This window comes from Dipodomys merriami, unplaced genomic scaffold (genome assembly GCF_024711535.1).
Source record: "Dipodomys merriami isolate MVZ:Mamm:240054 unplaced genomic scaffold, mDipMer1.0.p SCAF_845, whole genome shotgun sequence".
Taxonomy (NCBI): domain Eukaryota; kingdom Metazoa; phylum Chordata; class Mammalia; order Rodentia; family Heteromyidae; genus Dipodomys; species Dipodomys merriami.
The window spans coordinates 110,011-175,274 of NW_027206452.1; the positions used below are offsets into that span (position 1 = coordinate 110,011).

At 64.7% G+C, this 65,264-nt stretch overlaps 1 protein-coding gene across 1 annotated transcript; it reads left to right on the plus strand.

Moving 5' to 3' along the window:
- The first annotated feature begins 2,204 nt into the window (after positions 1-2,204).
- On the plus strand, positions 2,205-45,827 carry LOC138820166 (keratin-associated protein 10-6-like). Its single transcript, XM_070011864.1, has 9 exons — positions 2,205-2,423; positions 4,252-4,305; positions 4,567-4,741; positions 5,436-5,585; positions 7,393-7,577; positions 18,228-18,484; positions 43,298-43,511; positions 44,433-44,488; positions 45,746-45,827. Exons 1-9 carry the CDS (start codon positions 2,205-2,207, stop codon positions 45,825-45,827), a joined length of 1,392 nt encoding a protein of 463 aa, XP_069867965.1.
- The last annotated feature ends 19,437 nt before the right edge of the window (positions 45,828-65,264 follow it).

A 65,264-nucleotide genomic window follows, 5' to 3' on the forward strand; every position in this document is an offset into this window, starting at 1 on the left:
CATTGTGTCCCGCTGTGTCCCCACTGTGTCCCCTCTGTGTCCCGCTGTGTACCCCGCTGTGTCCAGCTGTGTCCCCGCTGTGTCCTGCTGTTTCCCCTGCTGTGTCCCCCACTGTGTCCCCGCTGTGTCCCGCTGTGTCCCACTGTGTCCTCGCTGTGTCCCCCGCTGTGTCCCGGCTGTGTCCCCCACTTTGTCCCGCTCTGTCCCCCGCTCTGTCCCCATGTGTCCCGCTGTGTCCCCGCTGTGTCCCTGCTATGACCCCGGTGAGTCCCGCTGTATCCTCGCTGTGTCCTGCTGTGTTCCGCTGTGTCACCGCTATGTCCTCGCTGTGTCCCCTGCTGTGCCCCGCTATGTCCCGCTGTGTCCCCTGCTGTTTCCCCACTGTGTCCCCGCTGTGTCACCCTGTGTCCCGTTGTGTTCCGCTGTGTGTTGCTCTGTCCTCGCTCTGTCCCCCGCTGTGTCCCTGCTGTGACCCCGCTGAGTCCCGCTGAGTCCCCGCTGTGTCCCGCTGTGTCCTACTATGTCACCGCTGTGTCCCCACTTGTCCCCACCGTCTCCCGGCTGTGTTCCCCGCTATGTCATCCGCTGTGTCCTGCTGTGTCCCCTCTGTGTCCCACTGTGTATCCCGCTGTGTCCAGCTGTGTACCAGCTGTGTCCTGCCTGGTTCACCGCTGTGTCTCCCGCTGTGTCCCGCTGTGTCCCGCTGTTATCCCCACTGTGTCCCCCATGTCCCGCTGTGTCCCGCTGTGCCCCCTCTCTGTCCCCCATTGTTTCCCGCTGTGTCCCGCTGTGTCCCGCAGTGTCCCGCTGTATCCCCGATATGTCCTCGCTGTGTCCCCCGCTGTGTCTCCGCTGTGTCCCCTGCTGTGTCCCGCTCTGTCCCACGCTGTGTCCGGCCTTGTCCCCCTGTGTCCCCGCTGTGTCCCGCTTTGTACAGCTGTGTCCCGCTGTAAACTGCTGTGTCCTCGCTGTGTCCCCCGCTGTGTCCCCGCTGTGTCCCCATTGTGTCCCGCTGTGTTCTCGCTCTGTCCCCCGCTGTGTCCCTCTGTGTCCCCTGCTGTGTCCCACACTGTCCCACGGTGTCCCCTGCTGTGTCCCGCTGTGTCCCGCTGAGACCCCTGCTGTAACCCAGCTGTGTCCCCTCTGTGTGCCACTTTGTCCCGCTGTGTCCCCGCTGAGTCACCCGCTGTGTCCTGCTCTTTCCCCGCTGTGTCTCCCGCTGTGTCCCCCGCTGTGTAACTCTGTGTCCCCCGCTGTGTCCACTGGTGTGTCACTCAGTGTCCTCCAATGTGTTCCCGAGGTGTCCCGTGTGTCCTGCTGTGTCCACTGCTGTGTCCCGCTGTGTCCCCGGCTGTGTACCCGCTGTTTCCCCGCTGTGTCCCGCTGTGTCCCCACTGTGTCGCCTCTGTGTCCCACTGTGTCCCCGCTGTGTCCCGCTGTGTCCCGCTGTGTCCCGCTGTGTCACCGCTGTTTCCTCGCTGTGTCCCCTGCTGTGTCCCCGCTGTGTCCCGCTCAGTCACAGGCTGTGTCCCCCGCTGTATCCCGCTGTGTCCCCCGCTGTGTCCCGCTGTGTCCCGCTATGTCCCGCTGTGTCCCCTGCTGTGTCCCCACTGTGTCCTTGCTGTGTCACCCTGTTTCCCGCTGTGTTCTGCTGTGTCCTGCTCTGTCCTCGCTCTGTCCCCGCTGTGTCTCACTGTGTATCCCGCTGTGCCCAGCTGTGTACCAGCTGTGTCCCGCCGGGTTCACCGCTGTGTCCCCCGCTTTGTCCCGCTGTGTACCACTGTGTCCTTCGCTGTGTGTCCCCCATGTCCCGCTGTGTCCCTCTGTGTCCCCTCTCTGTCCCCCGTTGTTTCCTGCTGTGTCCCACTGTGTCCCGCTTTGTCCCGCTGTGTCCCCAATGTGTCCTCGCTGTGTCTCCCGCTGTGTCTCTGCTGTGTCACGCTATGTCGCGCTTTGTCTCCTCTGTGTCCCCTGCTGTGTCCCGCTGTGTCCCACTGTGTCCCGCTGTGTCCTGGCTGTGTCCCCTGCTGTGTCCCTGCTGTGTCCCGCTATGTCCCGCTGTGTCCCCGCTGTGTGTCCCCTGTGTCCCATGTTGTCACCGCTGTGTCCCCGCTGTGTCCCCACCGTCTCCCGGCTGTGTCCCCCGCTGTGTCATCCGCTGTGTCCCGTTGTGTCCCCCACTGTGTCCCCCACTGTGTCCCGCGATGGCCCCCACACTGTTCCCCGCTGTGTCCGGCCTTGTCCTCCGCTATGTCGCCGCTGGGTCCCGCTTTGTACAGCTGTGTCCCGCTGTGAACTGCTGTGTCCTCGCTGTGTCCCCCGCTGTGTCCCCGCTGTGTCCCCATTGTGTTCTGCTGTGTTCTCGCTCTGTCCCCCGCTGTGTCCCCTTCTGTGTCCCGCTGTGTCCCGCTGAGACCCCTGCTGTAACCCAGCTGTGTGCCTGCTGTGTGCCACTTTGTCCCGCTTTGTCCCCTGCTGTGTCCCAGCTGTGTCCCTGCTGTGTCCAGCTTTGTCCCACTGTGTCCCGCTGTGTCCCTCTGTGTCCCCCCTGTATCCACCGCTGTGTCCCCCGCTGTGTCCCGCTGTGTCCCCCGCTGAGTCCCTGCTGTGTCCCGCTGTGTCCCGCTGTGTCCCCGCTGTGTCCCGCTGTGTCCCCGCTATGTCCCTGCTGTGTCCCGGCTGTGTCCCCGCTGAGTCACCCGCTGTGTCCTGCTCTTTCCCCGTTGTGTCCCCCGCTGTGTAACGCTGTGTCCCCCGCTGTGTCCACTGGTGTTTCCCTCAGTGTCCTTCAATGTGTTCCCGAGGTGTCCCGTGTGTCCTGCTGTGTCCACTGCTGTGTCCCGCTGTGTCCCCGGCTGTGTACCCGCTGTTTCCCCGCTGTGTCCCGCTGTGTCCCCACTGTGTCCCCTCTGTGTCCCACTGTGTACCCTGCTGTGTCCAGCTGTGTCCCCACTGTGTCCTGCTGTTTCCCCCGCTGTGAGCCCCACTGTGTCCCCGCTGTGTCCCGCTGTGTCCCACTGTGTCCTCGCTGTGTCCCCCGCTGTGTCCCTGCTGTGTCCCTCACTTTGTCCTGCTCTGTCCCCCGCTCTGTCCCCACTGTGTCCCGCTGTGTCCCCGCTGTGTCTCCGCTGTGTCCTGCTGTGTCCCGCTGTGTCCTCGATGTTTTCCCGGCTGTGTCCCTGCTGTGACCCCGCAGAGTCCCGCTGTATCCCCGCTCTGTCCCGCTGTGTCACCGCTGTTTCCTCGCTGTGTCCCCTGCTGTGTCCCCGCTGTGTCCCGCTGAGTCACAGGATGTGTCCCCCGCTGTGTCCCGCTGTGTCCACCGCTGTGTCCCCACTATGTCCCTGCTGTGTCACCCTGTGTCCTGCTGTGTTCTGCTGTGTCCTGCTCTGTCCTCGCTCTGTCCCAGCTGTGTCTCACTGTGTATCCTGTGCCCAGCTGTGTACCAGCTGTGTCCCACCGGGTTCACCGCTGTGTCCTCCGCTGTGTCCCGCTGGGTCCCGCTGGGTACCCCGCTGTGTCCCCCATGTCCCGCTGTGTCCCTCTGTGTCCCCTCTCTGTCCCCCGTTGTTTCCCGCTGTGTCCCGCTATGTTTCGCTGTGTCTCCGCTGTGTCCCCCGCTGTGTCCCGCTGTGTCCCGCTGTGTCCCGCTGTGTCCTGACTGTGTCCCCTGCTGTGTCCCTCTATGTCCCGCTGTGTCCCCGCTGTGTGTCCCCTGTGTCCCAATGTGTCCCCGCTGTGTCCCCGCTGTGTCCCCGCTGTATCCCGGCTGTGTCCCCCACTGTGTTATCCGCTGTGTCCCGTTGTGTCCCCCACTGTGTCCCACGATGTGCCACGCTGTGTCCCCCGCTGTATCCGGCCTTGTCCTCTGCTGTGTCGCCGCTGTGTCCCGCTTTGTACCGCTGTGTCCCGCTGTGTACTGCTGTGTCCTCGCTGTGTCCCCGCTGTGTCCCCGCTGTGTCCCCATTGTGTTCCGCTGTGTTCTCGCTCTGTTCCCCGCTGTGTCCCGCTGTGTCCCCTGCTGTAACCCAGCTGTGTCCCCGCTGTGTGCCACTTTGTCCCGCTGTGTCCCCTGCTGTGTCCCAGCTGTGTCCCTGCTGTGTCCAGCTTTGTCCTGCTGTGTCCCGCTGTGTCCCTCTGTGTCCCCCCTGTATCCCGCTGTGTGCCCCGCTGTATCCCCCAGTGTGTCCCCCGCTATGTCCCATGCTCTGTCCCCGCTGTGTCCCGCTGTGTCCCCACTGTGTCCCGCAGTGTCCCCAATGTGTACCACCTTTGTCCCGCTGTGTCCCGGCTGTGTCCCGCTGGGTAACCCGCTGTGTCCCGCTGTGTCCCCCTGTGTCTCCGCTGGGTCCCCCGCTGTGTCCCCGCTCTGTCCCACTGTGTCCCGCTGTGTCTCGCTGTGTCCTCAGTGTGTCCCCCGCAGTGTTCGCTGTGTCCCGCTGTTTCCCCTCTGTGTCCCGCTGTATCCCCGTTTTGTCACCGCTGTGTCCCGCTGTGTCCCGCTGTTTCCCCTCTGTGTCCCGCTGTATCCCTGCTTTGTCACCGCTGTGTCCCGCTGTGTCCCAGCTGTGTCCCGTTGTGTCCCCCGCTCTGTACCCTGCTGAGTCCACGCTGTGTCCCGCTGTGTCCCCGCTGTGTTCCTCTGTGTCCCGGTGTGTCCTTCGCTGTGTCCCGCTGTGTCCCCACTGTGTCCCCCGCTATGTCCCATCTGTGTCCCGCTGTCTCCTCGATGTGCCCCCCTGTCTCCCGCTGTGTCCCGCTGTGTCCCCGCTGTGTCCCCGCTGTGTCCCCCGCTGTTTTCCCGCAGTGTCCCGCTGTGTCCCGCTCTGTCCCACTGTTTCCTCGCTGTGTCCGCTGCTGTGTCACTGCTGTTTCCCACTGTGTTCTCTCTGTGTCCCTTCCTGTGTCCCGCTGTGTCCTCCGCTGTGTCCCCTGCTGTGTACCTCTGTGTCTCCCGTTGTGTCTCGCTGTGTCCCGCTGTGTCCAGCTGTGTCCCCGTTGTATCCCCGCTGTGTCCCCCGTTGTGTCCCGCTGTGTAGCCGCTGTGTCCCGCTGTATCCAACTGTGTCCACCGCTGTGTCCCTTTATGTCCCCCTTTGTCCCCGCTGTGTCCCTCTGTGTCCCCGTTGTGGCCCCCTGTGTCCCGCTGTGTCCCCCGCTGTGTTTCGCGCTGTGTCCCGCTGTGTCCCGCTGTGTCCTCGCTGTGTCCCCGCTGTGTCCCCCTGTGTCCCCCGTTGTGTCCCACTGTGTCCCCCGCTGTGTTCCCGCTGTGTCCCGCTGTGTCCCGCTGTGTCCCCGCTATGTCCCCGCTGTGTTCCGGCTGTGTCCCCGCTGAGTCACCCGCTGTGTCCCGCTCTTTCCCCGCTGTGTCCCCCGCTGTGTCCCCCGCTGTGTAACGCTGTGTCCCCCACTGTGTCCACTGGTGTGTCCCTCAGTGTCCGCCAATGTGTTCCCGAGGTGTCCCGTGTGTCCTGCTGTGTCCACTGCTGTGTCCCGCTGTGTCTCCGGCTGTGTATCCGCTGTTTCCCGCTGTGTCCCCACTGTGTCCCCTCTGTGTCCCACTGTGTACCCCGCTGTGTCCAGCTGTGTCCCCGCTGTGTCCTGCTGTTTCCCCCGCTGTGTCCCCGCTGTGTCCCGCTGTGTCCCGCTGTGTCCCACTGTGTCCTCGCTGTATCCCCCGCTGTGTCCCTGCTGTGTCCCCCACTTAGTCCCGCTCTGTCCCCCGCTCTGTCCCCACTGTGTCCCGCTGTGTCCCCGCTGTGTCCCCGCTGTGTCCTGTGTGTCCCGCTGTGTCCTCGCTGTGTCCCACGCTGTGTCCCTGCTGTGACCCCGCTGAGTCCCGCTGTATCCCCGCTGTGTCCCACTGTGTCCCGCTGTGTCACCGCTGTTTCCTCGCTGTGTCCCCTGCTGTGTCCCCGCTGTGTCCCGCTCTGTCCCGCTATGTCCCGCTGTGTCCCCTGCTGTGTCCCCACTGTGTCCCTGCTGTGTCACCCTGTGTCCCGCTGTGTTCCGCTGTGTCCTGCTCTCTCCTCGCTCTGTCCCCGCTGTGTCTCACTGTGTATCCCGCTGTGCCCAGCTGTGTACCAGCTGTGTCCCGCCGGGTTCACCGCTGTGTCCCCCGCTGTGTCCCGCTGTGTCCCGCTGTGTCCTCCGCTGTGTCTCTCATGTCCCGCTGTGTCCCGCTGTGTCCCCTCTCTGTCCCCCGTTGTTTCCCGCTGTGTCCCGCTGTGTCCCCGATGTGTCCTCGCTGTGTCTCCCGCTGTGTCTTCGCTGTGTCCCCCTATGTTGGGCTGTGTCTCCGCTGTGTCTCCCGCTGTGTCCCCAACTGTGTCCCCCGCTGTGTCCCGGTATGTCCCCCGCAGTGTCCCCCGCTGTGTCCGGCCTTGTCCCCCGCTGTGTCCCCGCTGTGTCCCGCTTTGTACCGCTGTGTTCTGCTGTGTACTGCTGTGTCCTCGCTGTGTCCCCCGCTGTGTCCCTGATGTGTTCCTATTGTGTTCCGCTGTGTTCTCGCTCTGTCCCCCGCTGTGTCCCTCTGTGTCCCCTGCTGTGTCCCACACTGTCCCGCTGTGTCCCCTGCTGTGTCCCGCTGTGTCCTGCTGAGACCCCTGCTGTAACCCAGCTGTGTCCCCGCTGTGTGCCACTTTGTCCCGCTGTGTCCCCTGCTGTGTCCCAGCTGTGTCCCTGCTGTGTCCAGCTTTGTCCCGCTGTGTCCCGCTGTGTCCCTCTGTTTCCCCCCTGTATCCCGCTGTGTTCCCCGCTGTGTCCCCCAGTGTGTTCCCCGCTATGTCCCATGCTGTGTCCCCGCTGTGTCCCGCTGTGTCGTCACTGTGTCCCGCAGTGTCCCCACTGTGTCCCACCTTTGTCCCGCTGTGTCCCGGCTGTGTCCCGCTGTGTATCCCGCTGTGTCCCGCTGTGTCACCCGCTGTGTCCCGCTGTGTCCCCCTGTGTCTCCGCTGTGTCCCCCGCTGTGTCCCCGCTCTGTCCCATTGTGTCCCGCTGTGTCCCCGTTGTCCCCCGGTGTGTCCCGGCTGTCCCCCGCTGTGTTCCCCGCTGTGTCCTGCTGTGTCCCCCTGTGTCCGGCTGTGTCCCCGCTGTTTCCTGCTGTGTCCCGCTGTCTCCCTGTGTGTCTGCGTTGTCCCCCGGTGTTTCCCGGCTGTCCCCCGCTTTGTCCCCGCTGTGTCCCGCGGTGTCCCGCTGTGTCCCCGCTGTGTCCCGCTGTGTCCCGCTGTGTCCCCCGCTGTGTCCCGCTGAGTCCCCCATTGTGTCCTGCTGTGTCCCGCTGTGTCCCCCTGTGTGTTCGTCGCTATGTCCCGCTGTGTCCTGCTGTCTCCCCCTGTGTTCTCGCTGTGTCCCCGCTGTGTCCCCTTTGTGTAACCGCTGTGTCCCCCGCAGTGTCCCGCTGTGTCCCCCGCAGTTTCCTGGTGTGTCGCCTGCTGTGTCCCGCTGTATCCCCTCTTGTGTCCCGGCTGTGTCCCTCTGTGTCCCGCTGTGTCCCCTCTGTGTCCCCGCTGTGTCCCCCTCTGTGTCCTGCTGTGTCCCCCGTGTGTCCCGACGTGTTCCCTGCTGTGTCCCGCTATGTCCCCCCCTGTGTTCCATTATATCCCGCTGTGGCCCCGCTGCATCCCCGCTGTGTCCCCACTGTCCCCCGCTGTGTCCCGCTGTATCCCCGCTGTCCCCCTTGTGTCCCCGCTGTTCCCCGCTGTGTCCCCCGCTGTGTTCCGCTGGTTCCCGCTGTGTCCCTCTGTGTCCCCGCTGTGTCGACGCTATGTCCCCGCTGTGTCCCCCGCTGTGTCCTCGCTGTGTCCCCCGCTGTGTCCCACTGTGTCCCCCGCTTTGTCCCGCTGTCTCCCCCGCTGTGGCCCACTGTGTCCCGCTGTGTTCCAGCTGTCCCCCGCTGTGTCCCCGCTGTGTCACGCTGTGTCCCCGTTGACCCCAGCAGTGTCCCGCTGTGTCCCCGCTGTGTCCCCACTGTGTCCCGCTTTGTCCCCCACTGTGTCCTGCTGTGTCCCCCGTTGTGTCCCGTTGTGTCCCCCTGTGTATTCGTCGCTATGTCCCGCTGTGTCCCGCTGTCTCCCCCTGTGTCCTCACTGTGTCTCTGCTGTGTCCTCGTTGTGTCCCCGCTGTGTCCCCCGCTGTGTCCCCCGCAGTTTCCCGCTGTGTCACCTGCTGTGTCCCACTGTGTCCCCCGCTGTGTCCCCCCTGTGTCCCGTTGTGTCCCCCCTGTGTCCTGTTGTGTCCCCTGTTGTGTCCCGCTGTGTTCTTGCTGTGTCCCTGACTGTGTCCCGCTGTGTACCCCGCGGTGTCCCCCGCTGTGTCCCGCTGTGTCCCACGCTATGTCCTGCTATGTCCCGCTGTGTCCGCAGTGTGTCCGGGCTGTGTCCCTCTGTGTCCCGGTGTGTTCCGCTGTGTCCCCGCTGTGTCCCCGCTGTGTCACGCTTTGTCCCCGCTGTGTCCCCGCTGTGTCCCGCTGTGTCCCCCGCTGTGTCCCTGCTGTGTCCCGCTTTGTCCCGATGTGTCACCTGTTGTGTCCCCCGTTGTGTCCCTCTTTGTCCCCGCTGTGTCGACGCTGGGTCCCCGCTGTGTCCCCCGCTGTGTCCTCGATGTGTCCCCCGCTGTGTTCCGCTATGTCCCCTGCTGTGTCCCGCTGCGTCCCGCTGTGTCCCGCTGTGTCCCTGCTGTGTCCCCCTGTGTCCCGCTGTGTTCCGCTGTGTCCCCACAGTGTCCCCCGCTGTGTCCTCGCTGTGTCCCCCGCTTTGTCCCGCTGTGTCCCCCGCTGTGTCCCGCTGTGTCCCCCGCTGTGTCCCCCTGTGTCCCGCTGTGTTCCGCTGTGTCTCAACAGTGTCCCCGCTGTTTCCCGCTGTGTCCCCCACTGTGTTCCCTGCTGTGTCCCGCTTTGTCCCCGCTGTCCCCAGCTGGGTCCCTCTGTGTCACCGTTGTCCCCCGTTGTGTCACCTCGGTCCCCCGCTGTGTCCCCCGCTGTGTCCCCCGCTGTGTCCCCCGCTGTGTCCCGCTGTGTCTCGCTGTGTACCGCTGTGTCCTCTCTGTGTCCACGCTGTGTCCCGCTGTGTTCCCCACTTTGTTTCATGCTGAGTCCCCCGCTGTGTCTCCACTGCGTCCCCGCTGTGTCCAGCTTTGTCCCCGCTGTGGCCCGCTTTGTCCCCCGCTGTGTCCCCCAATGTGTCCTGCTGTGTCCCTCGCTGTCCCCCGCTGTATCCCCACTGTGTCCTCCTGTCCCCTGCTCTGTCCCGCTGTGTCCCCGCTGTCCCCTGGAGTGTCTGCGCTGTCCCCCTCAGTGTCCTGCTGTGTCTCGCTGTGTCCCCGCTGTCCCCCGTTGTGTCCCGCTGTATCCCCGCTGTCCCCCGCTGTGTCTGCGCTGTGCCCCGCTGTGTCCCCCGCTGTGTCCCTCTCTGTCCCGCTGTGTCCTCGCTGTGTCCCCCACTGTGTCCCCGCTGTGTCCCCGCTGTGTCCTCGCTGTGTCCCCCGCTGTGTCCCACTGTGTCCCCCGCTCTGGCCCCCACTGAGTCTCCAGCTGTGTCCCACTGTGTCCCCCGCTGTGTCCCGCTGTGTCCAGCTGTGTCACGCTGTTTCCCCCGCTGTGTCCCACTGTGTTCCCGTGGTGTCCCAGCTGTGTCCCCCTCTGTCTCGCTGTGTCCCCGCTGTGTCCCCGCTGTGTCCCTGGCTGTGTCCCGCTGTGTCCCACTGTGTCCTCGCTGTGTCCTCCACTATGTCCCGCTGTGTCCCCGCTGTGTCCCCGCTGTGTCCCCTCTGTGTCCCCACTGTGTTCTGCTGTGCCACTCTGTCACCGCTGTGTCCCCTGCTGTGTTTCGCTGTGTCCCGCTGTGTCCTCGTTGTGTCTCCCTCTTTGTCCCGCTGTGTCCCCCGCTGTGTCCCTCGCTGTGTCCTGCTGTGTCCCCATTGTCCCCCGCGTGCCCCCACTGTGACCCACTGTGTCCCCCACTGTGTCCCGCTGTGTCCGATTGTGTCCCTTCTGTGTCCCGCTGTGTCCCCGCTGTGTCCTGCTGTGTTCCCTGCTGTGTCCCACTGTGTCCTCGCTGTGTCCACTCTGTGTCCACTGCTGTGTCCCCGCTGTGCCCGCTGTGTGGCCGCAGTTTCCCGTTGTGTCCCGCTGTGTCCCCCGCTGTGTCCACCGCTGTGTCCCTCTGTGTCCCCTCTGTGTCTCCGCTGTGTCCCTCCTGTGTCCCGCTGTGTCCTCGCTGTGTCCCGCTGTGCCCATGCTGTCCCACGAACTGTCCCCGCTGTCACCCGCTGTGTCCCCCTGTGTCCCGCTGTGTTCAGCGCTGTGTCCGGCTGTGTCCCCACTGTGTCCCGCTGTGTCCCCTGCTGTGTCCCGCTTTGTCCCATGCTGTGTCCCCGCTGTGTCCCCGCTTTGTTCCGCTATGTCCCGCTGTGTCCATGCTGTGTCCCCGCTGTGTCCCCGCTGTGGCCCCACTGTGTCCCGCTGTGTCCCCCGCTTTGTCCCGCTGTGTCCCCCTCTGTGTCCCCCGCTGTGTCCTGCTGTGTCCCCATTGTCTCCCGCTGTGCCCCCGCTGTCCCCCGCTGTGTTCCCATCTGTGTCCTGCTGTGTCTCGTTGTGTCCCTGCTGTGTCCCGCTGTGTCCCCACTGTGTCTCTGCTGTGTCAAGCTGGGTCCCCCGCTGGGTCCCGCTGGGTCCCGATGTGTCCCCCACTGTGTCCCGATGTGTGCCCACTGTGTCCCCTGCTGTGTCCCACTATATCCCCGCTGTGACCCCTGCTGTTTCCCGCTGTGTCCCCCGCTGTGTCCCTGGTGTGTCCCTCTGTGTCCCATTGTGTCCTGCTGTGTCCCCCGCTGTGTCCTGCTGTGTCCTCTGTAGTGTCCAGCTGTGTCCCACTGTGTCCTAGCTGTGTCCCCCGCTCTGTCCCGGTGTGTCCTCGCTGTGTCCCCCTCGGTGTCCACCGCTGTGTCCTCGCTTTTGTCCAGCTCTGTCCCCCCATGGGTCCCACTGTGTCCCCGCTGTTTCCCGCCGTGTCCCCCGCTTTGTCCCCCGCTGTGTCCCCCGCTGTGTCCTCGCTGTGTCCTGCTGTGTCCCGCTGTGTCCCCGGCTGTGTCTCCTGCTGTATCCTGCTGTGTCCCCGCTGGGTCCAGCTGTGTCCCTGGTGTGTCCCTCTGTGTCCCCCGCTGTGTCCCCGCTGTGTCCCACTGTGTACCGCTGTGTCACGCTGTGTCGCCGCTGTGTCTCACTGTGTCACGCTGTGTCCCCGCTGTGTCCCACTGTGTCCAGCGCTGTGTCCCCGATGTATCTCCCGCTGTGTCCCGCTGTGTCCCCGCTGTGTCCAGCTGTGTCCCCGGTGTGTCCCTCTGTGTCACACGCTGTTTCCCCGCTGTGTCCCACTGTGTCCCGCTGTGTCCCGCTGTGTGCCCCGCTGTGTCCAGCTGTGTCACGCTGTGTCCCCGCTGTGTCCCTCTGTGTCCCATTGTGTCACGCTGTGTCCCCCGCTGTGTCTCGCTGTTTCCCCCACTGTCCCGCTGTGTCCCACTGTGTCCCGCTGTGTCCCGCTGTGTCAGCCGCTGTGTCCCCGCTGTGTTTCTGCTGTGTCCCCGCTGTGTCCCCCACTGTGTCCCCCTCTGTGTCCCTTCTGTGTCCTGCTGTGTACCCCCTGTGTCCCGTTGTGTCTGGCTGTGCCCCGCTGTGTCCCCACTATTACTCGCTGAGTCCCCATTGTGTCCCCGCTGTGTCCCCGCTGTGTCCCGCTGTGTCCCGCTGTGTCCTGCTGTGTCCTCGCTGTGTCCCGCTGTGTCCGGCTGTGTCCCCCCCTGTGGCCCCTCTTTGTCCTGCTGTGTCCCCGCTGTGTCCCGCTGTGTCCCTGCTGTGTCCGGCTGTGCCCAACTATGTCCCCCGCTGTGTCCCCCGCTGTGTCCCTGCTTTATCCCCACTGTGTCTCCCCCGGGTCAACGCTGTGTCCCGCTGTGTCCCCCAATGTGTCCCGCTGTGTCCCACTGTGTCCCGCTGTGTCCCGCTGTGTCCCTCTGTGTCCAACGCTGTGGCCCGCTTTATCCCGGCTGTGTCCCCCGCTGTGTGCCCGCTGTGTCCCGCTGTGTCCTCGCTGTGTCTCCTGCTGTGTCCCCGCTGTGTTCCGCTGTGTCACACTGTGTCCCCCGCTGTGTCCCCGCTGTGTCCCGCTGTGTCCCCGGCTGTGTCCCCTGCTGTATCCCGCTGTGTCCCCGCTGTGTCCAGCTGTGTCCTCGGTGTGTCCCTCTGTGTCCCCCGCTGTGTCCCCACTGTGTCCCACTGTGTCACGCTGTGTCCCCGCTGTGTCCCACTGTGTCCAGCGCTGTGTCCCCGATGTGTCGCCGCTGTGTTCCGCTTTGTCCCCGCTGTGTCCAGCTGTGTCCCCGCTGTGACCCGCTGTGTCCTCGCTGTGTCCCCCGCTGTGTCCCCGCTGTGTCCCGCTGTGTCCTCGCTGTGTCCCCCGCTGTGTCCCCGCTGTGTCCCCCGCTGTGTCCCCGCTGTGTTCCGCTGTGTCCCGGTGTGTCCCCCGCTTTGTCCCCGCTGTGTCCCGCTGTGTCCCCCACTGTGTCCTGCTGTGTCCCACTGTGTCCCGCTGTGTCCGCCCTTGTGTCCCCCGCTGTGTCCCCACTGTGTCCCCCGCTGTGTCCCGCTGTGTCCCCCGCTGTGTCCCGCTGTGTCCTCTGTTGTGTCCAGCTGTGTCCCGCTGTGTCCTAGCTGTGTCCCCCGCTCTGTCCCAGTGTGTCCTCGATGTGTCTCCCACTGTGTCCCCGGCTGTGTCCCCGCTGTGTACCGCTGTGTGCCTGCTTTGTTCCCCGCTGTATCCCGCTGTGTCCACCCCTGGGTCCCACTGTGTCCCCGCTGTTTCCCGCCGTGTCCCCCGCTTTGTCCCCCGCTGTGTCCCACGCTGTGTCCCCGCTGTGTCCCCCGCTGTGTCCCAATGTGTCCTCGCAGTATGCCCCACTGTGTCCACCGCTGTGTCCCCGCTGTGTCCCGCTGTGTCCCTGCTTTGTTCCCCGCTGTATCCGCTGTGTCCCCCGCAGGGTCCTGCTGTGTCCCCGCTGTTACCCGCTGTGTCCCCCACTTTGTCCCCCGCTGTGTCCCCCGCTGTGTCCCCGCTGTGTCCCCGCTGTGTCCCTCTGTGTCCCCGGCTGTGTCCCCTGCTGTATCCCGCTGTGTCCCTGCTGTGTCCAGCTGTGTCCCCTGTGTGTCCGTCTGTGTCCCCCGCTGTGTCCCCTCTGTGTCCCACTGTGTACCGTTGTGTCCCGCTGTGAGCCCCGCTGTGTCCCGCTGTGTCCCGCTGTGTCCCCGCTGTGTCTCACTGTGTCTCGCGCTGTGTCCCCGATGTGTACCCCGCTGTATCCCGCTGTGTCCACCGCTGTGTCTCTGCTGTGTCCCCGCTGTATCACCGGTGTGTCACGCTGTGTCCCGTTGTGCCCATGGTGTCCCGCTTTGTCTCCCGCTATGTCCCCAGCTGAGTCCCCGCTGTGTCCCCTCTGTGTCCCGCTGTGTACTCGCTGTGTCCCCCGCTGTGTCCCTCTGTGTCTCGCGCTGTGTCCCCCGCTGTGTCACTCGCTGTGTCCCCGGCTGTGTTCTGCTGTGTTCCTGCTGTGTCCCCGCTGTGTCCCCGGCGTGACCCTCAGTGTCCCGCTGTGTCCCGCTGTTTCCCCCTCTGTGTCCCCCACTGTGTCCCTGGTGTGTCCCGCTGTGTCCCGCTGTGTCCTCGCTTTGTCCCCGCTTTGTCCCGCTGTGTACACCGCTGTGTTCAGCTGTGTCCCCGATATGTCCAGCTGTGGCCCGCTGTGTCCTCGCTGTGTCCCCGCTGTGTCCAGCTGTATCCCCGCTGTGTCCCCCGCTCTGTCCACCGCTGTGTCCCCCGCTGTGTCCCGCTGTGTCCTCCGTTGTGTCCAGCTGTGTCCTGCAGTGTCCTAGCTGTGTCTCCCGCTCTGTCCCGGTGTGTCCTCGATGTGTCTCCCACTGTGTCCACCGCTGTGTCCCCGCTGTGTCCCACTGTGTCCCTGCTGTGTTCCCCGCTGTGTCCCTCTGTGTCCACCCCTGGGTACTGCTGTGTCCCCGCTGTTTCCCACCGTGTCCCCCGCTTTGTCCCCTGCTGTGTCCCACACTGTGTCCCCGCTGTGTCCCCGTTCTGTCCCCGCTGTGTCCAGGTCCAGCTGTGTACCCGGTGTGTCCCTCTGTGTCCCCTGCTGTGTCCCCGCTGTTTCCCACTGTGTACCACTGTGTCCCGCTATGTGCCTCTCTGTGTCCCACTGTGTCACGCTGTGTCCCCTCTGTGTCCCACTGTGTCCCCCGCTGTGTCTCCGATGTGTCCCCCGCTCTATCCCGCTGTGTCCCCCGCTGTGTCTCCGCTGTGTCCCCGCTGTATCACCGGTGTGTCCCGCTGTGTCCCCGCTGTGTCCCCACTGTGTCCCCGTTGTGTCCCCCGCTGTGTGCCTCACTGTGTCCCACTGTGTCCTCTCTGTGTCCCACTGTGTCCACCGCTGTGTCCCCGATGTGTCCCCGCTCTATCCCGCTGTGTCCCCCGCTGTGTCTCCGCTGTGTCCCCGGTGTATCACCGGTGTGTCCCGCTTGTCCCCGCTGTGTCCCGTGGTGTCCCCCTCTGGGTTCCCGTTTTGTCCTGCTGTGTACCCCGCTGTGTTCAGCTGTGTCCCCGATATGTCCAGATGTGGCCCACTGTGTCCTCGCTGTGTACCTGCTGTGTCCAGCTGGGTCCCCGCTGTGTCCCCTGCTGTGTCCTGCTGTGTCCCGATGTGTTCCCGCTGTGTACAGCTGTTTTCCCGTTGTGTCCCGCTGTGTCCCCCGCTGTGTCCTGATGTGTCCCCGCTGTGTACAGCTGTTTCCTCGTTGTGTCCCGCTATGTCCACCGCTGTGTCCCCGCTGTGTCTGGCTGTTTCCCGCTGTGCCCCGCTGTGTCCCACGCTGTGTCCCGCTGTGTCACTCTGTGTTCCCGCTGTATCCCACTGTGTCCCCCGCTGTGTCCCCGAGGTGTCCCCACTGTAACCCTGCTGTGTCCCACTGTGTCCCGCTGTGTCCCGTGGTGTCCCGCTTTATACCTCGCTGTGTCCCCCGCTGAGTCCCCGCTATGTCCCCTCTGTGTCCCGCTGTGTCCTCGCTGTGTCCCCCGCTGTTTCCCGCTGTGTCCCCTCTGTGTCCCCGGCTGTGTCCCCGCTGTGTCCCGTTGTGTCCCGCTGTGTCCCGCTGTGTCCGCTGCTGTGTCCCCAGCTTAGTCCCTGCTGTGTCCCCTCTGTGTTCCGCTGTGTCCCGCTGTGTCCCCCGCTGTGTCCCCCGCTGTGTCCCCGCTGTGTCCCTTTGTGACCGCTGTGTCCCGCTGTGTCCCCTCTGTTTCCCGCGGTGTTCCGCCTTGTCCCCCGCTGTGTCCCCAGCTTAGTCCCTGCTGTGTCCCCTCTGTGTCCCGCTGTGTCCCCGCTGTGTCCCCTCTGTGTCCCGCGGTGTATCGCCGTGTCCCACTCTGTGTCCCCATCTTAGTACCTGCTGTGTCTCCCGCTGTGTCCCCACTGTGTCCCGCTGTGTCCCCAGCTGTGTCTCGCTGTGTCCAACGCTGTGTCCCGATGTGTCCCCTCTGTGTCCAGCTGTGTCCCGCCTTGTCCCCCGCTGTGTCCCCGCTTTGTCCCCCTGTGTCAAGCTGTGTCCAACGCTGTGTCCCGATGTGTCCCCACTGTGTCCAACTGTGTCCCCCGCTGTGTCCGCGCTGTGTCCCGCTGTGTCCCGCTGTGTCCCGCTGTGTCTCCCACTGTGTCCCGCTGTTTCCCCTGCTGTGTCCTGCTATGTCCCCCGCTGTGTCCCCGCTGTGTCCCGCAGTGTTCCCCTGTGTCCTTGTTGTGTCCCTGCTGTTTCCCACTCTGTATCACGCTGTGTCAAGCTGTGTCCCCGCTGTGTCCCCCTGTGTTCCTGCTGTGTCCCCCGCTGTGTCCCCCGCTGTATGCCCGCTGTGGCCCACTGTGTCCTGCTGTGTCCCGCTGTGTCCCTGCGGTATACCCGCTGTGTCCCCTGCTGTGTCTCGCTGTGTCCCCGCTGTGTCCCGCTGTGTCCTGCTGTGTCCTGCTGTGTCCCGCTGTGTCAACAGCTTTCTCCCCCGCTGTTTTCCCCCTGTGTCCCCTCTGTGTCCCGCTGTATCCTCACTTTGTCCCCCGTTGTGTCCCGCTGTGTCCCCAGCTGTGTCCCCCGCTGTGTCCCTGTGTCCCCCGCTGTGCTCCAATGTGTCCCCGCTGTATCCCCGCTGTGTCCGCTGCTTTGTCTCGCTGTGTCCTCACTGTGTCCTGCTGTGTCCCCCTCTTTGTCCTGCTCTGTCCCCGCTGTGTCCCGCTGTGTCTGCGCTGTGTCAACCGCTGTGTCCCGCTGTATCCCACTGTGACCCCGCTGTGTCCCCGCTGTGTCCCGCTGTGTCCCGCGCTGTCCCCTGCGGTGTCCCCGCTGTATCACCGCTGTGTCCCATACTGTGCCCCGCTGTGTCCCCGCTGTATCCCGCCGTGTCCCCCGCTTTGTCCCGCTGTATCCCACTGTGTCCCCGCTGTGTCCCCGCTGTGTCCCGCTGTGTCCCGCGCTGTCCCCCGCTGTGTCCCGCTGTGTCTCCCGCTGTGTCCCGCGCTGTCCCCCGCTGTGTCCCGCTGTGTCCCTGCTGTGTCCCCCGGTATGTCCCGCTTTGTCCCCCGCTGTGTCCCTTTGTGTCCCGCTGTGTCCCCGCTGTGTCCCACAGTTTCTCGATTTGTTCCGCTGTGTCACTGCTGTGTCCCCCTGTGTATCACGCTATGCCCAGCTGTGTCCCCGCTGTGTTCTGCTGTGTTCCCTGCTATGTCTCCCGCTGTGTCACCCGCTGTGTCGCGCTGTGTCCCCGCTGTGTCCCGCTGTGCGCGCTGTGTCCACCGCTGTTTCCCGCTGTGTTTCCCGCTATTTCCCCCGCTCTGTCCCCCGCTCTGTCCCGAAGTGTCCCCCTCTGTTCTCCACTGTGACCCGTTTATTTCCCCGCAGTGTCCCGCGCTGTGTCCAACTGTGTCCCCCGCTGTTTCCCGCTGTGTCCCGCTGTGTCCTTGCTGTGTCCTCCGCCTTGTCCCCGCTGTGTCCCGGTGTGTCCCGGTGTGTCCCGCTGTGTCCGCAGCTGTGTCCCCCGCTGTTTTCCCGCTGTGTCCCCGCTGTGTCCCTCTGTGTTCTCGCTGTGTCCCCCCTGTGTCTCGCTGTGTCCCCCACTGTGTACATCGCTGTGTCCTTCTGTGTCCCCCGCTGTGTCCCGCTGTGTCTCGCTGTGTCTCCGCTGTATCCCCGCTGTGTCACTTGCTGTGTCCCGCTGTGTCCCCGATGTGTCCCCCGCTTGTCCCCGCTGTGTCCCGCTGTGCCCCCTGTGTCCCGCTGTGTTCCCAGTTGTGTCCCCCGCTGTTTTCCCGCTGTGTTCACGCTGTGTCCCGCTGTGTCCCCCGCTGTGTCCCCTGCTGTGTCCCACTGTGTCCCCGCTGTATCCCCGCTGTGTCACTCGCTGTGTCCCGCTGTGTCCCCGCTGTGTCCCGCTGTGTCTGCACTGTGTCAACCGCTGTGTCCCGCTGTGTTCCCCACTGTATCCCCCGCTGTGTCCCTCTCTGTTCTCCGCTGTGACCCGCTTATTTCCCCGCAGTGTCCCCCTCTGTGTCCTTCTGTGTCCCCCGCTGTGTCCCGCTGTGTCCCCGCTGCATCCCCTCTGTGTCACCCGCTGTGTCCCGCTGTGTCCCTGCTGTGTCCCGCTGTGTCCGCGCTGTGTCCACCGCTGTTTCCCGCTGTGTCCCCCGCTGTGTCCCTCTGTGTCCCCCGCTGTGTCCCGCTGTGTCTGCTGTGTCCCGCTTTGTCCCCGCTGTATCAACGCTATTTCCCATGCTGTGTCCCTCTGTGTCCCCGCAGTGTCCCGCTGTGTCCCCCGCTGTGTCCCGCTGTATCCCACTGTGTCCCCGCTGTGTCCCCGCTGTGTCCCGCTGTGTCCCACGCTGTCCCCCGCTGTGTCCCGCTGTGTCCTGCTGTGTCTCCCGCTGTGTCACGCTGTGTCCCCCGCTGTGTCCCGCTGTGTCCCTGCTGTGTCCCCCGCTATGTCCCGCTGTGTCCCCGGATGTGTCCCGCTGTGTCCTGCTGTGTCCCCGCTGTGTCCCCTGCTGTGTCCCCGCTGTGTACCCCTGTGTCCCCGCTGTATCCAGCTGTATCCCCGCTGTGTCCCCACTGTGTCCAGCTGTGTCCCCTCTGTGTCACACAGTGTCACGATGTGTCCAGCTCTGTCCCCGCTGTGTCCCACTGTGTTCCCCGCTGTGTCCCGATGTGTCCGGGCTGTGTCCACCGCCGTGTCCCGCTGTGTTCCCCGCTGTGTCCCCCGCTCTCTCCCTCTGTGTCCCCTGCTGTGTCCCGCTGTGTCCGCTGTGTCCCGCTTTGTCCCCGCTGTATCACCGCTATGTCCTATGCTGTGTCCCGTTGTGTCCCCTCTGTGTCCCGCTATGTCCCCTGCGGTGTCCCGCTGTATCCCACTGTGTCCACGCTGTTTCCAAGCTGTGTCCCGCTGTGTCCCGCGCTGTCCCCCGCTGTGTACCGCTGTGTCCCGCTGTGTCACTCTGTGTCCCCCGCTGTGTCCCGCTGTGTCCCTGCTGTGTCCCCCGCTATGTCCCGCTATGTCCCTGGATGTGTCCCGCTGTGTCCCGCTGTGTCCCCGCTGTGTCCCCTGCTGTGTCCCTGCTGTATCCTCGCTGTGTCCCGCTGTGTCCCCCGCTGTGTCCTGCTATGTCCCGCTCTGTCCCCGCTGTGTCCCCTCTGGTCCCCGCTGTGTCCCCCGCTGTGTCCCGCTGTGTCCCGCTGTGTCCCTATCTGTGTCCTCCGCTGTTTTCCCGCTGTGTTCACGCTGTGTCCCACTGTGTCCTCGCTGTGTCCCCTGCTGTGTGTCACTGTGTCCCCCACTGTGTACATCGCTGTGTCCTTCTGTGTCCCCCGCTGTGTCCCGCTGTGTCCCGCTGTGTCCCCGCTGTGTCCCCCGTTTGTCCCCTCTGTGTTCCGCTGTGTCCCGCTGTGTCCCGCTGTGTCCCCGCTGTGTCCGCCGCTGTGTCCCCGCTGTGTTCCGCTGTGTTCCGCTGTGTCCCGCTGTGTCCCTATCTGTGTCTCCCGCTGTTTTCAAGCTGTGTCCCCGCTGTGTCCCGCTGTGTCCTCGCTGTGTCCCCCGCTGTGTCCTGATGTGTCCCCCGCTGTGTCCCTCTGTGTCCCCCGCTGTGTCCCACTGTGTCTTGCTGTCTCCCGCAATGTCCCCGCTGTATCCCCGCTGTGTCCCCTGCTATGTCCCACTGTGTCCCGCTGTGTCCCGCTGTCTCCCCCGCTGTGTCATGCTGTGTCACGCTGTGTCCCCTGCTGTGTCACGCTGTGTCCCCTGCTGAGTCCGGCTGTGTCCCGCTGTGTCCCCGCTGTGTCCCCTGCTGTGTCCCGCTGTGTCCCCCGTTGTGTCCCGCTGTGTCAGGCTCTGTCCGTGCTGTGTCCCCGCTGTGTCCCCTGCTGTGTCCCGCTGTGTCCCCAGCTGCGTCCCGCTGTGTCCCGCTGTGACCTCGCTGTGTCCCCCACTGTGTCTCGCTGTGTCCCCCGCTGTGTACCCCGCTGTGTCCTTCTGTGTCCCCCTCGCTGTCCCTTTGTGAACCGCTGTGTCCCGCTATGTCCCCGCTGCATCCCCGCTGTGTCCCCCGCTGTGGCCCGCTGTGTCCTGGCTGTGTCCCCTGCTGTGTCCCGCTGTGTCCCCCCTGTGTCCCGCTGTGTCCTCCGCTGTGTCCCGCTGTGTCCCGCTGTGTCCCGCTGTATCCTCTCTGTGCCCTGCTGTGTCCCGCTATGTATCCCGCTGGGTCCAGCTGTGTCCCTGCTGTGTCCCGTTGTGTTCGCCACAGTGTCCCCCGCTGTGTCCCCCGCTGTGTCCCCCACTGTGTCCCCGCTGTGTCCCGCTGTGTCCCTGCTGTGTCCTGCTTTGTATCCGCTGTGTCCCCCGCTGTGTCCCCTGCTGTGTCCCGCTTTGTCCCCGCTGTATCCCCGCTGTGTCCCCTGCTGTCCCTCTGTGTCCCCTGCTGTGTCCTGCTGTGTCTCTGCTCTGTCCCGCTTTGTCGCCGCTGTATCCCCTCAGTATCCCCTGCTGTGTCCCGCTGTGTCCCCACTTTGTCCCGCTGTGTCCCCCGCTGTGCCCTGCTGTTTCCCGCTGTGTCCCCGCTGTGTCCCGGCTTTGTCCCGCTGTGTCCCCCACTGTGTCCCGCTGTGTCCCCCACTGTGTCACCCGTTGTTTCCCCACTGTTTCCTGCTTTGTGCTCGCTGTGTCCCCCGCTGTGTCCCGCTGTGTCCTCCACTGTGTCTCCCGCTGTGTCCCACTGTGTCCCCACTGTATCCCCACTGTGTCCCCTGTTGTGTCCCGCTGTGTGCCCGTTGTGTCCCCCGGTGTCCATCTGTGTCCCCGCTTTGTCTCCCGCTGTGTCCATCTGTGTCCCCCGCTGTGTCCCGCTGTGTCCCGCTGTTTCCCTATCTGTGTCCCCCGCTGTTTTCCCGCTGTTTTCCCGCTGTGTCCCGCTGTGTCCTTGCTGTGTCCCCCGCTGTGTCCCGCTGTGTCCCCCGCTGTGTCCCCCACTGTGTCCCTCTGTCTCCTGCTGTGTCCCGCTGTGTCCCGCTTTGTCCCCAGCTGTGTTCCCCGCTGTGAGCCTCTGTATCCCCCGCTGTTTTCCGCTGTGTCCCCGCTGTATCCCCGCTGTGTCCCCTGCTGTATCTCGCTGTGTCCCCACTTTGTCCCGCTGTGTCCCCCTCTTTGTCCCGCTGTGTCCCCTTGTGTCCCCGCTGTGTCCCGCTGTGTCACCCGCTGTGTCCCACTGTGTCCCCGCTGTGTCAACCATTGTGTCCCCGCTGTATCCCGCTTTGTCCTCACTGTGTCCTACGCTGGGCCCCCCGCTGTGTACCCCACTGTGTCCCCCTGTGTTCCGCGCTGTGTCCCACTGTGTCCCAGCTGTGTTCCCCGCTGTGTCCCTCTCTGTCCCCCGCTGTGTCCCGCTGTGTCCCCGCAGTGCCCCACTCTGTCGCTCTGTGTCCCCGCTGTGTCCCCCGCTGTGTCCCGCTATGTCCACCGCTGTGTCCCGCTATGTCCCCCATTGTGGCCCACTGTGTCCTGGCTGTGTCCCTGGCTGTTTCCCGCTCTGTCCCCCGCTGTGTCTCACGCTGTGTCCCTCTGTGTCCACCGCAGAGTCCCACTATGTCCCCGCTGTGTCTCGCTGTGTCTCGCTATGTCCCCGCTGGAAACCCGCTGTGTCCCCTGCTGTGTCACCTGTGTCCCCTCTGTGTCCCGCTTTGTCCCGCTGTGTCCCCGCTGTGTCCTGCTGTGTCCCCCGCTTTGTCCCGCTGTGTCCCCGCTGTATCCCCGCTGTATCACCGCTGTATCCCTGCTGTGTCCCCTGCTGTGTCCCGCTGTGTCTACGCTGTGTCCCGCTTTGTCCCCGCTGTGTCCCTGCTGTGTCCTGCTATGTAGCCGCTGTATCCTCGCTGTGTCCCCTGCTGTGTCGCGCTGTGTCCCCACTCTGTCCCGCTGTGTCCCCCGCTGTGTCCCGCTGTGTCCTGCTGTGTCCCAACTGTGTTCCCACTTTGTCCCGCTGTGTCCCCCGCTGTGTCCCGCTGTGTCCCCACTGTGTCTCCCATTGTTTCCCCGCTGTTTCCTGCTTTGTCCTCGCTGTGTCCCCCGTTGTGTCCCGCTGTGTCCTCCACTCTTTCTCCCGCTGTGTCCCGCTGGGTCCCCCGCAGTGTCCCGCTGTGTCCCGCTGTGTCACCTCTGTGTCCCCATTGTGTCCCCCGGTGTCCATCTGTGTCCCAGCTTTGTCTCCCGCTGTGTCCCGCAGTGTCCCCCGCTGTGTCACGTTGTGTCCGCTGCTGTGTCCTGCTGTGTCCCCACTGTATCGCCACTGTGTCCCCTGCTGTGTCCCTGCTGTGTCCCGCTGTGTCCCACGCTGTGTCCCGCTGTGTCCCCCGCTGTGTCCCTCTGTGTCCCCCGCTGTGTCCCGCTGTGTCCCCGCTGTGACCTGCTGTGTCCCACTGTTTCCCTCTGTATCCTCGCTGTGTCCCGCTGTGTCCCACTGTGTCCAGGTGTGTCCCCGCTGTGACCCGCTGTGTCCCCGCTGTGTCCCGCTGTGTCCCCCGCTGTGTCCTGCTGTGTCCCACTGTATCCTCGCTGTGTCCACGCTGTGTGCCGCTATGTATCCGGCTGTGTCCAGCTGTGTACCTGCTGTGTCCCGCTGTGTTCCCCGGTGTGTCTCCCGCTGTGTCCCCGCTGTGTCCTGCTGTGTTCCCTGCTGTGTCTCCTACTGTGTCACCTGCTGTGTCCCCCGCTGTGTCCCTCTGTGTCCCCCACTGTGTCCCGCTGTGTCCCGCTGTGTCCCGCTGTGTCCCCGCTGTATCCACGCTGTGTCCCCTGCTGTGTCTCGCTGTGTCCCCTTGTGTCCCGCTTTGTCCCCCGCTGTGTCCCTCTGTGTCCCGCTGTATCCCACTGTGTCCCCGTTGTGTCCCCCGCTGTGTCACCGCTGTGTCCCGCTGTGTCCCGCTGTGTCCCCGCTGTGTCCACCGCTGTGTCCCGCTGTGTCACCAGCTGTGTCCCCCGCTGTGTCCCCACTGTGTCCCGCTGTGTCCCGCTGTGTCCCTATCTGTGTCCCCCGCTGTCTTCAAGCTGTGTCCCCGCTGTGTCCCACTTTGTCCTCACTGTGTCCCCCGCTGTATCTCACTGTGTCCCCCGCTGTGTACCCCGCTGAGTCCTTCTGTGTTCCCCTCTGTGTCTCCCGCTGTGTCCCTCTGTGTGTCCCGCTGTGTCCCGCTGTGTCCTGCAATGTCCCTGCTGTATCCCCGCTGTGTCCCCTGCTATGTCCCGCTGTGTCCCGCTGTGTCCCGCTGTGTCCCCCGATGTGTCATGCTGTGTCACGCTGTGTCCCCCGCTGTGTCACGCTGTGTCCCCCGCTGAGTCCCGCTGTGTCCCGCTGTGTCCCCCGCTGTGTCCCGCTGGGTCCCCCATTGTGTCCCATTGTGTCCCGCTGTGTCCCCGCTGTGTCCCCGCTGTGTCCCAATGTGTCCCCCGCTGTGTCCTGCTGTGTCACGCTGTGTCCCCTCTGTCTCCCGCTGTGTCCCCCGCTGCGTCCCGCTGTGTCCCGCTGTGTCCTCGCTGTGTCCCCCACTGTGTCTCGCTGTGTCCCCCGCTGTGTACCCCGCTGTGTCCTTCTGTGTCCCCCTCGGTGTCCCTCTGTGTCCCGCTGTGTCCCGCTATGTACCCGCTGCATCCCTGCTGTGTCCCCCGCAGTGGCCCGCTGTGTCGTGGCTGTGTCCCTGGCTGTGTCCCGCTCTGTCCCCCTTGTGTCCCACGATATGTCCCTCTGTGTCCCCCGCTGTGTCCCACTATGTCCCCGCTGTTTCTCGCTGTGTCTCGCTATGTCCCCTCTGTAAACCCGCTGTGTCCCCTACTGTGTTCCTCGCTGTGTCCCTCTGTGTCCCCCACTGTGTCCCGCTGTGTCCCGCATTGTCCCCGCTGTATCCCCGCTGTGTCCCCTGCTATGTCCCGCTGTGTCCCCGCTTTGTCCCACTGTGTCCCCCGCTGTGTTCCGCTCTGTCCCGCTCTGTCTCCGCTGTGTCCCCGCTGTGTCCCGCTGTGTCCCCAGCTGTGTACCCCGCTGTGTCCTTCTGTGTCCCACTCGGTGTCCCGCTGTGTCCTGCTGTGTCCCGTTATGTCCCTGCTGCATCCCTGCTGTGTCCCCCGCTGTGGCCCGCTGTGTCCTCGCTGTGTCCCTGGCTGTGTCCTGCTCTGTCCCCCGCTGTGTCCCCCGCTATGTCCCTCTGTGTCCCCGCTGTGTCCCACTATGTCCCCGCTGTGTCCCGCTGTATCCCCGCTGTGTCCCCTGCTGTGTCCCGCTGTGTCCTGCTGTGTCCCGCTGTATCCTCGCTGTGACCCTCTGTGCCCCTCTATGTATCCCGCTCTGTCCAGCTCTGTCCCTGCTGTGTCCCTTTGTGTTCCCCGCTGTGTCCCCCGCTGTGTCCCCACTGTGTCCCCCACTGTGTCCCCTGTGTTCCGCTGTGTCCCCGCTGTGTCCCACTGTGTCCCCGCTGTGTCCTGCTGTGTCCCCCGCTTTGTCCCGCTTTGTCCCCGCTGTGTCCCCGCTGTGTCCTGCTTTGTCGCCGCTGTATCGCCGCTGTGTCCCTCTGTATCCCCTGCTGTGTCCCGCTGTGTCTACGCTGTGTCCCGCTTTGTCCCCGCTGTGTCCGTGCAGTGTCCTGCTTTGTCGCCGCTGTATCCCCGCTGTGTCCCCTGCTGTGTCCCGCTGTGTCCCCCGCTGTGTCCCGCTGTGTCCCCTGCTGTGTCCCGCTTTGTCCTGCTGTGTCCCCGCTTTTTCCCGCTGTGGCCCCCGCTGTGTCCCCACTGTGTCACGCGTTGTTTCCCCGCTGTTTCCTGCTTTGTGCTCACTGTGTCTCCCGCTGTGTCCCGCTGTGTCCTCCACTGTGTCCTCCACTGTGTCTCCCGCTGTGTCCCGCTGGGTCCCACCCAGTGTCCCGCTGTGTCCCTCTGTATCACCTCTGTGTCCCCCGCTGTGTCCCGCTGTGTCCCCGTTGTGTCCCCCGTGTCCATATGTGTCCCTGCTTTGTCTCCCACTGTGTCCCGCTGTGTCCCCCGCTGTGTCCCGCTGTGTTCACTGCTGTGTCCCGCTGTGTCCCCACAGTATCGCCACTGTGTCCCCTGCTGTGTCCAGCTGTGTCCCTGCTGTGTCCCCTGTGTCCCCAGCTGTGTCAAGCTGTGTCCCGCTGTGTCCTCACTGTGTCCCCCGCTGTGTCCCGCTGTGTCCCGCAGTGTCCCGCTTTGTCTCTCTGTGTCCCCCGCTGTGTCCCCCGCTGTTTTCCCGCAGTGTCCCCGCTGTGTCCTGCTGTGTCCTCACTGTGTCCCCCGCTGTGTAACCCGCTGTGTCCTTCTGTGTATCCATCTGTGTCCCGCTGTGTCCCCACTGTGTCCCTCTGTGTCCTCGCTGTGTCCCGCTCTGTGCTCCGCTGTGTCCTGTTGTGTCCCCGCTGTGTCCCCCGCTGTGTCCCGCTGTGTCCCCCGCTGTTTCCCGCTGTGTCCCGCTGTGTCCTCGCTGTGTCCCCTGATGTGTCCCGCTGTGTCCCCCGCTGTGTCCCCCGCTGTGTCCCGCTGTGTCCCCCGCTGTGTCCCGCTGTGTCCTGCTGTGTCCCGCAATGTCCCCGCTGTATCCCTGCTGTGTCCCCTGCTATGTCCTGCTGTGTCCCCGCTGTGTCTGGCTGTGTCCCCCGCTGTGTCACGCTGTGTCCCGCTTTTACCGCTGTGTCCAGCTTTGTCAACCGCTGTGTCCTGCTGTGTCCCGCTGTGTCCCCCGCTGTGTCACCCTTTGTCCCCCGCTATGTCCCGCTGTGTACCCGCTGTGTCCCCCGCTTTGTCCCGCTGTGTCCCCGCTGTGTCCCCCGCTGTGTCCCCGCTGTGTCCCACTGTGTCCCCAGCTGTGTTCCCAGCTGTTTTCCAGCTGTGTGCCCGCTGTGTCCCGCTGTGACATCGCTGTGTCCCCCTCTGTGTCTTGCTGTGTCCCCCGCTGTGTACCCTTCTGTGTCCTTCTGTGTCCCCCTCTGTGTCCCATTGTGTCCCGCTGTGTCCGGCTGTGTCCCAGCTGAATCCCAACTGTGTCCCCCGCTGTGGCCCGCTGAGTCCTCGTTGTGTCCCCCGCTGTGTCCCGCTGTGTCCCCCGCTGTGTCCCCCGCTGTGTCCCTCTGTGTCTCCCTCTGTGTCCTGCCATGTCCCCGTTGTTTCCCGCTTTGTCCCCGCTGTGTCCCCCCCTTTGTCCCCTGCTGTGTACCGCTGTGTCCCCGCTGTGTCCTGCTTTGTCCCCCGCTTTGTCCCGCTTTGTCTCCGCTATATACCCGCTCTGTCCCCTGGTGTGTCCCGCTGTATCGCCGCTATGTCCCGCTGTGTCCCCTGCTGTGTCCCACTGTGTCTCCGCTGTGTCCCGCTTTGTCCCCATTGTGTCCCTGCTGTGTCCCGCTTTGTCGCCGCAGTATCCCCGCTGTGTCCCCTGCTGTGTCCAGCTGTGTCCCCGCAGTGTCCCGCTGTGTCCCCCGCTGTGTCCCGCTGTGTCCCGCTGTGTCCCCGCTGTGTCACCCGTTGTTTCCCCGCTGTGTCCGGCTTTGTCCTCGCTGTGTCCCCCGCTGTGTCCCACTGTGTCCTCCGCTGTGTCTCCCGCTGTGTCCCGCTCTGTCCCCAGCTGTGTCCCCCGCTGTGTCACCACTGTGTCCCGCTATGTCCCGCTGTGTCCCGCTGTGTCCCTATCTGTGTCCCCCGCTGTTTTCCCGCTGTGTCCCCGCTGTGTCCCTCTGTGTCCTCGCTGTGTCCCCTACTGTGTCTCGCTGTGTCCCCCGCTGTGTACCACACTATGTCCTTCTGTTTCCCCCGCTGTGTCCCGCTGTGTCCCACTGTGTCCCTGCTCTATCCCTGCTGTGTCCCCCGCTGTGTTCCGCTGTGTCCCCGCTGTGTCCCGCTGTGTCCTCGCTGTGTCCCCCGCTGTGTCCCGCTGTGACTTGCTATGTCCCGCAATGTCCCCGCTGTATCCACGCTGTGTCCCCTGCTATGTCCCACTGTGTCCACCGCTGTGTACCGCTGTTTCCCGCTCTGTGTCCCGCTGTGTCTCGCTGTGTCCTGCTGTGTCCCCTGCTGTGTCCCCGCTCTGTCCTCGCTGTGTCCCGTTGTGTCCCACTGTGTCCTGCTGTATCCTCGCTGTGTCCCGCTGTGTCGCCCGCTGTGTCACGCTTTGTCCCGCTGTATCCCTGCTGTGTCCAGCGCTGTGTCCCACTGTGTCCCCCGCTCTGTCCCGCTGTGTCCCGCTGTGTCCCCGCTGTGTCTCCCGCTGTGTCCCCGCTGTGTCCCGCTGTGTCCCGCTTTGTCCCTCTGTGTCCCCAGCTATGTCCCCCGCTGTTTTCCCGCTGTGTCCCCGCTGTGTCCTGCTGTGTCCTCACTGTGTCCCCCGCTGTGTACCCCGCTGTGTGCTTCTGTGTCCCCCTCTGTATCCCTCTGTGTCCCCGCTGTTTCCCTCTGTGTCCTCGTTGTGTCCCCCGCTATGTACCGCTGTGTCCCCCGCTGTGTCCCCCACCGTGTCCCTCGGTGTCCCCCGCTGTGTCCAGCTGTTTTCCGCTGTGTCCCGCTGTGTCCCGCTGTGTCCGCTGCTGTGTCGCGCTTTGTCCTGCTGTGTCCCACTGTGTCCCCTGATGTGTGCCGCTGTGTCCCCAGCTGTGTCCCCCGCTGTGTCCCGCTGTGTCCCCCACTGTGTCCCGCTGTGTCCTGCTGTGTCCCGCAATGTCCCCACTGTATCCCCGCTGTGTCCCCTGCTATGTCCTGCTGTGTCCCCGCTGTGTCTGGCTGTGTCCCCAGCTGTGTCCCGCTGTGTCCCGCTTTGTCCGCTGTGTCCAGCTTTGTCACCCGCTGTGTCCCGCTGTGTCCCGCTGTGTCCCCCGCTGTGTCACGCTGTGTCCCCCGCTATGTCCCGCTGTGTCCCCGCTGTGTCCCCCGCTGTGTCCCCCGCTTTGTCCCGCTGTGTCCCGCTTTGTCCCCGCTGTGTCCACCGCTGTGTCCCCGCTGTGTCCCGCTGTGTTCCCAGCTGTGTCCCCAGCTGTTTTCCAGCTGTCTGCCCGCTGTGTCCCGCTGTGACCTCGCTGTGTCCCCCACTGTGTCTCGCTGTGTCCCCCGCTGTGTACCCTGCTGTGTCCTTCTGTGTCCCCCTCTGTGTCCCGTTGTGCCCAGCTGTGTCCTGCTGTGTCCCAGCTGAATCCCAACTGTGTCCCCTGCTGTGGCCCGCTTTGTCCTCGCTGTGTCCTCCGCTGTGTCCCGCTCTGTCCCCCGCTGTGTCCCCCGCTGTGTCCCTCTGTGTCTCCCTCTGTGTCCTGCCATGTCCCCGCTGTGTCCCGCTTTGTCCCCGCTGTGTCCCCTGCTGTGTCCCCTGGGGTGTCCCGCTGTGTCCCCGCTGTGTCCTGCTGTGTCCCAGCTCTGTCCCCGCTGTGTCCCACTGTGTCCCGCTGTATCCTCGCTGAGTCCCTCGCTGTGTCACGCTGTGTCCCGCTGTATCCCTGCTGTGTCCAGCGCTGTGTCCCACTGTGTCCCCAGCTGTGTCCCGCTGTGTCCCGCTGTGTCCCCGCTGTGTCACTTGCTGTGTCCCCGCTGTGTCCCGCTGTGTCCCGCTTTGTCCGTGTCCCCAGCTGTGTCCCCCGCTGTTTTCCCGCTGTGTTCCCGCTGTGTCCTCACTGTTTCCCCCGCTGTGTACCCCGCTGTGTCCTTCTGTGTCCCCCTCTGTGTCACGCTGTGTCCCCGCTGTGTCTCTCTGTGTCCTCACTGTGTCCCCCGCTATGTACCGCTGTGTCCCCCGCTGTGTCCCCCACCGTGTCCCTCTGTGTCCCCCGCTGTGTCCAGCTGGGTCCCGCTGTGTCCGCTGCTGTGTCGCGCTGTGTCCTGCTGTGTCCCAATGTGTCCCCCGCTGTGTCACGCTGTGTCCCCCTCTATGCTCCGCTGTGTCCCGTTGTGTCCCCGCTGTGTCCAACGCTGTTTCCCTCTGGGTCCCGGTGTGTCGTCGCTGTGTCCCCTGATGTGTGCCGCTGTGTCCACCGCTGTGTCCCTCGCTGTGCCCCGCTGTGTCCCCCGCTGTTTCCCGCTGTGTCCTGTTGTGTCCCGCAATGTCCCCGCTGTATCCCCGCTGTGTCCCCTGCTATGTCCTGCTGTGTCCCCGCTGTGTCTGGCTGTGTCCCCCGCTGTGTCTCGCTGTGTCCCGCTTTGTCCGCTGTGTCCAGCTTTGTCACCCGCTGTGTCCCGCTGTGTCCCGCTGTGTCCCCCGCTGTGTCACGCTGTGTCCCCCGCTATGTCCCGCTGTGTCCCCGCTGTGTCCCCCGCTGTGGTCCCCGCTTTGTCCCGCTGTGTCCAGCTGTGTCCCCGCTGTGTCAACCGCTGTGTCCCCGCTGTGTCCCGCTGTGTCCCCAGTTGTGTCCCCAGCTGTTTTCCAGCTGTCTGCCTGCTGTGTCCCGCTGTGACCTCGCTGTGTCCCCCGCTGTGTCCTTCTGTGTCCCCCTCTGTGTCCCGTTGTGTCCCGCTGTGTCCCGCTGTGTCCCAGCTGAATCCCAACTGTGTCCCCTGCTGTGGCCCACTGTGTCCTCGCTGTGTCCCCCGCTGTGTCCCCCGCTGTGTCCCTCTGTGTCTCACTCTGTGTCCTGCCTTGTCCCCGCTGTGTCCTGCTTTGTCCCCGCTGTGTCCCCCGCTGTTTCCCCTGCTGTGTCCCGCTGTGTCCCCGCTGTGTCCTGCTTTGTCTCCCGCTTTGTCCCGCTTTGTCCCCGCTCTATACCCGCTGTGTCCCCTGCTGTGTCCTGCTGTATCGCCGCTGTGTCCCGCTGTGTCCCCTTCTGTGTCCCACTGTGTCTCCGCTGTGTCCCGCTTTGTCCCCTTTGAGTCCCCGCTGTGTCCCGCTTTGTCGCCGCTGTATCCCCGCTGTGTCCCCTGCTGTGTCCAGCTGTGTCCCCGCTGTGTCCCGCTGTGTCCCCCGCTGTGTCCCGCTGTGTCCCGCTGTGTCACCGCTGTGTCACCGCTTTGTCCCGCTGTGTCCCCCGCTGTGTCCAGCTGTGTCCCCACTGTGTCACCCGATGTTTCCCCGCTGTGTCCCGCTTTGTCCTCGCTGTGTCCCCCGCTGTGTCCCACTGTGTCCTCCACTGTGTCTCCCGCTGTGTCCCGCTGTGTCCCTAGCTGTGTCCCCGCTGTGTCCCTTTATGTCCTCGCTGTGTCCTCCGTTGTGTCCCGCTCTGTCCCCAGCTGTGTCCCCCGCTGTGTCGCCGCTGTGTCCCGCTGTGTCCCGCTGTGTCCCTATCTGTGTCCCCCGCTGTTTTCCCGCTGTGTCACCGCTGTGTCCCGCTGTGTCCTCGCTGTGTCCCCTACTGTGTCTCGCTGTGTCCCCCGCTGTGTACCCCACTGTGTCCTTCTGTGTCCCCCGCTGTGTCCCACTGTGTCCCTGCTCTATCCCCGCTGTGTCCCCCGCTGTGTTCCGCTGTGTCCCCGCTGTTTCCCGCTGTGTCCTCGCTGTGTCCCCCGCTGTGTCCCGCTGTGTCCCCGCTGTGTCCCCCGCTGTGTCCCGCTGTGTCCTGCTGTGTCCTGCAATGTCCCCGCTGTGTCCCTTGGTATGTCCCGCTTTGTCCACCGCTGTGTCCCGCTGATTCCCGCGCTGTGTCCCGCTGTGTTTCGCTGTGTCCTGCTGGGTCCCCTGCTGTGTCCCCGCTGTGTCCCCGCTGTGTCCCGCTGTGTCCCACTGTGTCCCACTGTATCCTTGCTGTGTCCCGCTGTATCCTCGCTGTGTCCCTCTCTGTCCCCCGCTGTGTCACGCTGTGTCCCGCTTTATCCCTGCTGTGTCCAGCGCTGTGTCCCACTGTGTCCCCAGCTGTGTCCCGCTGTGTCCCGCTGTGTCCCCGCTGTGTCCCCCGCTGTGTCCCCACTGTGTCCCGCTGTGTCCCGCTTTGTCCCTCTGTGTCCCCAGCTGTGTCCCCCGCTGTTTTCCCGCTGTGTCCCCGCTGCGTCCTGCTGTGTCCTCACTGTGTCCCCCGCTGTGTACCCCGCTGTGTCCTTCTGTGTCCCCCTCTGTATCCCGCTGTGTCCCCGCTGTATCCCTCTGTGTCCTCGCTGTGTCCCTCGCTATGTACCGCTGTGTCCCCCGCTGTGTCCCCCACCATGTACCTCTGTGTCCCCCGCGGTGTCCAGCTGTGTCTCCCTGTGTCCCGCTGTGTCCCGCTGTGTCCCGCTGTGTCCCGCTGTGTCTTCCCTGTGTCCTTGCTGTTTCCCTGCTGTGTACCCGCTGTGTCCCGCAGTGTTCCCCACTGTGTGGCCCACTATGTTCCCGCTGTGTCCCGCTGTGTCCCCCGCTGTATCCTTCTGTATCCCTGCTGTGTCCCCGCTGTGTAGCACTGTGTCCCGCTGTGTCCTCGCTGTTTCCCTGCTGTGTCCCGATCTGTACAGCTGTCTCCCCCGCTGTGTCCTGCTGTGTCCGGCTGTGTCCCAAACGTGTCCCGCTGTGTCCCCCGGGGTGTCGCGCTGTGTCCCGCTGTGTCCGCACTGTGTCCCGCTGTGTTCCCCGTAGTGTCCCGTGGTGTCCCGGCTGTGTCCCGCTGTGTCCCGTGGTGTCCCGCTGTGTCCCCGCTGTGTCCCTGCTGTGGCCCCGCTTTTTCCAGCTGTTTTCCCCACTGTGTCCCCCGCTGTGTCCCAGCTGTATCCAGCTGTGTCCCCCGCTGTATACTGCTGTATCCCCGCTGTGTCCCCGATGTGTCCCACTGTGTCCTCCGCTGTGTCCATGCTGTGTTCCTGCTGTGTCCCGCTGTGTCCCGCTGTGTCCCCGGTTGTGTCCCGCTGTGTCCTCCGCTCTGTCCCCGCTGTGTCCAAGCTGTGTCCGACTGTGTCCTGCTGTGTCCTGCTGTGTCCCCTGCTGTGTCCCCGCTGTGTCCCTCTGTGCCCCCGCTGTGTCCCACGGTTTGTCCCCGCTGTGTCCCGCTGTGTCTTCACTGTGTCCTCTGCTGTGTGCCGCTGTGTTCCCCGCTGTCTCCCCCAATGTGTCCCGCTGTGTCACCCGCTGTGTCCTGCTGTGTAGCGCTGTTTCCTTTCTGTGTCCCCCGCTGTGTCCCGATGTGTCCCGCTGTGTCCCCCGCTGTGTCCCCGTGTCACCCGCTGTGTTCACAGCTGTGTCCCGATGTGTCCTGCTGTGTCCTGCTGTGTCCTCGCTGTGTCCTTCTGTGTCCCTGCTCTGTCCCCTCTGTGTCCTCCTGTGTCCCCCGCTGTATCCTTCTGTATCCCTGCTGTGTCCCCGCTGTGTCCCGCTGTGTCCCGATCTGTCCAGCTGTCTCCCCCGTTGTGTCCCGCTGTGTCCGGCTGTGTCCCAAACGTGTCCCGCTGTGTCCCCCGGGGTGTCGCGCTGTGTCCCGCTGTGTCCCCATTGTGTCCCGCTGTGTTCCCCGTATTGTCCCGTGGTGTCCCGGCTGTGTCCCGCTGTGTCCCGTGGTGTCCCGCTGTGTCCCCGCTGTGTCCCCTCTGTATCCCTGCTGTGTACCCCGCTGTTTCCCCCACTCTGTCCCCCGCTGTGTCCCCCGCTGTGTCTCACTCTTTCCCCCGATGGGTCCCCGCTGTGTCTTGCTGTGTCCCAGCTGTGTCCACGTTGTATCCCGCTGTGCCTTGCTTTGTCCTCACTGTGTCCCCAGCTGTGTCCCGCTGTGTCCCCCGCTGACTCTCGCTGTGTCCCCGCTATGTCACGCTGTGACCCCGCTCTGTCACCGCTGTTTCCCCACTGTGTCCGTCTGTGTCCCCGCGTTGTCCCCGCTGTGTCCCGCTGTGTCCCACTGTGTCCCACTGTGTCCCCGCTGTGTTCCCGCTGTGTCCCCCGCTGTGTCCCGCTGTGTCCCCCGCTGTGTCCCGCTGTGTCCTGTTGTATCCCGCTGTGTCCCCGATGTTTCCCCGCTGTGTCCCGCTATGTCCCCGCTGTGTCCCCGCTGTTTCCCCGCTGTGTCCCCGCTGTCTCCCTCTGTATCCCCCGCTTTGTCCAGAAGTGTCCCGCTGTGTCCCCCGGTGTGTTGCCCACTGTGTCCTGCTGTGTCCCCCGCTGTGTCCCCGCTGTGTTCCGGTGTCTCGCTGTGTCCTGCTGTGTCCCCCGTTGTGTCCAGCTTTGTCCTCCGCTGTGTCCCCGCTGTGTCCCCTGTGTCCCCCGCTGTGTCCCCCCTGTGGTCCCGCTGTGTCCGCCGCTGTGTCCCCGCTGTGTTCCTGCTGTGTCCCCCTGTTTCCCGCTGTGTCCCCGGTTGTGTCCCGCTGTGTCCTCCGCTCTGTCCCCGCTGTGTCTACGCTGTGTCCGACTGTGTCCCGCTGTGTCCCGCTGTCTCCCCTGCTGTGTCCCCGCTGTGTCCGTCGGTGTCCCCGCTGTGTCCCACGGTTTGTCCCAGCTGTGTCCCGCTGTGACCTCACTCTGTCCTCTGCTGTGTCCCGCTGTGTCCCGCTGTGTCCCCGCTGTGTCCCCCCTGTGTCCTGCGGTGTCCCTGCTGTGTCCCCGCTGTGTCCCCCGCTTTGTCCCCCATTGAGTCCCGCGCTGTGTCATGCTGTGTCCCGCTGTGTCCCGCTGTGTCCCCCGCTGTGTCTCCCTGTGTCCCCCGCTGTGTTCACAGCTGTGTCCCGCTGTGTCCCGCTGTGTCCTTGCTGTGTCCTGCTGTGTCCCTGCTCTGTCCCCTCTGTGTCCTACTGTGTCCCCCGCTGTATCCTTCTGTATCCCTGCTGTGTTCCCGCTGTGTCCCACTGTGTCCCGCTGTGTCCTTCCTGTGTCCCGGCTGTGTCCCGCTCTGTCCCGCTGTGTCCCCCGCTGTGTCCGGCTGTGTCCGGCTGTGTCCCAAACGTTTCCCGCTGTGTCCCCCGCTGTGTCCCACTGTGTCCCACTGTGTCCCGCTGTGTCCCCACTGTACACGCTGTGTCCCCCGTAGTGTCCCATGGTGTCCCGGCTGTGTCCCGCTGTGTCCCGTTGTGTCCCGGCTGTGTCCCCGCAGTGTCCTGCTGTGTCCCCGCTGTGTCCCCGCTGTATCCCCCCTGTGTCCCCCGCTGTGTGCCTCACTCTGTCCACCGCTGTGTCCCCCGCTGTGTCTCACTCTTTCCCCCGATGTGTCCCCGCTGTGTTTTGTTGTGTCCCAGCTGTGTCCACGCTGTGTCCCGCTGTGCGTTGGTTTGTCCTCACTGTGTCCCCAGCTGTGTCCCGCTGTGTCCCGCGCTGACTCTCGCTGTGTCCCTGCTGTGTCACGCTGTGTCCCCGCTCTGTCCCCGCTGTTTTCCCACTGTGTCCCGCTGTGTCCGCGCTGTGTCCCCACCTTGTCCCGCTGTGTCCCACTGTGTCCCCGCTGTGTTCCGGTTGTGTCCCCACTGTGTCCCGCTGTGTTCCCCGCTGTGTCCCGCTGTGTCCCGCTGAATCCCGCTGTGTCCCCGCTGTATCCCGCTGTGTCCCACGCTGTGTCCTGCTGTGTCCTCTCTGTGACCTCGCTGTGTCCCTGCTGTGGCCCCGCTTTTTCCCGCTGTTTTCCCCACTGTGTCCCCCGCTGTGTCCCAGCTGTATCCAGCTGTGTCCCCCGCTGTATACTGCTGTATCCCCGCTGTGTCCCCGATGTGTCCCACTGTGTCCTCCGCTGTGTCCATGCTGTGTCCCGCTGTGTCCCCGGTTGTGTCCCGCTGTGTCCCGTTGTGTCCCCTGCTGTGTCCCACTCTGTCACGCTGTGTCCCCGCTGTTTAACCGCTGTGTCCCGCTGTTTCCCCCGCTTTGTCTCGCTGTGTCTCTCTGTGTCCTCTCTGTGTCCCCGCTGTGTCCCTGCTGTGTCCCCGCTTTTTCCCGCTGTATTCCCCATTGTATCCCCCGCTGTGTCCCAGCTCTATCCCGCTGTGTCCCCCGTTTTGTCCCGCTGTGTCCCCCGCTGTGTCCCCTGCTGTGTCCCGCTGTGTCCCACTGTGTCCCGCTGTGTCCTCGCTGTGTCCCGCTGTGTCCCTGCTCTTTCCCTACTGTGTACTGCTGTGTCCCCCACTGTGTCCCCCGCTGTGTCCCCTCTGTGTCTCGCTGTGTCTCCCGATGTGTCCCGCTGTATCCCCGCTGTGTCCCCGATGTGTCCCGCTGTGTTCCCCGCTGTGGCCCCGCTGTGTTCTGCTGTGTCTCGCTGTGTCCTGCTGTGTCCCCCGTTGTGTCCAGCTTTGTCCTCCGCTGTGTCCCCGCTGTGTCCCCCTGTGGCCCCCGCTGTGTCCCCCCTGTGGCCCCGATGTGTCCCGCTGTGTCCCCCACTGTGGCCCCGCTGTGTGCCGCTGTGTACCCCGCTGTGTCCCACTGTATTCTGCTGTGTCCCCGCTTTGTCCCCGCTGTGTCCCTCTCTTTCCCTCGCTGTGTCTCGCTGTGTCCCGCTGTGTCCTCGCTTTGTCCCTGCTCTTTCACTGCTGTGTCCCCGCTTTTTCCCGCTGTTTTCCCCACTGTGCCCCCGCTGTGTCCCAGCTGTATCCCGCTGTGTCCTCGCTGAATACTGCTCTATCCCCGCTGTGTCCCCGCTGTGTCCCTCTGTGTCCTCCGCTGTGTCCCCCACGTGTCCCGCTGTGTCCCGCTGTGTCCCCTGCTGTGTCCCGCAGATTCCCCGCTGTGTCCTCGCTGTGTCCCCCGTTGTGTCCCCGCTGTGTCCAGCTGTGTCCTGCTGTGTCCCGCTTTGTCCCCGCTGTGTCCCCTCGGTGTCCCGCTGTGTCCCCCGCTCTGTCCCCTCTGTGTCCCTGCTGTGTCCCGCTGTGTCCCACTGTGTCCCCGCTCTGTTGCCGCTGTGTCCCCCGCTGTGCCCCGCTGTGTCACCCGCTGTGTCCCGCTGTGTCCCGCTGTGTCCCCGATGTGTCCCCACTGTGTCCCCCTATGTCCCCGCTGTGTCCCCGCTGTGTCCCCACTATGTCACCCGTTGTGTCCCCCGCTGTGTCCCGCTGTGTCTCCCGCTATGTCCCGCTGTGTCCCCGCTGTGTCCCTGCTGTGTCCCCCGCTGTGTCTTGGTGTGTCCTCTCTGTATCCCCGCTGTGTCCCTGGTGTGGCCCCGCTTTTTCCCGCAGTTTTCCACACTGTGTCACCCGCTGTGGCCCCGCTGTGTCCCACTGTCTCCCCTGATGTATACTGCTGTATCCCTGCTTTGTCCCCGCTGTGTCCCACTGTGTACCCCCCTGACTCTCACTGTGTCCCCGCTGTGTCACGCTGTGTCCCCGCTCTGTCCACACTGTTTCCCCACTGTGTCCCGCTGTGTTCCCGCTGTGTCCCCGCTGTGTCCCGCTGTGTCCTACTGTGTCCCCGCTGTGTTCTGCTGTGTCCCCCGCTGTGTCCCACTATGTCCCCCGCTGGGTCCCGCTGTGTCCCGCTGTATCCCGCTGTGTCCGCAATGTGTCCCCGCTGTGTCCCGCTATGTACTCGCTGTGTTCCCGCTGTGTACCCGCTGTGTCCCCCGGTGTGTCCCCCGCTGTGTCCCGCTGTGTCCCCCGCTGTGTCCCGAAGTGTCCCGCTGTGTCCCCCGGTGTGTTCCCCGCTGTGTCCCGATGTGTTCTGCTGTGTCCTACTGTGTCCCTGCTTTGTCCCCGCTGTGTCCCCCGCTGTGTCCCCCGCTGTGTCCCGCTGTGTCTCCCGCTGTGTCCCTGCTGTGGCCCCGCTTTTTCCCGCTGTTTCCCCCACTGTGTCCCCCGCTGTGTCCCAGCTGTATCCCGCTGTGTCCCCCGCTGTATACTGCTGTATCCCTGCTGTGTCCCGAGGTGTCCCACTGTGTCCCCCGCTGTGTCCCCGCTGTGTTTCTGCTGTGTCCCGCTGTGTCCCTCTGTGTCCCCGGTTGTGTCTGGCTGTGACATCCGCTCTGTCCCCGCTGTGTCTACGCTGTGTCCGACTGTGTCCTGCTGTGTCCCGCTGTGTCCCCTGCTGTATCCCCGCTGTGTCCCTCTGTGTCCCCGCTGTGTCCCACACTTTGTCCCTGATGTGTCCCGCTGTGTCCTCTGCTGTGTCCCGCTGTGTTCCCCGCTGTCTCCCCCAATGTGACCCGCTGTATCCCTCCCTGTGTCCTGCTGTGTAGCGCTGTTTCCTTTCTGTGTCCCCCGCTGTGTCCCGATGTGTCCCGCTGTGTCCCGCTGTGTCCCCGGCTGTATCCCCGTGTCCTCCGCTGTGTTCACAGCTGTGTCCTGCTGTGTCCTGCTGTGTCTGCGCTGCGTCCTCGCTGTGTCCATCTGTGTCCCTGCTCTGTCCCCTCTGTGTCCTATTGTGTCCCCCTCTGTATCTTTCTGTATCCCTGCTGTGTCCCCGCTGTGTCCCGCTGTTTCCTGCTGTGTCTTCGCTGTGTCCCGGCTGTGTCCCGCTCTGTCCCGCTGTGTCCCCCGCTGTGTCCCGCTGTGCCCGGCTGTGTCCCAAACATATCCCACTGTGTCCCCTGCTGTGTCCCGCTGTGTCTCCGCTGTGTCCCCGCTGTGTCCCGCTGTGTCCCGGTGTGTCCTCGCTGTGCCGGGCTGTGTCCCAAACGTGTCCTGCTGTGTCCCCCGCTGTGTCCCGCTGTGCCGGGCTGTGTCCCAAACGTGTCCCGCTGTGTCCCCCGCTGTGTCCCGCTGTGTACTGCTGTGTCCCGCTGTGTCTCTGCTGTGTCCCCGCTGTGTCCCGCTCTGTCCCGCTGTGTCCCACTGTGTCCCCGCTGTTTCCCCGCTGTGTCCCCCGCTGTGTCCCCCGCTGTGTCCCGCTGTGTCCCCTGCTGTGTCCCATTGTGTCCCGCTGTGTCCCTGCTGTGTCCCCGCTGTGTCCCGCTGTTTCCCCGCTGTGTCCCGCTGTGTCCCGCTGTGTCTTCTCTGTGTCCCCGCTGTGTCCCTGCTGTGTCCCTGCTTTTTCCCGCTGTATTCTCCATTGTGTCCCCCGCTGTGTCCCAGCTGTATCCCGCTGTGTCCCCCGTTGTGTCACGCTGTGTCCCCCGCTGTGTCCCCTGCTGTGTCCCGCTGTGTCCCTTCTGTGTCCAGCTCTGTCCCCCGCTCTGTCCCCGCTGTGTCCTCGCTGTGTCCCGCTGTGTCCCGCTGTGTCCCTGCTGTGTCCTGTTTTCCCCCAGTGTGTCCCCGCTGTCCCCCACTGTGTTCCTCGCTGTGTCTCGCTGTCTCCCGCTGTGTCCCGCTCTGTCCCCGCTGTGTTCCACTGTGTCCCCGCTGTGTTCCGCTGTGTCCCGCTGTGTCCCACTGTGTCCCGCTGTGTCCCCTGCTCTGTTCCATGCTGTGTCCCGCTGTGTCCCGCTTTGTCCCGCTGTGTCCTCGCTGTGTCCCGCTGTGTCCTGCTGTGTCCCTCTGTTTCCCCACTGTCCCCCGCTCTGTCCTTCAGTGTCCCCGTTTTCCCCCAGTGTGTCCCCGCTGTCCCCCACTGTGTTCCCCGCTGTGTCTCTCTGTCTCCCACTGTGTCCCGCTCTGTCCCCGCTGTGTCCCCGCTGTGTCCCGTTGTGTCCCCCTGTACCCGCTGAGTCCCCCTCTGTGTCCCGCTGTGTCCCCTTCTGTCACGCTGTGTCCTCGCTATGTCCCCCGCTGTGTCACTGCTGTGTTCCGCTGTGTCCCTCTGTGTCCTGCTGTGTCCCCTTGTGTCACACTTTGTCCTTGCTGTGGCCCCCGCTGTGTCACGGCTGTGTCCCGCTGTGTCCCGCTACTTCCCGCTGTGTCCCCCGTTGTGTCCTGCTGTGTCCCCCTCTGTGTCCCCTGCTGTGTCCCGCTGTGTCCCTCTGTGTCCGCACTGTGTCCCCGTTGTGTCCCGCTTTGTCCCGCTGTGTCCCCGCTGTATCCCTGCTTTTTCCCCCCCTGTGTTCCCCCTGTGTCCCCGCTGTGTCCGGCTGTTTCCCCCGCTGTGTCTCGCTGTTTCCCCCGCTGTGTCCCGCTGTGTCCCGTTGTGTTCCGCTGTGTCCCCACTGTGTCCCGCTGTGTGCCCCGCTGTGTCCCACTGTGTCTCGCTGGGTCCTCCGCTGTGTTCCCCGCTGTGTCCCACTGTGTCCCGCTGTGTCCCCCGCTGTGTCCACGCTGTGTCCCGCTGTGTCCCGCTCTGTCCCTTGCTGTGACCCCCGCTGTGTCCTTGCTGTGTCCCGCTGTGTCCCCCTGTGTTCCGCTGTGTCCCTGCTGTGCCCTCGCTGTGTCCCCCGCTGTGTCCCTCGCTGTGTCCCCCACTGTGTCCCGCTGTTTCGCGCTTGGTCCCCCGCTGTGTTCCCCGCTGTGTTCCCTGCTGTGTTCAGCTGTGACCCGCTGTGTCCCCGCTGTTTCCCCGCTGTGTCCTGCTGTGTCCCGCTGTGTCCCACTGTGTCCCCGCTGTGTACTTCTGTGTCCCCATTGTCCCCTGGTGTGTCCCGAATTTCTCCCGCTCTGTCCCGCGCTGTGTACCGCTGTGCCTCTCTGTGTCCCCACTGTGTCCCCACTGTGTCCCGCTTTGTCCCGCTGTGTCCTGCTGTGTCCCCTGCTGTGTCCCACTGTGTCCCCTGCTGTGTCCCCCGCTGTGTCTCTCTGTGTGCCTCTGTGTCCCCACTGTGTCCCCGCTGTGTCCCGCTGTGTCCCGCTGTGTCCCCACTATGTACCTGCTTTTTCACACCCTGTTTCCCGCTGTGTCCCCGCTGTGTCCCCCGCTGTGTCCCGCTGTGTCCCTCTGTGTCCCCACTGTTTCCCGCTGTGTGCCCTGCTGTGTCCCACTGTGTCCCGCTGTGTCCTGCGCTGTGTTCCACGCTCCGTCCCGCTTGTCCCGGTGTGTCCCCCGCTGGGTCCCGCTGTGTCCTGCTGTGTCCCCCGCTGTGTCCCCCGCTGTGTCCCCCCTGTGTCCCCCACTGTATCCTGCTGTGTCCCTCTGTGTCCCGGTGTGTCCCCCGCTGTGTCCCGCTGTGTCCCGCTGTGTCCCCCGCTGTGTCCCCCCTGTGTCCCCCACTGTATCCTGCTGTGTCCCTCTGTGTCTTGTTGTGTTCCTCTGTGTCCGCTGCTGTGCCCTCGCTGTGTCCCCCGCTGTGTCCCCCAGTGTGTCCCGCTGTGTCCCGCTGGGTCCCCTGCTGTGTCCCCGCTGTGTCCCGCTGTGTCCCCGCTTTGTTTCCGGCTGTGTACCCGCTGTTCCCCCCTTGTGTCCCGATGTGTCATTGCGCTGTCCCCACTGTGTCCTGCTGTGTCCCCGCTGTGTCCCGCTATGTCCCTGCTGTGTCCCACTGTGGCCCGCTGGGTCCCCCGCTGTGTTCCATGCTGTGTCCCGCTGTGTCCCGCTTTGTGCAGCTGTGTCCTCGCTGTGTCCCCGCTGTGTCCCGCTGTGTCCTGCTGTGTCCCACTGTGTCCCCGCTGTCCCCTGCTGTGTCCCTCGGTGTACCCGTTGTCCCACGTTGTGTCCCCGCTGTCCCCCACTGTGTTCCCTGCCGTGTCTCGCTGTGTCCCGCTGTGTCCCGCTGTGTCCCGCTGTGTCCACGCTGTGTCCCGCTGTGTCCCCGCTGTGTCCCCGCTGTGTCCCACTGTGTCCCCGCTGTGTCCTCGCTGTGTCCCAGCTGTACCACGCTGTGTCCCCCACTGTGTCCCGCTGTGTCCCCTTCTGTCATGCTGTGTCCTTGCTGTGTCCCCCGCTGTGTCACCGCTGTGTTCCACTGTGGCCAGCTGTGTCCCACTTTGTCCCGCTGTGTCCCCCGCTGTGTACCATGCTGTGTCCCGCTGTGTCCTGCTTTGTCCTCAGTGTGTCCTCTGCTGTGTTCCGCTGTGTTCCCCGCTCTCTCCCCCACTGTGTCCTGCTGTGTCCCCCTCTGTGTCACGCAGAGTCCCCGCTGTGTCCAGCTGTGTCCCCGCTGTGTCCTTGCTTTGTCCCCCGCTGTGTCCCGCTGTGTCCCCGCTGTGTCCCGCTGTGTCCCCAGCTGTGTCCCGCTTTGTCCCCTCTGTGTCCCCCGCTGTGTCCCGCTGTGTCCCCGCTGTGTCCCGCTGCGTCCCGCTGTGTCCCCAGCTGTGTCCCGCTGTGTCCCGCTATGTCCCGCTGTGTTCCGCTGTGTCCCGCTGTGCCCTATCTGTGTACCCGCTGTGTCCTGCTGCGTCCCGCGGTGTCCTCCGATGTGTCCCCGCTATGTCCTGCTGTGTTCCCAATTTGTCCCCGCTGTGTCCCGCTGTGTCCCTGCTGTGTCTCCGCTGAGTCCTCGCGGTGTCCCCAGCTTTGTCCTGCTGTGTCCCCTGCTGTGATCCTGCTGTGTCCCCGCTGTGTCCTCGCTGGGTCTCCGCTGTGTCCTTGCTGTGTCCCCCGCTGTGTCCCCGCTGTGTCCTGCTGTGTACCCAGCTGTGTCCCGCTGTGTCCCGCTGTGTCCTCTATGTGTCCCCGCTGTGTCCCTGGTGTGGCCCCGCTTTTTCCGGCTGTTTTCCCCACTGTGTCCCCCGCTGTGGCCCCGCTGTGTTCCACTCTGTCCCCCGCTGTATATTGCTGTATCCCCGCTGTGTCCCCGCTGTGTCCCACTGTGTCCCCCGCTGTGTCCCCGCTGTGTTCCTGCTGTGTCCCGCTGTGTCCCTTCTGTGTCCCTGCTGTGTCCCCTGCTGTGTCCCCCGCTGTGTCCTGCTGTGTCCCCCGCTGTGTCCCGATGTGTCCCGCTGTGTCCCCCGGTGTGTTCCCCACTATGTCCCGCTGTGTCCCGCTGTGTCCCCCTGTGTCACCTCTGTGTCCCTGTGTGTCCCCCGCTGTGTCCCGCTGTGTCCTTGCTGTGTCCCCCGCTGTGTCCCGCTGTGTCCTCTCTGTGTCCCCGCTGTTTCCCTGCTGTGGCCCCGCTTTCTCCCTCTGTTTTCCCTACTGTGTCCCCCGCTGTGGCCCTGCTGTATCCCACTGTGTCCCCCGCTGAATACTGCTGTATACCTGCTGTGTCCCTGCTGTGTCACACTGTGTCCTCCACTGTGTCCCCGCTGTGTTCCTGCTGTGTCCCGCTGTGTCCCCGGTTGTGTCCCGCTGTGTCCCCTGCTGTGTCCTCTCTGTGTCCCTCTGTGTCCCCGCTGTGTTCCACGGTTTGTCCCCGATGTGTCCCGCTGTGTCCTCACTGTGTCCCAGCTGTATCCCGCTGTGTCCCCCGCTGTATACTGCTCTATTCTCGCTGTGTCCCCGCTGTTTCCCACTGTGTCCTCCGCTGTGTCCCCGCTTTGTCCCGCTTTGTCCGGCTGTGTCCCCCGCTGTGTCCAAGCTGTGTCCTGCTGTGTCCAGCTGTGTCCTGTTGTTTCCCCCGCTGTGTCCCGCTGTGTCAGGCTATTTCCCCGCTGTGTCTCGCTGTGTCCCCCGCTGTTTCCCCGCTGTATCTCCCACTTTATCCCGCTGTGACCCTCTGTGTCCAGTTGTGTCCCTCTGTGTCTGCCGCTCTGTCCCGCTGTGTTGCTTGCTGTGACCCCCGCTGTGTCCCCACTGTGCACTCACTGTGTCCCCCCTGTGTCCCCCACTGTATCCCGCTGTGACCTTCTGTGTGCTGTTGTTTCCCTCTGTGTCCGCCGCTGTGTCCCGCTGTGTCCCTTGCTGTGACCACTGCTGTGTCCCCGCTGTGTCCCGCTGTGTTCCGCTGTGTCCCGGCTGTGCCCTCGCTGTGTCCCCCGCTGTGTCCCCCACTGTGTCCCGCTGTGTCCCCGCTGTTTCCCCGCTGTGTCCCGCTGTGTCCCCGCTGTGTCCCGCTGGGTCCCGCTGTGTCCCCGTTGTCCCCCGGTGTGTCCCGAATTTCCCCTGCTCTGTCCCGTGCTGTGTACCGCTGTGTCCCGCTGTGTCCCTGCTGTGTCCCCGCTTTGTCCCGCTGTGTCCCCGCTGTGTCCACGCTGTGTCCAGCTGTGTCCCCACTGTGTCCTTGCTGTGTCTCCGGTGTCCCCCGCTGTGTCCGGTTGTGTCCCTCCTTCCCCCCGTTGTGTCCCCGCTGTCCCCCACTGTGTCCAGTGCTGTATACCGCTGTGTCCTGCTGGTTCCCGCTGTGTCCCGCTGTGCCCTCGCTGTGTCCCCCACTGTGTCCCTGCTTTGTCCCACTGTGTCCCGCTGTGTCCCGCTCTGTCTCCCGCTGTGTCCCGCTGTGTGCCGCTGTGGCCCGGCAGGGTCCCCACTGTGTCCCGCTTTGTCCCCTTTTGTCACACTGTGTCTTCGCTCTGTTCCCTGCTGTGTCAGCACTGTGTCCCAGTGTGTCCCACTGTGTCCTAGCTGTGTCCCCGCTGTATCCCGTTCTGTCCCGCGGTGTCCCCCGCTATGTACCCGCTGTGTCCCGCTGTGTCCCCACTGTGTCCCTGCTGTGTCCCGCTGTGTCCCTGATGTCTCCTTCTGTGTCCCTGCTGTGTCCCGCTGTGTCCCTGATGTCTCCTTCTGTGTCCCTGCTGTGTCCCCGCTGTGGCAATGCTGTATCCCCCGCTGTGTCCCTCTATGTCCCGCTGGGTCCCCCGCTTGGTCCCACTGTGTCCCGCTGTATCCCTTGTGTCACACTGTGTCCTCGCTGTGTCCCCCGCTGTGTCCCGCTTTGGCCCCACTGTGTCCCCGCTGTGTCCCGCTGTGTCCCGCTGTGTCCTGCTGTGTTCCTGCTATGTCCCTGCTTTGTCCCCCCTGTGTCCACGCTGTGTCCCCGGCTGTGTCACCGCTGTGTCGCGCTTTGTCCCGCTGTGTCCCGCTGTGTTCACGGCTGTGTCCGGCTGTGTCCCCCGCTGTGTCACCCGCTGTGTCCCTCTGTGTCCCTCTGTGTCCCCACTGTGTCCCTGCTGTGTCCCGCTGTGTCCTGCTGTGTTCCTGTTATGTCCGTTCTTTGTCCCCCCTGTGTCCGCCTGTGTCCCCGCAGTTTCCTCGCTGTGTCCGCCGCTGTGCCACCGCTGTGTCCCGCTGTGTCCCCCACTGTGTCCCGCTGTGTCCCACTGTTACCCGCTGGGTCCTCGGCTGTGTCCCGCTGGGTCCCCGCTGTGTCCCGCTTTGTTCGCCACTTTGTGCCTCTGTGTAGCCGCTGTGTCCCCGCTGTGTCCCCACTGTGTCCCGCTGTGTCCCCACTGTCCCGCGCTGTATCCCTCTGTGTCCTCGCTGTGTCCCCCGCTGTGTCCCGCTTGGTTCCCCGCTGTGTCCCCCGCTGTGTCCCGCTATGTCCCCCGCTGTGTTCCACTGTGTCCCGCTGTGTCCCGCTGTGTCCCACTTGTCCACGCTGTGTCCCGTGTGTCCCGCTGTGTCCCGCTGTGTCCTCTCTGTGTCCCCGCTTTTTCCCCCGCTGTGTCCCGCTGTGTCCCCGCTGTGTCCCGCTGTGTCTCCCGCCGTGTCCTGCTATGTCCCCCGCTGTGTCTCGTTGTGTCCCGCTGTGTCCCGCTGTGTTCCCCTATGTGTCCTGCCGTGTATCCCGCTGTGTCTCGCTATGTCCCTCTGTGTCCCCCGTTGTGTTCCCTCCTGTGTCCCGCTGTGTCCTGATGCGTCCCACTGTGTCCCCGCTGTCCCCAACTGTGTCCCACTGTGTCCCCATTGTCCCCCGGTGTGTCCCCGCTGTTCCCCGTTGTTTCCTCCACTGTGTCCCGCTGTGTCCCCGCTGTGTCCTGGCTGTGTCCCCGCTGTGTCCCCGCTGTTTCCCGCGGAGTCCCGCTGTGTCCCCTTGTGTCACACTGTGTCCTCGCTGTGTCCCCTGCTATGTCACCACTGTGTCCCAGTGTGTCCCGCTGTGTCCTGGCTGTGTCCCTGCTGTATCCCGCTGTGTCCCGCGGTGTCCCCCGCTCTGTACCCGCTGTGTCCTGCTGTGTCCCCGCTGTGTCTCTGCTGAGTCCCGCTGTCCCCGATGTGTCCTGCTGTGTCCCCGCTGTGTTCCCGTTGTGTCACTGCTGTGTCCCCCGCTGTGTCCCGCTGGGTCCCGCTGGGTCCCCCGCTGGGTCCCGCTGTGTCTCGCTGTGTCCCCACTTTCCCCGCTTTGTTCCCCGTTGTGTCACGCTGTGTTCCCTTGTGTCAAGCTGTGTCCTCGCTGTGTCCACCGCTGTGTCACCGCTGTGTCCCGCTGTGACCCTCTGTGTGCCTTTGTCTCACACTGTGTTGTCGCTGTTTCCCACGCTGTGTCACCGCTGTGTCCCGCTGTGTCCCCAGTGTGTCCCCACTGTGCTCCATGTGCCCCGCTGTTGTCCCCTGTGTCACACTGTGTCCTCATTGTGTCCCCGGTTGTGTCACCGCTGTGTCCCGCTGTGTCCCGCATTGTCCCCTGTTGTGTCCCGCTGTGTCTCCCGCTCTGTCTCCCGCAGTGTCACCACTGTGTCCCAGTGTGTCCCCACTGTGTCCCCGCTGTGTCCCGCTGTGTCCCGCTGTGTCCCTCTGTGTCCCCACTGTGTCCCCGCTGTGTCCCGCTGTGTCCCGCTGTGTCCCCTTGTGTCACACTTTGTCCTCGCTGTGTCCCCGGCTGTGTCACCGCTGTGTCCCACTTTGTCCCGCTGTGTCCCGCTGTGTCCCCTGCTATGTCCCGCTGTGTCCCCCACTGTGTACCCCGCTGTGTCCCTCTGTGTCCCCACTTTGTCCCCGCTGTGTCCCGCTGTGTCCCCGCTATGTCCCTGCTCTGTCCCCCCCTTTGTCCCCCTGTGTCCCCGCTGTTTCCTCGCTGTGTCCCCCGCTGTGTACCCCGCTGTGTCCCGCTGTATCCCTCTGTGTCCCCACTGTGTCCCGTGGTGTCCCTGTTGTACCCCGGTGTGTCCTGAATGTCTCCTGCTGTGTCCCGCGCTTTGTACCTCTGTGTCCCGCTGTGTCCCCGCTCTGTCCCCGCTGTGTCCGGCTGTTTCCCCGCTGTGTCCAGCTGTGTCCCCTCTGTGTCCTTGCTGTGTCCCCCGCTGTGTCCCCCTGTGTCCCCGCTGTGTCCTGCTGTGTCCCCAGCTCTGTCCCGCTGTGTCCCCGCTGTGTCCCCCGCTGTGTCCCGCTGTGTCCTCGCTGTGTCCCGCAGCGTCCCGCTGTGTCCCCCGCTGTGTCCCGCTGTGTCCTGCTGTGTCCCGCTGTGTCCCGCTGTGCCCTATCTGTGTACCCGCTGTGTCCCGCTGCGTCCCGCGGTGTCCCCCGTTGTGTCCCCACTATGTCCAGCTGTGTCCCCAATGTATCCCCGCTTTGTACCATTGTGTCCCTGCTGTGTCCCCGCTGAGATCTCGCGGTGTCCCCAGCTTTGTGCAGCTGTGTCCCCCGCTTTGTCCCCCACTGTGTCCTCCGCTGTGATCCTGCTGTGTCCCCGCTGTGTACTCTCTGTTTCCCCCGCTGTGTCCCGCTGTGTCCACGCTGTGTCCTGCTGTGTCCCCAGCTGTGTCCCGCTGTGTCCCGCTGGGTCCCCAGCTGTGTCCCCCGCTGTGTCCCGCTGGGTCCCCCGCTGTATCCGGCTGTGACCCTCTCTGTCCCTGCTGTGTTCCCCGCTGTGTCCCGCTGTGTCCCCGCTGTGTCCCGCTGCTTCCCGCTGTGTCCCCCGCTGTGTCCCCCGCTGTGTCCCCCGCTGTGTCCCCCGCTGTGTTCCCTGCTGTGTCAAGCTGTGTCCCGCTGTGTCCCCCGCTGTGTTCCCTCTGTGTCCCGCTGTGTCCCCTCTGTGTCCCCCGCTGTGTACCCGCTGTTACCCCCTTGTGTCCCGATGTGTCATCGCGTTGTCCCCCTGTGTCCTGCTGTGTCCCCGCTGTGTCCCGCTGTGTCCCAGCTTTGTCCCACTGTGTCCCGATGTGTCCCCCCTGTGTTCCATGCTGTGTACCACTGTGCCCCGCTTTGTCCCGCTGTGTCCTCGCTGTGTCCCCACTGTGTCCCGCTGTGTCCCACTGTGTCCCCGCTGTCCCCCGCTGTGTCCCTCGGTGTACCCGTTGTCCCCCGGTGTGTCCCGGCTGTCCCCCACTCTGTTCCCTGCTGTGTCTCGCTGTGTCCCCGCTTTGTCCCACTGTGACCCCGCTGTGTCCCGCTGTGTCCCTGCTGTACCCCGCTGTGTCCCCCACTGTGTCCCGCTGTGTCCCCTTTTGTAACGCTGTGTCCTCGCTTTGCCCCTCTCTGTGTCACCGCTGTGTTCCGCTGTGTCCCACTGTGTCCCACTGTGTCCCGCTGTGTCCGCCGCTGTGTTCCATGCTGTGTCCTGGTGTTTCCCGCTTTGTCCCGCTGTGTCCTCGCTGTGTCCCCGCTGTGTCCCGCTGTGTCCCACTGTGTCCCACTTTGTCCCCGCTGTCCCCCGGTGTGTCCATCAGTGTCCCTGTTGTCCCCCAATATGTCCCTGCTGTCCCCCACTGTGTTCCCCGCTGTGTCTCGCTGTGTCCCGCTGGGTCCCCCGCTGTGTTCCCCGCTGTGTTCCGCTGTGTCCCGCAGTGTCCCCGCTGTACCCCGCTGTGTCCCGCTGTGTCCCTGTTGTCCCGCGGTGTGTCGCGAATGTCCCCCGCTGTGTCCTGCGCATTGTACCGCTGTGTCCCGCTTTGTCCCCGCGGTGTCCCCACTGTGTCCCGCTGTGTCCCGCTGTCCCCACTGTGTCCCGCTGTGTCCCGCTGTGTCCCGCTGTGTCCCACTGTGTCCCCGCTGTGTCCCTCAGTGTCCCTGTTGTCCCCCAATGTGTCCCAGCTGTCCCCCAATGTGTTCCCCGCTGTGTCTCGCTGTGTCCCACGCTGTGTTCCCCCTGTGTCCCCCACTGTATCCTGCTGTGTCCCTCTGTGTCCTGTTGTGTCCCTCTGTGTCCACCGCTGTGTCCCGCTGTGTGCCTTGCTGTGACCCCCGCTGTGTTCCCGCTGTGTCCCGCTGTGTCCCCCTGTGTCCCGCTGTGTCCCCGCTGTGCCCTTGCTGTTTCCCCCGCTGGGTCCCCCACTGTGTCTCGCTGTTTCTCGCTGGATCCCCCGCTCTGTTCCCCGCTGTGTTCCGCTGTGTCCCGCTGTGTCCCCGCTGTGTCCTGCTGTGTCCCGCTATGTCCCCGCTGTACCCCGCTGTGTCCCGCTGTGTCCCTGTTGTCACCCGGTGTGTCGCGAATGTCCCCCGCTGTGTCCCGCGCATTGTACCGCTGTTTCCCGCTTTGTCCCCGCGGTGTCCCCGCTGTGTCCCGCTGTGTCCCCTCTGTGTCCCCTCTGTGTCCTTGCTGTGTCCCCCGCTGTGTCCCGCTGTGTCCCCGCTGTGTCCTGCTGTGTCCCTGCTTTGTCCCACTGTGTCCTCTGCTGTGGTCCATGCTGTGTCCCGCTGTGTCCCGCTGTGTCCTGCTGTGTCCCCTTGTGTCACACTATGTCCTCGCTGTGGCCCCCGCTGTGTCACTGCTGTGTCCCGCTATGTCCTGCTGTGTCCCCCGCTGTGTCCCGTTGTGTCCCCCGCTGTGTCCTCCGCTGTGTTCCGCTGTGTCCCTCTATGTCCCCACTGTGTCCACGCTGTGTCCCGCTTTGTCCCGCTGTGTCCCCGCTGTGTCCCTGCTTTGTCCCCCCCTGTGTCCCCCTGTGTTCCCCACTGTGTCCCGCTGTGTCCCAGTGTGTCCCCCGCTGTGTCCCGCTGTGTCCTACTGTGTCCCGCTGTGTCCCCCGCTGTGTCCCCGCTGTGTCCCGCTGTGTCCCCGCTTTGTCCCCCACTGTGTATCCGCTGTTCCCCCCTTGTGGCCCGATGTGTCATCGCGCTGTCCCCACTGTGTTCTGCTGTGTCCAAGCTGTGTCCCGCTGTGTCCCTGCTGTGTCCCACTGTGTCCCGCTGTGTCCCCTGCTGTGTTCCATGCTGTGTCCCGCTGTGTCCCGCTTTGTGTTGCTGTGTCCTCGCTGTGTCCCCGCTGTGTCCCGATGTGTCCCTCTGTGTCCCACTGTGTCCCCGCTGTCCCCCGCTGTGTCCCTTGGTGTACCCGTTGTCCCAAGTTGTGTCCCCGCTGTCCCCCACTGTGTTCCCAGCTGTGTCTCGCTTTGTCCCGTTGTGTCCAGCTGTGTCCCCGCTGTGTCCTTGCTGTGTCCCCCGCTGTGTCCCCGCTGTGTCCTGCTGTGTACCCAGCTGTGTCCCGCTGTGTCCCGCTGGGTCCCCCGATGTGTTCCCCGCTGTGTCCCGCTGTGTCGTCCGCTGTATCCGGCTGTGTCCCACTGTGTCCCTGCTGTGTCCCCCGCTGTGTCCCCTGCTGTGTTCCCGCTGTGTCCCTACTGTGTCCCCCGCTGTCTCTCTGTTTCCACCGCTGTGTCCCCCGCTGTGTCAGGCTGTGTTCCGCTGTGTCCCCTGCTGTGTCCCCGCTGTGTCCCGCTGTGTCCCCGCTTTGTTTCCCTCTGTGTACCCGCTGTTCCCCCCTTGTGTCCCGACGTATCATCACGCTGTCCCCACCGTGTCCTGCTGTGTCCCCCTGTGTCCCCGCTGTCCCCCGCTGTGTCCCTCGGTGTACCCGTTGTCCCACAGTGTGTCCCCGCTGTCGCCCATTGTGTTCCCCGCTGTGTCTCGCTGTGTCCCGCTGTGTCTCACTGTGTCCCGCTGTGTCCCGCTGTGTCCCCGCTGTGTCCCGCTGTGTCCCGGCTGTACCCCGCTGTGTCCCACACTGTGTCCTGCTGTGTCCCCTTCTGTCACGCTGTGTCCTTGTTGTGTCCCCCGCTGTGTCACCGCTGTGTTCCGCTGTGTCCCGCTGTGTCCCGCTGTGTCCCCGCTGTGTCCCGCTGTGTCCTACTGTGTCCCCGCTGTGTTCTGCTGTGTCCCCCGCTGTGTCCCACTATGTCCCCCGCTGGGTCCCGCTGTGTCCCGCTGTATCCCGCTGTGTCCGCAATGTGTCCCCGCTGTGTCCCGCTATGTACTCGCTGTGTTCCCGCTGTGTACCCGCTGTGTCCCCCGGTGTGTCCCCCGCTGTGTCCCGCTGTGTCCCCCGCTGTGTCCCGAAGTGTCCCGCTGTGTCCCCCGGTGTGTTCCCCGCTGTGTCCCGATGTGTTCTGCTGTGTCCTACTGTGTCCCTGCTTTGTCCCCGCTGTGTCCCCCGCTGTGTCCCCCGCTGTGTCCCGCTGTGTCTCCCGCTGTGTCCCTGCTGTGGCCCCGCTTTTTCCCGCTGTTTCCCCCACTGTGTCCCCCGCTGTGTCCCAGCTGTATCCCGCTGTGTCCCCCGCTGTATACTGCTGTATCCCCGCTGTGTCCCGAGGTGTCCCACTGTGTCCCCCGCTGTGTCCCCGCTGTGTTTCTGCTGTGTCCCGCTGTGTCCCTCTGTGTCCCCGGTTGTGTCTGGCTGTGACATCCGCTCTGTCCCCGCTGTGTCTACGCTGTGTCCGACTGTGTCCTGCTGTGTCCCGCTGTGTCCCCTGCTGTATCCCCGCTGTGTCCCTCTGTGTCCCCGCTGTGTCCCACACTTTGTCCCTGATGTGTCCCGCTGTGTCCTCTGCTGTGTCCCGCTGTGTTCCCCGCTGTCTCCCCCAATGTGACCCGCTGTATCCCTCCCTGTGTCCTGCTGTGTAGCGCTGTTTCCTTTCTGTGTCCCCCGCTGTGTCCCGATGTGTCCCGCTGTGTCCCGCTGTGTCCCCGGCTGTATCCCCGTGTCCTCCGCTGTGTTCACAGCTGTGTCCTGCTGTGTCCTGCTGTGTCTGCGCTGCGTCCTCGCTGTGTCCATCTGTGTCCCTGCTCTGTCCCCTCTGTGTCCTATTGTGTCCCCCTCTGTATCTTTCTGTATCCCTGCTGTGTCCCCGCTGTGTCCCGCTGTTTCCTGCTGTGTCTTCGCTGTGTCCCGGCTGTGTCCCGCTCTGTCCCGCTGTGTCCCCCGCTGTGTCCCGCTGTGCCCGGCTGTGTCCCAAACATATCCCACTGTGTCCCCTGCTGTGTCCCGCTGTGTCTCCGCTGTGTCCCCGCTGTGTCCCGCTGTGTCCCGGTGTGTCCTCGCTGTGCCGGGCTGTGTCCCAAACGTGTCCTGCTGTGTCCCCCGCTGTGTCCCGCTGTGCCGGGCTGTGTCCCAAACGTGTCCCGCTGTGTCCCCCGCTGTGTCCCGCTGTGTACTGCTGTGTCCCGCTGTGTCTCTGCTGTGTCCCCGCTGTGTCCCGCTCTGTCCCGCTGTGTCCCACTGTGTCCCCGCTGTTTCCCCGCTGTGTCCCCCGCTGTGTCCCCCGCTGTGTCCCGCTGTGTCCCCTGCTGTGTCCCATTGTGTCCCGCTGTGTCCCTGCTGTGTCCCCGCTGTGTCCCGCTGTTTCCCCGCTGTGTCCCGCTGTGTCCCGCTGTGTCTTCTCTGTGTCCCCGCTGTGTCCCTGCTGTGTCCCTGCTTTTTCCCGCTGTATTCTCCATTGTGTCCCCCGCTGTGTCCCAGCTGTATCCCGCTGTGTCCCCCGTTGTGTCACGCTGTGTCCCCCGCTGTGTCCCCTGCTGTGTCCCGCTGTGTCCCTTCTGTGTCCAGCTCTGTCCCCCGCTCTGTCCCCGCTGTGTCCTCGCTGTGTCCCGCTGTGTCCCGCTGTGTCCCTGCTGTGTCCTGTTTTCCCCCAGTGTGTCCCCGCTGTCCCCCACTGTGTTCCTCGCTGTGTCTCGCTGTCTCCCGCTGTGTCCCGCTCTGTCCCCGCTGTGTTCCACTGTGTCCCCGCTGTGTTCCGCTGTGTCCCGCTGTGTCCCACTGTGTCCCGCTGTGTCCCCTGCTCTGTTCCATGCTGTGTCCCGCTGTGTCCCGCTTTGTCCCGCTGTGTCCTCGCTGTGTCCCGCTGTGTCCTGCTGTGTCCCTCTGTTTCCCCACTGTCCCCCGCTCTGTCCTTCAGTGTCCCCGTTTTCCCCCAGTGTGTCCCCGCTGTCCCCCACTGTGTTCCCCGCTGTGTCTCTCTGTCTCCCACTGTGTCCCGCTCTGTCCCCGCTGTGTCCCCGCTGTGTCCCCCTGTACCCGCTGAGTCCCCCTCTGTGTCCCGCTGTGTCCCCTTCTGTCACGCTGTGTCCTCGCTATGTCCCCCGCTGTGTCACTGCTGTGTTCCGCTGTGTCCCTCTGTGTCCTGCTGTGTCCCCTTGTGTCACACTTTGTCCTTGCTGTGGCCCCCGCTGTGTCACGGCTGTGTCCCGCTGTGTCCCGCTACTTCCCGCTGTGTCCCCCGTTGTGTCCTGCTGTGTCCCCCTCTGTGTCCCCTGCTGTGTCCCGCTGTGTCCCTCTGTGTCCGCACTGTGTCCCCGTTGTGTCCCGCTTTGTCCCGCTGTGTCCCCGCTGTATCCCTGCTTTTTCCCCCCCTGTGTTCCCCCTGTGTCCCCGCTGTGTCCGGCTGTTTCCCCCGCTGTGTCTCGCTGTTTCCCCCGCTGTGTCCCGCTGTGTCCCGTTGTGTTCCGCTGTGTCCCCACTGTGTCCCGCTGTGTGCCCCGCTGTGTCCCACTGTGTCTCGCTGGGTCCTCCGCTGTGTTCCCCGCTGTGTCCCACTGTGTCCCGCTGTGTCCCCCGCTGTGTCCACGCTGTGTCCCGCTGTGTCCCGCTCTGTCCCTTGCTGTGACCCCCGCTGTGTCCTTGCTGTGTCCCGCTGTGTCCCCCTGTGTTCCGCTGTGTCCCTGCTGTGCCCTCGCTGTGTCCCCCGCTGTGTCCCTCGCTGTGTCCCCCACTGTGTCCCGCTGTTTCGCGCTTGGTCCCCCGCTGTGTTCCCCGCTGTGTTCCCTGCTGTGTTCAGCTGTGACCCGCTGTGTCCCCGCTGTTTCCCCGCTGTGTCCTGCTGTGTCCCGCTGTGTCCCACTGTGTCCCCGCTGTGTACTTCTGTGTCCCCATTGTCCCCTGGTGTGTCCCGAATTTCTCCCGCTCTGTCCCGCGCTGTGTACCGCTGTGCCTCTCTGTGTCCCCACTGTGTCCCCACTGTGTCCCGCTTTGTCCCGCTGTGTCCTGCTGTGTCCCCTGCTGTGTCCCACTGTGTCCCCTGCTGTGTCCCCCGCTGTGTCTCTCTGTGTGCCTCTGTGTCCCCACTGTGTCCCCGCTGTGTCCCGCTGTGTCCCGCTGTGTCCCCACTATGTACCTGCTTTTTCACACCCTGTTTCCCGCTGTGTCCCCGCTGTGTCCCCCGCTGTGTCCCGCTGTGTCCCTCTGTGTCCCCACTGTTTCCCGCTGTGTGCCCTGCTGTGTCCCACTGTGTCCCGCTGTGTCCTGCGCTGTGTTCCACGCTCCGTCCCGCTTGTCCCGGTGTGTCCCCCGCTGGGTCCCGCTGTGTCCTGCTGTGTCCCCCGCTGTGTCCCCCGCTGTGTCCCCCCTGTGTCCCCCACTGTATCCTGCTGTGTCCCTCTGTGTCCCGGTGTGTCCCCCGCTGTGTCCCGCTGTGTCCCGCTGTGTCCCCCGCTGTGTCCCCCCTGTGTCCCCCACTGTATCCTGCTGTGTCCCTCTGTGTCTTGTTGTGTTCCTCTGTGTCCGCTGCTGTGCCCTCGCTGTGTCCCCCGCTGTGTCCCCCAGTGTGTCCCGCTGTGTCCCGCTGGGTCCCCTGCTGTGTCCCCGCTGTGTCCCGCTGTGTCCCCGCTTTGTTTCCGGCTGTGTACCCGCTGTTCCCCCCTTGTGTCCCGATGTGTCATTGCGCTGTCCCCACTGTGTCCTGCTGTGTCCCCGCTGTGTCCCGCTATGTCCCTGCTGTGTCCCACTGTGGCCCGCTGGGTCCCCCGCTGTGTTCCATGCTGTGTCCCGCTGTGTCCCGCTTTGTGCAGCTGTGTCCTCGCTGTGTCCCCGCTGTGTCCCGCTGTGTCCTGCTGTGTCCCACTGTGTCCCCGCTGTCCCCTGCTGTGTCCCTCGGTGTACCCGTTGTCCCACGTTGTGTCCCCGCTGTCCCCCACTGTGTTCCCTGCCGTGTCTCGCTGTGTCCCGCTGTGTCCCGCTGTGTCCCGCTGTGTCCACGCTGTGTCCCGCTGTGTCCCCGCTGTGTCCCCGCTGTGTCCCACTGTGTCCCCGCTGTGTCCTCGCTGTGTCCCAGCTGTACCACGCTGTGTCCCCCACTGTGTCCCGCTGTGTCCCCTTCTGTCATGCTGTGTCCTTGCTGTGTCCCCCGCTGTGTCACCGCTGTGTTCCACTGTGGCCAGCTGTGTCCCACTTTGTCCCGCTGTGTCCCCCGCTGTGTACCATGCTGTGTCCCGCTGTGTCCTGCTTTGTCCTCAGTGTGTCCTCTGCTGTGTTCCGCTGTGTTCCCCGCTCTCTCCCCCACTGTGTCCTGCTGTGTCCCCCTCTGTGTCACGCAGAGTCCCCGCTGTGTCCAGCTGTGTCCCCGCTGTGTCCTTGCTTTGTCCCCCGCTGTGTCCCGCTGTGTCCCCGCTGTGTCCCGCTGTGTCCCCAGCTGTGTCCCGCTTTGTCCCCTCTGTGTCCCCCGCTGTGTCCCGCTGTGTCCCCGCTGTGTCCCGCTGCGTCCCGCTGTGTCCCCAGCTGTGTCCCGCTGTGTCCCGCTATGTCCCGCTGTGTTCCGCTGTGTCCCGCTGTGCCCTATCTGTGTACCCGCTGTGTCCTGCTGCGTCCCGCGGTGTCCTCCGATGTGTCCCCGCTATGTCCTGCTGTGTTCCCAATTTGTCCCCGCTGTGTCCCGCTGTGTCCCTGCTGTGTCTCCGCTGAGTCCTCGCGGTGTCCCCAGCTTTGTCCTGCTGTGTCCCCTGCTGTGATCCTGCTGTGTCCCCGCTGTGTCCTCGCTGGGTCTCCGCTGTGTCCTTGCTGTGTCCCCCGCTGTGTCCCCGCTGTGTCCTGCTGTGTACCCAGCTGTGTCCCGCTGTGTCCCGCTGTGTCCTCTATGTGTCCCCGCTGTGTCCCTGGTGTGGCCCCGCTTTTTCCGGCTGTTTTCCCCACTGTGTCCCCCGCTGTGGCCCCGCTGTGTTCCACTCTGTCCCCCGCTGTATATTGCTGTATCCCCGCTGTGTCCCCGCTGTGTCCCACTGTGTCCCCCGCTGTGTCCCCGCTGTGTTCCTGCTGTGTCCCGCTGTGTCCCTTCTGTGTCCCTGCTGTGTCCCCTGCTGTGTCCCCCGCTGTGTCCTGCTGTGTCCCCCGCTGTGTCCCGATGTGTCCCGCTGTGTCCCCCGGTGTGTTCCCCACTATGTCCCGCTGTGTCCCGCTGTGTCCCCCTGTGTCACCTCTGTGTCCCTGTGTGTCCCCCGCTGTGTCCCGCTGTGTCCTTGCTGTGTCCCCCGCTGTGTCCCGCTGTGTCCTCTCTGTGTCCCCGCTGTTTCCCTGCTGTGGCCCCGCTTTCTCCCTCTGTTTTCCCTACTGTGTCCCCCGCTGTGGCCCTGCTGTATCCCACTGTGTCCCCCGCTGAATACTGCTGTATACCTGCTGTGTCCCTGCTGTGTCACACTGTGTCCTCCACTGTGTCCCCGCTGTGTTCCTGCTGTGTCCCGCTGTGTCCCCGGTTGTGTCCCGCTGTGTCCCCTGCTGTGTCCTCTCTGTGTCCCTCTGTGTCCCCGCTGTGTTCCACGGTTTGTCCCCGATGTGTCCCGCTGTGTCCTCACTGTGTCCCAGCTGTATCCCGCTGTGTCCCCCGCTGTATACTGCTCTATTCTCGCTGTGTCCCCGCTGTTTCCCACTGTGTCCTCCGCTGTGTCCCCGCTTTGTCCCGCTTTGTCCGGCTGTGTCCCCCGCTGTGTCCAAGCTGTGTCCTGCTGTGTCCAGCTGTGTCCTGTTGTTTCCCCCGCTGTGTCCCGCTGTGTCAGGCTATTTCCCCGCTGTGTCTCGCTGTGTCCCCCGCTGTTTCCCCGCTGTATCTCCCACTTTATCCCGCTGTGACCCTCTGTGTCCAGTTGTGTCCCTCTGTGTCTGCCGCTCTGTCCCGCTGTGTTGCTTGCTGTGACCCCCGCTGTGTCCCCACTGTGCACTCACTGTGTCCCCCCTGTGTCCCCCACTGTATCCCGCTGTGACCTTCTGTGTGCTGTTGTTTCCCTCTGTGTCCGCCGCTGTGTCCCGCTGTGTCCCTTGCTGTGACCACTGCTGTGTCCCCGCTGTGTCCCGCTGTGTTCCGCTGTGTCCCGGCTGTGCCCTCGCTGTGTCCCCCGCTGTGTCCCCCACTGTGTCCCGCTGTGTCCCCGCTGTTTCCCCGCTGTGTCCCGCTGTGTCCCCGCTGTGTCCCGCTGGGTCCCGCTGTGTCCCCGTTGTCCCCCGGTGTGTCCCGAATTTCCCCTGCTCTGTCCCGTGCTGTGTACCGCTGTGTCCCGCTGTGTCCCTGCTGTGTCCCCGCTTTGTCCCGCTGTGTCCCCGCTGTGTCCACGCTGTGTCCAGCTGTGTCCCCACTGTGTCCTTGCTGTGTCTCCGGTGTCCCCCGCTGTGTCCGGTTGTGTCCCTCCTTCCCCCCGTTGTGTCCCCGCTGTCCCCCACTGTGTCCAGTGCTGTATACCGCTGTGTCCTGCTGGTTCCCGCTGTGCCCTCGCTGTGTCCCCCACTGTGTCCCTGCTTTGTCCCACTGTGTCCCGCTGTGTCCCGCTCTGTCTCCCGCTGTGTCCCGCTGTGTGCCGCTGTGGCCCGGCAGGGTCCCCACTGTGTCCCGCTTTGTCCCCTTTTGTCACACTGTGTCTTCGCTCTGTTCCCTGCTGTGTCAGCACTGTGTCCCAGTGTGTCCCACTGTGTCCTAGCTGTGTCCCCGCTGTATCCCGTTCTGTCCCGCGGTGTCCCCCGCTATGTACCCGCTGTGTCCCGCTGTGTCCCCACTGTGTCCCTGCTGTGTCCCGCTGTGTCCCTGATGTCTCCTTCTGTGTCCCTGCTGTGTCCCGCTGTGTCCCTGATGTCTCCTTCTGTGTCCCTGCTGTGTCCCCGCTGTGGCAATGCTGTATCCCCCGCTGTGTCCCTCTATGTCCCGCTGGGTCCCCCGCTTGGTCCCACTGTGTCCCGCTGTATCCCTTGTGTCACACTGTGTCCTCGCTGTGTCCCCCGCTGTGTCCCGCTTTGGCCCCACTGTGTCCCCGCTGTGTCCCGCTGTGTCCCGCTGTGTCCTGCTGTGTTCCTGCTATGTCCCTGCTTTGTCCCCCCTGTGTCCACGCTGTGTCCCCGGCTGTGTCACCGCTGTGTCGCGCTTTGTCCCGCTGTGTCCCGCTGTGTTCACGGCTGTGTCCGGCTGTGTCCCCCGCTGTGTCACCCGCTGTGTCCCTCTGTGTCCCTCTGTGTCCCCACTGTGTCCCTGCTGTGTCCCGCTGTGTCCTGCTGTGTTCCTGTTATGTCCGTTCTTTGTCCCCCCTGTGTCCGCCTGTGTCCCCGCAGTTTCCTCGCTGTGTCCGCCGCTGTGCCACCGCTGTGTCCCGCTGTGTCCCCCACTGTGTCCCGCTGTGTCCCACTGTTACCCGCTGGGTCCTCGGCTGTGTCCCGCTGGGTCCCCGCTGTGTCCCGCTTTGTTCGCCACTTTGTGCCTCTGTGTAGCCGCTGTGTCCCCGCTGTGTCCCCACTGTGTCCCGCTGTGTCCCCACTGTCCCGCGCTGTATCCCTCTGTGTCCTCGCTGTGTCCCCCGCTGTGTCCCGCTTGGTTCCCCGCTGTGTCCCCCGCTGTGTCCCGCTATGTCCCCCGCTGTGTTCCACTGTGTCCCGCTGTGTCCCGCTGTGTCCCACTTGTCCACGCTGTGTCCCGTGTGTCCCGCTGTGTCCCGCTGTGTCCTCTCTGTGTCCCCGCTTTTTCCCCCGCTGTGTCCCGCTGTGTCCCCGCTGTGTCCCGCTGTGTCTCCCGCCGTGTCCTGCTATGTCCCCCGCTGTGTCTCGTTGTGTCCCGCTGTGTCCCGCTGTGTTCCCCTATGTGTCCTGCCGTGTATCCCGCTGTGTCTCGCTATGTCCCTCTGTGTCCCCCGTTGTGTTCCCTCCTGTGTCCCGCTGTGTCCTGATGCGTCCCACTGTGTCCCCGCTGTCCCCAACTGTGTCCCACTGTGTCCCCATTGTCCCCCGGTGTGTCCCCGCTGTTCCCCGTTGTTTCCTCCACTGTGTCCCGCTGTGTCCCCGCTGTGTCCTGGCTGTGTCCCCGCTGTGTCCCCGCTGTTTCCCGCGGAGTCCCGCTGTGTCCCCTTGTGTCACACTGTGTCCTCGCTGTGTCCCCTGCTATGTCACCACTGTGTCCCAGTGTGTCCCGCTGTGTCCTGGCTGTGTCCCTGCTGTATCCCGCTGTGTCCCGCGGTGTCCCCCGCTCTGTACCCGCTGTGTCCTGCTGTGTCCCCGCTGTGTCTCTGCTGAGTCCCGCTGTCCCCGATGTGTCCTGCTGTGTCCCCGCTGTGTTCCCGTTGTGTCACTGCTGTGTCCCCCGCTGTGTCCCGCTGGGTCCCGCTGGGTCCCCCGCTGGGTCCCGCTGTGTCTCGCTGTGTCCCCACTTTCCCCGCTTTGTTCCCCGTTGTGTCACGCTGTGTTCCCTTGTGTCAAGCTGTGTCCTCGCTGTGTCCACCGCTGTGTCACCGCTGTGTCCCGCTGTGACCCTCTGTGTGCCTTTGTCTCACACTGTGTTGTCGCTGTTTCCCACGCTGTGTCACCGCTGTGTCCCGCTGTGTCCCCAGTGTGTCCCCACTGTGCTCCATGTGCCCCGCTGTTGTCCCCTGTGTCACACTGTGTCCTCATTGTGTCCCCGGTTGTGTCACCGCTGTGTCCCGCTGTGTCCCGCATTGTCCCCTGTTGTGTCCCGCTGTGTCTCCCGCTCTGTCTCCCGCAGTGTCACCACTGTGTCCCAGTGTGTCCCCACTGTGTCCCCGCTGTGTCCCGCTGTGTCCCGCTGTGTCCCTCTGTGTCCCCACTGTGTCCCCGCTGTGTCCCGCTGTGTCCCGCTGTGTCCCCTTGTGTCACACTTTGTCCTCGCTGTGTCCCCGGCTGTGTCACCGCTGTGTCCCACTTTGTCCCGCTGTGTCCCGCTGTGTCCCCTGCTATGTCCCGCTGTGTCCCCCACTGTGTACCCCGCTGTGTCCCTCTGTGTCCCCACTTTGTCCCCGCTGTGTCCCGCTGTGTCCCCGCTATGTCCCTGCTCTGTCCCCCCCTTTGTCCCCCTGTGTCCCCGCTGTTTCCTCGCTGTGTCCCCCGCTGTGTACCCCGCTGTGTCCCGCTGTATCCCTCTGTGTCCCCACTGTGTCCCGTGGTGTCCCTGTTGTACCCCGGTGTGTCCTGAATGTCTCCTGCTGTGTCCCGCGCTTTGTACCTCTGTGTCCCGCTGTGTCCCCGCTCTGTCCCCGCTGTGTCCGGCTGTTTCCCCGCTGTGTCCAGCTGTGTCCCCTCTGTGTCCTTGCTGTGTCCCCCGCTGTGTCCCCCTGTGTCCCCGCTGTGTCCTGCTGTGTCCCCAGCTCTGTCCCGCTGTGTCCCCGCTGTGTCCCCCGCTGTGTCCCGCTGTGTCCTCGCTGTGTCCCGCAGCGTCCCGCTGTGTCCCCCGCTGTGTCCCGCTGTGTCCTGCTGTGTCCCGCTGTGTCCCGCTGTGCCCTATCTGTGTACCCGCTGTGTCCCGCTGCGTCCCGCGGTGTCCCCCGTTGTGTCCCCACTATGTCCAGCTGTGTCCCCAATGTATCCCCGCTTTGTACCATTGTGTCCCTGCTGTGTCCCCGCTGAGATCTCGCGGTGTCCCCAGCTTTGTGCAGCTGTGTCCCCCGCTTTGTCCCCCACTGTGTCCTCCGCTGTGATCCTGCTGTGTCCCCGCTGTGTACTCTCTGTTTCCCCCGCTGTGTCCCGCTGTGTCCACGCTGTGTCCTGCTGTGTCCCCAGCTGTGTCCCGCTGTGTCCCGCTGGGTCCCCAGCTGTGTCCCCCGCTGTGTCCCGCTGGGTCCCCCGCTGTATCCGGCTGTGACCCTCTCTGTCCCTGCTGTGTTCCCCGCTGTGTCCCGCTGTGTCCCCGCTGTGTCCCGCTGCTTCCCGCTGTGTCCCCCGCTGTGTCCCCCGCTGTGTCCCCCGCTGTGTCCCCCGCTGTGTTCCCTGCTGTGTCAAGCTGTGTCCCGCTGTGTCCCCCGCTGTGTTCCCTCTGTGTCCCGCTGTGTCCCCTCTGTGTCCCCCGCTGTGTACCCGCTGTTACCCCCTTGTGTCCCGATGTGTCATCGCGTTGTCCCCCTGTGTCCTGCTGTGTCCCCGCTGTGTCCCGCTGTGTCCCAGCTTTGTCCCACTGTGTCCCGATGTGTCCCCCCTGTGTTCCATGCTGTGTACCACTGTGCCCCGCTTTGTCCCGCTGTGTCCTCGCTGTGTCCCCACTGTGTCCCGCTGTGTCCCACTGTGTCCCCGCTGTCCCCCGCTGTGTCCCTCGGTGTACCCGTTGTCCCCCGGTGTGTCCCGGCTGTCCCCCACTCTGTTCCCTGCTGTGTCTCGCTGTGTCCCCGCTTTGTCCCACTGTGACCCCGCTGTGTCCCGCTGTGTCCCTGCTGTACCCCGCTGTGTCCCCCACTGTGTCCCGCTGTGTCCCCTTTTGTAACGCTGTGTCCTCGCTTTGCCCCCCGCTGTGTCACCGCTGTGTTCCGCTGTGTCCCACTGTGTCCCACTGTGTCCCGCTGTGTCCGCCGCTGTGTTCCATGCTGTGTCCTGGTGTTTCCCGCTTTGTCCCGCTGTGTCCTCGCTGTGTCCCCGCTGTGTCCCGCTGTGTCCCACTGTGTCCCACTTTGTCCCCGCTGTCCCCCGGTGTGTCCATCAGTGTCCCTGTTGTCCCCCAATATGTCCCTGCTGTCCCCCACTGTGTTCCCCGCTGTGTCTCGCTGTGTCCCGCTGGGTCCCCCGCTGTGTTCCCCGCTGTGTTCCGCTGTGTCCCGCAGTGTCCCCGCTGTACCCCGCTGTGTCCCGCTGTGTCCCTGTTGTCCCGCGGTGTGTCGCGAATGTCCCCCGCTGTGTCCTGCGCATTGTACCGCTGTGTCCCGCTTTGTCCCCGCGGTGTCCCCACTGTGTCCCGCTGTGTCCCGCTGTCCCCACTGTGTCCCGCTGTGTCCCGCTGTGTCCCGCTGTGTCCCACTGTGTCCCCGCTGTGTCCCTCAGTGTCCCTGTTGTCCCCCAATGTGTCCCAGCTGTCCCCCAATGTGTTCCCCGCTGTGTCTCGCTGTGTCCCACGCTGTGTTCCCCCTGTGTCCCCCACTGTATCCTGCTGTGTCCCTCTGTGTCCTGTTGTGTCCCTCTGTGTCCACCGCTGTGTCCCGCTGTGTGCCTTGCTGTGACCCCCGCTGTGTTCCCGCTGTGTCCCGCTGTGTCCCCCTGTGTCCCGCTGTGTCCCCGCTGTGCCCTTGCTGTTTCCCCCGCTGGGTCCCCCACTGTGTCTCGCTGTTTCTCGCTGGATCCCCCGCTCTGTTCCCCGCTGTGTTCCGCTGTGTCCCGCTGTGTCCCCGCTGTGTCCTGCTGTGTCCCGCTATGTCCCCGCTGTACCCCGCTGTGTCCCGCTGTGTCCCTGTTGTCACCCGGTGTGTCGCGAATGTCCCCCGCTGTGTCCCGCGCATTGTACCGCTGTTTCCCGCTTTGTCCCCGCGGTGTCCCCGCTGTGTCCCGCTGTGTCCCCTCTGTGTCCCCTCTGTGTCCTTGCTGTGTCCCCCGCTGTGTCCCGCTGTGTCCCCGCTGTGTCCTGCTGTGTCCCTGCTTTGTCCCACTGTGTCCTCTGCTGTGGTCCATGCTGTGTCCCGCTGTGTCCCGCTGTGTCCTGCTGTGTCCCCTTGTGTCACACTATGTCCTCGCTGTGGCCCCCGCTGTGTCACTGCTGTGTCCCGCTATGTCCCGCTGTGTCCCCCGCTGTGTCCCGTTGTGTCCCCCGCTGTGTCCTCCGCTGTGTTCCGCTGTGTCCCTCTATGTCCCCACTGTGTCCACGCTGTGTCCCGCTTTGTCCCGCTGTGTCCCCGCTGTGTCCCTGCTTTGTCCCCCCCTGTGTCCCCCTGTGTTCCCCACTGTGTCCCGCTGTGTCCCAGTGTGTCCCCCGCTGTGTCCCGCTGTGTCCTACTGTGTCCCGCTGTGTCCCCCGCTGTGTCCCCGCTGTGTCCCGCTGTGTCCCCGCTTTGTCCCCCACTGTGTATCCGCTGTTCCCCCCTTGTGGCCCGATGTGTCATCGCGCTGTCCCCACTGTGTTCTGCTGTGTCCAAGCTGTGTCCCGCTGTGTCCCTGCTGTGTCCCACTGTGTCCCGCTGTGTCCCCTGCTGTGTTCCATGCTGTGTCCCGCTGTGTCCCGCTTTGTGTTGCTGTGTCCTCGCTGTGTCCCCGCTGTGTCCCGATGTGTCCCTCTGTGTCCCACTGTGTCCCCGCTGTCCCCCGCTGTGTCCCTTGGTGTACCCGTTGTCCCAAGTTGTGTCCCCGCTGTCCCCCACTGTGTTCCCAGCTGTGTCTCGCTTTGTCCCGTTGTGTCCAGCTGTGTCCCCGCTGTGTCCTTGCTGTGTCCCCCGCTGTGTCCCCGCTGTGTCCTGCTGTGTACCCAGCTGTGTCCCGCTGTGTCCCGCTGGGTCCCCCGATGTGTTCCCCGCTGTGTCCCGCTGTGTCGTCCGCTGTATCCGGCTGTGTCCCACTGTGTCCCTGCTGTGTCCCCCGCTGTGTCCCCTGCTGTGTTCCCGCTGTGTCCCTACTGTGTCCCCCGCTGTCTCTCTGTTTCCACCGCTGTGTCCCCCGCTGTGTCAGGCTGTGTTCCGCTGTGTCCCCTGCTGTGTCCCCGCTGTGTCCCGCTGTGTCCCCGCTTTGTTTCCCTCTGTGTACCCGCTGTTCCCCCCTTGTGTCCCGACGTATCATCACGCTGTCCCCACCGTGTCCTGCTGTGTCCCCCTGTGTCCCCGCTGTCCCCCGCTGTGTCCCTCGGTGTACCCGTTGTCCCACAGTGTGTCCCCGCTGTCGCCCATTGTGTTCCCCGCTGTGTCTCGCTGTGTCCCGCTGTGTCTCACTGTGTCCCGCTGTGTCCCGCTGTGTCCCCGCTGTGTCCCGCTGTGTCCCGGCTGTACCCCGCTGTGTCCCACACTGTGTCCTGCTGTGTCCCCTTCTGTCACGCTGTGTCCTTGTTGTGTCCCCCGCTGTGTCACCGCTGTGTTCCGCTGTGTCCCGCTGTGTCCCGCTGTGTACCGCTGTGTCCCCCGCTGTGTCCCCGCTGTGTCCCGCTGTGTCCCGCTTTGTCCCGCTGTGTCCTCCCTGGGTCCCCGCTGTGTCCCGCTGTGTCCACCGCTCTATCTCGCTGTGTCCCTTTGTGTCAAATCGCGTCCTCGCTGTGTCCCCCGCTGTGTCACAGCTGTGTCCCCAGTGTGTCCCCGCTGTGTCCCACTGTGTCCCGCTGTGTCCCCTTCTGTCACACTGTGTCCTCGCTGTGTCCCCGGCTGTGTCACCGCTGTGTCCCGCTGTGTCCCGCTTTGTCCCCTGCTGTGTCCCGCTGTGTCCCCCACTGTGTTCCTCTGTGTCCCTCTGAGTCCCCACTGTGTCCGCGCTGTGTCCTGCTGTGTCCCGCTATATCCCTCTGTGTCCCCACTGTGTCTCCGCTTTGTCCCGCTGTGTCCCGCTGTGTTCCCTTGTGTCACACTTTGTCCTCCCTGTGTCCCCGGCTGTGTCACCGCTGTGTCCCGCTTTGTTCTGCTGAGTCCCGTTGTTTCCCCTGCTGTGTCCCACGGTGTCCCCCGCTTTGTCCCCCGTTGTGTCCCTCTGTGTCCCTCTGTGTCCCCACTGTGTCACCGCTGTGTCCCGCTGTGTCCCGCTGTGTCCCCGCTATGTCCCTGCTTTGTCCCCCCCTGTGTCCCCCTGTCCCTGCTGTTTCCTCGCTGTGTCCCCCGCTGTGTCCCCCGCTGTGTCCCCCGCTGTGTTCCATTGTGTCCCCACTGTGTCCTGCTGTGTGCCCCGCTGTGTCCCACTGTGTCCCGCTGGGTCCTCCGCTGTGTCCCACTGTGTCCCCGTCTGTCCCCCTCTGTGTCCCACTGTGTCCTGCTGTTTCCCCCGGTGTGTCCCGATGTGTCACGTTGTTTCCCCGCTGTGTCCCCCTTTTGTCCCCCACGGTATCCTGCTGTGTCCCTCTGTGTCCTGTTGTGTCCCTCTGTTTCCGCCGCTGTGTCCCGCTGTGTGTCTTGCTGTGACCCCCGCTGTGTTCCCGCTGTGTCCCGCTGTGTCCCCCTGTGTCCCGCTGTGTCCCCGATTTGTTTCCCGCTGTGTACCCACTGTTCCCCCCTTGTGTCCTGATTTGTCATCGCGCTGTCCCCACTGTGTCCTGCTGTGTCCCCGCTGTGTCCCACTGTGTCCGTGCTGTGTCCCACGGTGGCCCGCTGGGTCCCCCGCTGTGTTCCATGCTGTGTCCCGCTGTGTCCCACTGTGTCCCCCCTGTCCCCCGCTGTGTCCCTCGGTGTACCCGTTGTCCCACGTTGTGTCCCCGCTGTCCCCCACTGTGTTCCCTGCTGTGTCTCGCTGTGTCCCGCTGTGTCCCCTTCTGTCACGCTGTGTCATTGCTGTGTTCCCTGCTGTGTCACCGCTGTGTTCCGCTGTGGCCCGCTGTGTCCCACTTTGTCCCGCGGTGTCCCCCGCTGTGTACCATGCTGTGTCCCGCTGTGTCCTCAGTGTGTCCTCTGCTGTGTTCTGCTGTGTTCCCCGCTGTCTCCCCCACTGTGTCCTGCTGAGTCCCCCTCTGTGTCCCGCAGAGTCCCCGCTGTGTCTTCACTGTGTCCACCGCTGTGTCAACGCTGTGTCCCGCTGTGTCCCGCTGTGTCCCGCTGTGTCACATCGTGTCCTCGCTGTGTCCCCCGCTGTGTCACAGCTGTGTCCCGCTGTGTCCCCAGTGTGTCCCCGCTGTGTCCCACTGTGTCCCGCTGTGTCCCCTTCTGTCACACTGTGTCCTCGCTGTGTCCCCGGCTGTGTCACCGCTGTGTCCCGCTGTGTCCCGCTTTGTCCCCTGCTGTGTCCCGCTGTGTCCCCCACTGTGTTCCTCTGTGTCCCTCTGAGTCCCCACTGTGTCCGCGCTGTGTCCTGCTGTGTCCAGCTATAACCCTCTGTGTCCCCACTGTGTCTCCGCTTTGTCCCTCTGTGTCCCCCTGTGTCCCGCTGTGTTCCCTTGTGTCACACTTTGTCCTCCCTGTGTCCCCGGCTGTGTCACCGCTGTGTCCCATTTGTCCTGCTGTGTCCCGCTGTGTCCCCTGCTGTGTCCCACGGTGTCCCCCGCTTTGTCCCCCGTTGTGTCCCTCTGTGTCCCCACTGTGTCACCGCTGTGTCCCGCTGTGTCCCCGCTATGTCCCTGCTTTGTCCCCCCCTGTGTCCCCCTGTGTCCCTGCTGTTTCCTCGCTGTGTCCCCCGCTGTGTCCCCCGCTGTGTCCCCTGCTGTGTTCCACTGTGTCCCCACTGTGTCCTGCTGTGTGCCCCGCTGTGTCCCACTGTGTCCCGCTGGGTCCTCCGCTGTGTCCCTCTGTGTCCCCGTCTGTCCCCCTCTGTGTCCCGCTGTGTCCTGCTGTTTCCCCCGGTGTGTCCCGATGTCACGTTGTTTCCCCGCTGTGTCTCCCCTATGTCCCCCACTGTATCCTGCTGTGTCCCTCTGTGTCCTGTTGTGTCCCTCTGTTTCCGCCGCTGTGTCCCGCTGTGTGTCTTGCTGTGACCCCCGCTGTGTTCCTGCTGTGTCCCGCTGTGTCCCCCTGTGTCCCGCTGTGTCCCGCTGTGCCCTCTATGTGTCCCCCGCTGTGTCCCCCACTGTGTCCTGCTGTGTCCCACTGAGTCCCCCGCTGTGTTCCCCGCTGTGTTCCGCTGTGTCCCGCTGTGTCCCCGCTGTGTCCTGCTGTGTCCCGCTATGTCCCCGCTTTCCCCCGCTGTGTCCCGCTGTGTCCCTGTTATACCCCGGTGTGTTGCGAATGTCCCCCGCTGTGTCCCGCGCTTTGTACCGCTGTGTCCCGCTTTGTCCCCGCGGTGTCCCCACTGTGTCCCGCTGTGTCCCCTCTGTGTCACCGCTGTGTCCCGCTGCGTCCCGCTGTGTCCCCCGCTGTGATCCTGCTGTGTCCCGCTGTGTCCTCGCTGTGTCCCTCGCTGTGTCCCGCTGTGTCCCCGCTGTGTCCTGCTGTGTCCCCAGCTGTGTCCCGCTGGGTCCCCCGCTGTGTTCCCCGTTGCGTCCATCTGTGTCCCCGCTATGCCCCCCCGTGTCACCACTGTGTCC

Coding starts and splice junctions, on each gene's coding strand:
- LOC138820166 (XM_070011864.1), top strand. CDS start 2,205: ATGGCCCCCACACTGTTCCCCGCTGTGTCCGGCCTTGTCCTCCGCTAT. Junction 2,424..4,251: donor GTCCCGCTGAGACCCCTGCT/GTAACCCAGCTG, acceptor TGTGTCCCGCAG/TGTCCCCAATGTGTACCACC. Junction 43,512..44,432: donor TGTCCCCACTGTCCCGCGCT/GTATCCCTCTGT, acceptor CCTTGTGTCAAG/CTGTGTCCTCGCTGTGTCCA.